General features: G+C 27.2%; 5 protein-coding genes and 1 non-coding gene across 7 annotated transcripts in view; 3 read left to right on the forward strand and 3 right to left on the reverse strand.

Moving 5' to 3' along the window:
• Positions 1-1,169: 1,169 nt before the first annotated feature.
• On the forward strand, positions 1,170-10,702 carry LOC132925559 (F-actin-capping protein subunit alpha). Its single transcript, XM_060989949.1, has 7 exons — positions 1,170-1,982; positions 6,735-6,798; positions 6,884-6,935; positions 7,027-7,198; positions 7,553-7,731; positions 7,819-7,969; positions 8,037-10,702. Exons 1-7 carry the CDS (start codon positions 1,941-1,943, stop codon positions 8,238-8,240), a joined length of 864 nt encoding a protein of 287 aa, XP_060845932.1. The 5' UTR covers positions 1,170-1,940; the 3' UTR covers positions 8,241-10,702.
• A 540-nt stretch (positions 10,703-11,242) lies between these two features.
• LOC132925558 (glycine receptor subunit alpha-4) lies at positions 11,243-28,833 on the reverse strand. Of its 2 annotated transcripts, XM_060989946.1 has the most exons (10): positions 28,716-28,833; positions 27,139-27,217; positions 21,299-22,132; positions 16,782-16,968; positions 15,596-15,822; positions 15,163-15,245; positions 14,419-14,553; positions 13,771-13,947; positions 13,481-13,683; positions 11,243-13,042 (listed from the first exon to the last, which is right to left on the reverse strand). In XM_060989946.1, the coding sequence occupies exons 1-10, from the start codon at positions 28,717-28,719 to the stop codon at positions 12,863-12,865; spliced, it is 2,109 nt and encodes a 702-aa protein (XP_060845929.1). In that variant the 5' UTR covers positions 28,720-28,833; the 3' UTR covers positions 11,243-12,862. The 2 variants fall into 2 exon arrangements, with proteins under 2 accessions (XP_060845929.1, XP_060845931.1); XM_060989948.1 differs by lacking the exon at positions 21,299-22,132.
• Positions 28,834-35,485: 6,652 nt separating this feature from the next.
• Positions 35,486-42,845, forward strand: LOC132927039 (adenylate kinase isoenzyme 1). The gene is made up of 5 exons (XM_060991493.1): positions 35,486-35,649; positions 40,095-40,152; positions 40,221-40,384; positions 40,449-40,565; positions 42,029-42,845. The coding sequence occupies exons 2-5, from the start codon at positions 40,116-40,118 to the stop codon at positions 42,284-42,286; spliced, it is 576 nt and encodes a 191-aa protein (XP_060847476.1). The 5' UTR covers positions 35,486-35,649; positions 40,095-40,115; the 3' UTR covers positions 42,287-42,845.
• A 4,600-nt stretch (positions 42,846-47,445) lies between these two features.
• Positions 47,446-56,357, forward strand: LOC132926486 (kelch repeat and BTB domain-containing protein 3-like). Its single transcript, XM_060990854.1, has 7 exons — positions 47,446-48,029; positions 50,671-50,852; positions 52,825-53,560; positions 53,626-53,734; positions 53,797-53,921; positions 53,986-54,237; positions 54,310-56,357. The coding sequence occupies exons 2-7, from the start codon at positions 50,679-50,681 to the stop codon at positions 54,573-54,575; spliced, it is 1,662 nt and encodes a 553-aa protein (XP_060846837.1). The 5' UTR covers positions 47,446-48,029; positions 50,671-50,678; the 3' UTR covers positions 54,576-56,357.
• Positions 56,358-57,959: 1,602 nt separating this feature from the next.
• Trnan-guu (transfer RNA asparagine (anticodon GUU)) lies at positions 57,960-58,032 on the reverse strand. Its single transcript has one exon. It is a non-coding gene; the product is annotated as a tRNA-Asn (tRNA).
• Positions 58,033-70,518: 12,486 nt separating this feature from the next.
• The window catches only part of LOC132924964 (uncharacterized), a 6,692-nt gene continuing 5,121 nt past the window's right edge, over positions 70,519-72,089 (reverse strand). The window contains exon 4 of the mRNA XM_060989399.1: positions 70,519-70,808. Coding sequence (XP_060845382.1) covers positions 70,519-70,808 — 290 coding nt within the window. The remainder of the gene's footprint in view (positions 70,809-72,089) is intronic.

Here is a 72,089-nt window from a genome sequence, read left to right on the forward strand (position 1 = left end):
CACTTCTTATCATTATGCCGATAACTTACTTAGAACTTTGAAATTACCACGGACTAAGATTATAGTACCTATACGATTTTATTTCACCGATTACAGTCGTCGTTGTCGTGTTGTAGTGAATATTACTATACCTAAGTTTTATTATTTTTTTGTAATATTTTCGAAATGCCGAAAATTGTTTTATTTAATTTTTAAGGACATTTTTTTGTCATTGTTATGTCATATTTGCATTTTATTAGGTCATTTTTTAATGTTTTTAAGGTCATCAACTTTTCCGAGCCCTAGACTAATGTGTAATGATAATCAATGTCTAATGGCAATAATAATTAACAACGCAATATAACATCTGAAAATTCGGTAGTTACCTATAAAGGTATTTACTTACACGGTGATCGGTAAACAATGCTTTTTCTTAGATTTAGATGCATTGGCACGAATGGCACGATAGGTACCTATGTAACATTGTAATAATGAATAACTTTTAAATTAGGTGTGTGCCGTGTGGGCATGTCTCGCGAGTTCATACTAATCGAATGAACTAATCATTCGTTGACCCACAATAATTAAATATACGTCTGCAAAGTATGTGTAATGACTCACCGCGATGAGCTACAACACAAGTTAGTGACACGCAGCCATCTCACAATATTATTATTACAGGATGTGAAAAAAATCGTCTTTTCCCCGACAAACCTGTTTGAAATTTAATATAATAAAACAATAGTTGACTAGTGTAACAACAACAATAGTAATAATAATAATACGACGAACAACGGTCGGAGTAGTCAGACGCTCAGACAGTGTCAGTGGCGCATTCGCTCAATCGTCTGACTCAGTGCTCCGGCGGTTCGGTATAGTTGTTTTTTCGCGCCGTCTGCTTTTCCGACCGGCGGCGTGAGACGACACAACCGCTAACGGCCACTACTGCCACCCGCGCGGATATCGCTGCAGGTAACAGCTATATAATATTGCAGGCTGCCTATTCGAGGCTGTTACAACTTTACCATTATTACGGTCGACGTGCAACGACGACGATGACGACGGCGATGACGTAACGACCTGATAACAGAACAGCAATGCGGTGTCGTGCGCGTGCGCGTGTACTCCTTTCGTTGGCACCGCACAACGATATTTTATATTTCGGTCGTCCGTCGCCGGGGCGGGGTGGTGGGAGGCAAAAAACCTGCCGACGAGATCGTTTGCTACCGTCCACGAGAGACGTATCGCGTTCCGCAAAGCATTTACAACGATCGTCCCGCGTTATCGGTTCGCGTCGGCCACCGTGGTATAATAATAATAATAATCCGTATAATATTCGTCGTAGGATCCATTTCATCCTTTCCCCCCGTCCCGCCACTCCGTCGGGTCTAGAGCCGCCGACGCCGGGTGATTAATCGCTGCTATTCGCTATCGTCCGGACCGACCGACGACGTCCGCAGCTCTCGCTATCAGTTGCGCGAGTGATAGAGGACGGTTTTTTTATTTTTTTTTTTACATGTAACATTACGCACCACTCTACCGAGTGCTACGTTAATTTTATAATTGTTACAGTACATATTATTATTATTATTATTATTATTATTATTATTATTATTAATATCACGCACACGTTTATCGCGGTTGTACGTGTACCGTCGTCGCATTATCATCTATAACATTATTATTATTATTATTATTATTATTATTATAACATTTTATCCGTGCCCGCGTCGATCGTTTCCGCCGGAGAGGTGATAACCGATAATTGATCAACAAACTCCGGACGGTAGCGTAGTAACCGTGTGAAATTAGGTTATTTCGCGTAGTTGTTTTGCGTCCGCCTCTGTAACTCGTACGACAACGCTCGCGGTTCCAGTCACCGTTGTTTTATCATCGGCAGGTGTCCTGCGTTAATTTTAACTACCGTATCCACACTTTGCTCCATTCGAACCGCGATCGTCATGGCCATGGAAGGAGAGGAACTCATCTCGGATCAAGAAAAGGTAACATTTTGCTAGCCTCTACACTTGGGCACTGCGAATTGTGACGTACAGGGCGTGCGATCGTCTCGCATTCGGGGCTCCGCCGATGTCGACGAGACCGTACAATTAATTGTAAATTCTTTCTCAGCGGCACGGTATGGCGTGGTGTAATAACTACTGCCGAGCAGCTCAAGTGTTGTTGTGACTCACTTAATCGTGATTCAACATGCCCATAGGTAGTACCTGTTGTCTGTGGACGACAAAATGAAACCGATTGTGTGTATAGGTACTTGATCGATTTACGGTTGTTGTTATTGCTTGCATTGTGCCACCTGTGTGAACGGCTCACTCGATCCATTAGATTATATGACTGGGTATAGGTAGGTATAATAAGTATGTAGCATTGTAGCTGTCGAAAATTTCTATACTTTATTATTGGATTGAGAACTAGGAATAAAATGCAAACATATAAATTGAAGCCAGTTCGCCATGTTTTGAATTGGGCAATTTTCCATGTATGTATTTCTTTGTAAACTATTTAAGTAACATCAAATTACTAATGATATTATATATAATATTATTCAACACATCTGTGTCAACTTGCCAACCAAGAAAATGGTGAACCAAGATTCATTTGATGACATGAGTTCCTTATCTAATATAGCATAGACATTTATGGTACATGTATGTTTATATTATATACAAATTTACTAATTATCAGGAAATAAATTAAATGTACCTACTTAACATAGTAGAAGTAATGCATACGAAAACTCTCATACTGGTGTTGTTCATAAATGTTTGACATAATTTCACATTTTTCTGAGACATAAAAAACGTGTACAAAAGTTACTTACATTAAATACCAGGTTATAGCAATTATCAGGCAATAATTATTTGTATATTTTGATTATTTAATTTTTTTAATAAAAAGTTATAGCTATGTTTTTAATTGTTGTAATAGCTATATTGTTTACTCATTAATTAAAAATAATAATTAGCTGAAGATAAATATTTACTTTTTTTTAAATTTATTCAACATTTTTTTTTCACTATTTTTTTATTGCTTTATACTAAAAAAATCGAAAAAAATAGATGTTCAACTAAAATACAAAATAAAATTTAATTTTAATATAGTATAAAACAGATTTTTTTAAAATTTAAATTTAACAACATGTTAATATGTTTTATGCTGATAAAATAAAAATAATAGTTAATGATATTATATAGGTACATATTTGAACTATTAATGAGTTAGGTTTATGGTTTTTAAATATGTTTTAAGTTACAATAAGAATAAAAACATTATTTTAAGACTTGTTCTATACACTAGAACTGAGAAATTAGGTACCTATAGATTTTTTTCCCCCAATTAACTAATAAGTATTACCTGCTGGCTACTATAATCATGCACTGGTCATAATATAATTGAGGGAGGCATATAAGAGCTTAGAAGGATTTGTCTCTTTTAATATTCCAAAACACTTAACATTCAATATTAATATTGCAAAGTCAAAAAATTTGATCAAAATTATATAACTACAAATTACTATAGGTATAATTCCTTAAAACATACTATTATATACTTGAACAAATACTTTCAAATATAATATTAATTATAATTTAATATTTTTTTCATCCATTTGTTTTTAAGAACCCCGTTAGCATGTGTTGTCTCTGTAATACTAACGTACATCATAGAAAGTTGGTAGAACACATTTTGTGTTATTAACTTTAATATTACAGTAAATTTACTTATCATCAAATTTAAAGGTAAGAATAAGTCTAGGAAATGTCATATGTTTTTATTGGTATTATCATTTTAAAACAAGTTATAGCTATGTAAAATATTACAACTTTAAAATGTTCATAACTCACTTTAAAATGATAATATCAATAAAAGTATAATATGTAATTTTCTAGATAATTTTCTTACCTTTAAATTTTATAATAAGTACATTTACTCTAATATTAAATCTAACATCATAAAATTAATTCTGCCGAACGAAAATTCTCGATATTGTGTATATTTAAGATAGAGATAACACATGTGGGTATAACGTCCTCTTATTATATACTCATTACAAATATTTGTTAAATAAACAACCACCTAAATAGTAAATAGTATAAAAATAAGGTTATTCTGGTCAGTTGTACTCGTAGTAATTACAAGTAGTCAAAATGACGACTTGGGTTGTGTAGAAACAAAAAAATATATACAAACTGATTACAATGTCAATGGTATTTTGATGTAATGTAAACTATACAACATTTTTGACGGATACACAAATAGTATAAGGAGGTACTATAATGATTCTAAAAATTGTTGCTTAAACATTAACATTGATGAATTGTTAGTACTTTAAAGTTAATATATTAAAGAAAATATTATTGAATTATATATAAATTTTAACTAATTAATTGACAACTTTACAAATTTGCATTCAGCTGTTCAAATTATATGTTGTTAGCTTACACTTTTAGGCACATTACCTGTGTTTTTTTTTTATAGTTTTTTACAATATTTTAATTTTTAAGCGAATTGAAGGTATATAAAATATTAATAATTGAAAATGTTTATAACTCATTCAAAAATTTAAATATTTTAAAATATTGTAATAAACTAATAATAAAACACAGTTAATATGCTTACCTTAAAGTATGATAATCTATCAAGGACTACCTAGGTCAATTTACTGTAAATGTAATTTAACAATACACAATTGGAATGGTTGAACATAATTTCGGAAACAACACTTAATCATCCTTTTAATACTATTAAAATATAATAAAGTATAGATTGTTTATCAAAAGCTGAAGAAAACTCAAAAGCAGTCATAATTTAAAACAATTATTGTATTTAATATAAAAAATTAAATACAGTAAAAATATGGGATTGCAGCAAATCTTAACTGTCTTCTTTGTGTGCAAGCCTATACTATCTATTCATTAAGATTTTCAGCTAGAAAATAAATGATATTGATATTATGTGATATACTTTTGTTTACAAACATAATAAAAGCATCATTATTCCTTATGTTGTTCAGTAAATAAGACAGATCATCTAGTTTTCTATACAATGAAGCATCAGATATTAATTATTAAAGAACACTGCTTTTATTAAGAGGACATAACACCCGTATGTGTTGTCTTCGTCTCACTAATGCGTAACATAACAAATTTACGCTTAACAAATCACGTTTAGCTCCTTTAGTTTAAAAATTAGAGTGAATCAGCCTATCATGAAACTTGATGGTAAGAACATTATCTTTGTTTGTGTGTTGGTTTTTTATGATAGTTCGATTTTTTAACAAGTTATGTGTATGTAAATTAAAAATGCTCATAACTCACTTAAAAGCTGAATAATTATAAAAATTCAACATCAAAACATAAGACAATGGTCTTACCATCAAGTTTTGTAATAGGTCAATTCACTCTAATCTTCAAACTTAAGAAGCTAAATATGATTTTCTGAGCTTAAATTTGATTATGTTATGCACTTGTAAGACGGAGACAACACATGCGGATGTTGTGCCCTCTTTAACAAAATATCATGGATTATTTTATCATCCGCTATTATGTATATTTTGCAATAACATGATATAGTTTAAATATTTTATTACCTATATATTACATATTACATACCTTTATATTGTTAAATATTAATAGGACGCCATACCCGCATGTGTTGTCTCTGTCTTACTAACGTACATCATAACAAATTTTCGTTCAGCAGAATACATTTTGTGACATAAGCTTTAATATTAGAGTAAATTTACCTATTATCAAATTTAAAGGTAAGAATATTATCTAGAAAATGACATTTGATTTTAATGATATTATTTTAAAGTGAGTTACAGCTATCTAAAATATAACAACTTTAAAATGTTCATATCAATAAAATCATAATAATATGTCATTGTCTAGATAATATTCTTACCTTTAAATTTGATAATAGGTAAATTTACTTTAATATTAAAGCTAACGTCACAAAATGTATTCTTCTGAATGAAAATTTGTTATGATGTACGTTAATAAGATAGAGACAACACATGCGGGTATGGTGTCCTCTTAAGATGGATATTTTATATAATATAATGTAGGTAGTAAACTAATGAGTAATGACTAATGGTATAAATTACAGCCCAAAAACACAAAAAAATAATTGCCATGTCACAAAGAATAAAAGATGTATATGCAATTTATTTTTAAAATATGATGATGAAACCGTAAAATTGAGAATTGATTATTGATAGTAAACTTTATCAATGTCAACACGTTGTAAATTATTCTAGATTATTAGTTTCCTATCAGGCACATCAAGGAAAAATCTTATTTTTTAAATTGTTTGAAGGGTTAGATTTCTAATCTAATTGACCATAATATTTAAATTTTTATTTATTTAATATAAATATGTGTCCATATGTTAGTAGAATATGAATTATGAATTATTTGTTTAATATTATTATTGTAGGTATCATTATACTTAACATAATAATTATGTTAATTTTTGCTTGAGATAGTTAATTATTGTCTCAGTATTTTGTATTTTCAATAAATATTGTTTGGTATTGCTATATTGTTTTAAATACAATATACTTTGAAAAATACTAATTATCCATATGTTATTAATGCTTTATGTGTTAATATCAAAACAATTTAGTTAGCCATTATCGCATAATATAAATATGGATAAATACAACTAAAATAGTTTTAACAACCTTTTAAAAAAAACCTGTTCAAATTAAGTAACTAAAATATTATTATTTGTAGGTCAGAATTGTTTCCGATTTCATTCTACATTCACCTCCAGGCGAATTTAATGAAGTATTCAATGGTAAAATATTAATACTTAATATTGAAATTAACATTATCTTCTTATAATTTACTAATTTTTTGTTTGCATATTTTTTTAATTTAAGATGTTCGAGGCTTAGTTAACAACGATGCTCTTCTTAAAGAAGGAACGTGTTGGTAAGTATTGATTTTTTTTCAAAATTGTAATAAAACGATGATTCAACGATCTTATGAATTGTACTATATCAATTATATATTTTGATTTCAGGGCATTTGCTTTGTACAATAAAGAACAAACATTACCTGTTAAGATAGAAAACAGTGAATATCCGGTGCTTATTACTCAATTTAACGATCTAGGATCTAGTAGATTTTATGACCCTAGATCTAAACAATCATTTAAGTTTGATCATTTAAGAAAAGAACCATCAAACTTTGAGGTAAGTGTGTTGAACTGTATTTTTTATACTCACTACTTGTACTTACTACCTATTCAAATTAAGTAAAAAAGTGTCAAATTGTTATTTTACAAAATGTACTATAATTCAATTTGTTTGTTATTCTTCTCTATAGAAATAAGTAATTATTATTTACTTATTAAATAAATTATTTTTATAAATGAACTGTAATTTAAAACTTTTATTTAACTTTTATTTAAAACTGTAAATTAGTGCTTTGGTATTGCTATAAAAAATAAAATATAATTTAACTTTCATTTTCCTAATCAATGTTGATATTTAATAAAGTTTTAGACAATTTTTTAAGAAAATATATTTAAAACAATTAAATTACAGAATTGGGAGCCAGATTCAGAGACAGAAACTTGGCGTTCAGTATTTGAAACAGAATTTACTGCTTATACATCATTACATTATAAACATGGTACATGTAGTGTATTTGCTAAACAAGAAGGTTCGTCTACTGTTATAACAGCTTGCATTGAGGATCATGAATTCCAAGCAAAAAATTTTTGGTTTGTAAATTTAATTTGAGTTATTATCAATTAATGAAATAATATTAAATAATATTTATTTCTAATTTTTTTTTTTTTGTTTAAAAGGAATGGTCGTTGGCGGTCTCAGTGGACTCTTACTATTGGACCAACAAATATAGATATTTTTGGATTCCTACGAATTCATGTTCATTATTATGAAAATGGTAATGTTCAACTGGTAGCATCTAAAGAAATTAAGGAATCAATTCCGTTAACAGTAAGATTTAATTATTTACACTCATTATATTAAATATATGATTTTAATATTATATTGTATAATTAAGACTGAAGAGTTAGCTGTAAAAGAAGTTTTGAAAATAGCAGAAGATGCCGAGAATGAGTATCAGATAGCAATAACAGAAAATTATCAAACTATGTCAGAAACAACATTTAAGGCACTCCGTCGTCAGTTGCCAGTCACCAGAACTAAAATTGATTGGAATAAAATTGTTTCTTACAGTATTGCTAAAGAGTTTAAAACTCAATGACCAATCAAACAATTAATAGTCATTGTTTTATTTTCATGATGCAAAAGACTTAATTGGTAAGTCCGTACGCTTGCTGAAATATTTAAATATTATGAGAAAAGAAATCATAATTTGTTTTATTAATTATATCTTTCCACCAATGAGTTAGAAAAAAATTGAATCTTTTAACCGCGGTGTTAGGACAAAATTGTACAAAACAAAATGTGAAATTGCTCGCTTAGCATTCAATATAGTTTTCCTTTTATTTGTAAATTTATTGAGGTTCAATTTTTATTTTTTTATTTTTAATTGTATTTATTAATTTTGTTGAAAGTAAACAAAACTTTATTATGAAATTAAGGTTTAGGTTGAAAAGTAAACAAATATGTTCATTTTTAGATTAATACATTTTATGTTAAAGTTAAAAGTTCCAAGTGTATTTTATTACTTTTTTGGATTTTGGAATATAAAATAAAGTATATACCTTCAGTTTTTTAAATTTAAATAATAAAAATCCATGTTTTATAACATTTCAAATGTCTAAAGAATATAAAATTAGGTCAATTTCATTAAATTTATGTTTTATAACTGTGTTATGTAATTTAATTTATCAATTTTAATCAAAATGTATTTTTATTTTTTTTTATTTACAATTTATATTTTATTCAGTAAGAAATAATAACCGAGAAAACCAATAATGTATTTAATATGTTTGAAGCACAAATTAGAGTGTAAAAACTTAGACTATAGAATATAGTCAATAGTTTTTTTGAGTTATGAAAATTTTAATTGAGATCTGTATTTTTTCTTGATACCTATACACATATTTTGAGTTAAATATTTTAAGTATTGATTCTAAAACTAACCTTTTAAATACTTAAAATTATTTTAGTATAAGTTTAAAATGTAATTACATACATTTAAAAATTTTTTTCAAAAGTTATATACCTATTCAAATCCTTAAAGTTCTTATTCCTGAATCATCTTTAATTACTGTTCTGCTTATAAAGAAATATATATAAATATATATTGCTGCATTTGTTAATGTTACCTTATAAGTATTAAAAGTTTCTTTCATACATTTAGCATGTTATTAACTATTATTTTTTGAAAAAAACCAAAATTAAATTTGTTAACATTATTATGATATTGTAAATTTATTATCAACAATTTATGTTTTTACATAAATTTCAAATGTTGTTGACTGTTTTCTAGTAAAACAATATTGATGTTATGGATATTAATGAGATAAAAACTAGATAATTCTTACCACTATTTTACTTTTTTTGTATGTACAGATATGTATTTGTATAGTCAAATATTTTAAGTACACAAAAGCAATTTTTGTTAACTAATTACATAATACTATATATATTAACATATTTAGATATATGCGTTTAATATGCTTATCTAAACATAAATAAAACTGTATAATACTGCTGTATTAATTAGGAAAAACAATTTTGGTGAAGGTTATGTGATTTAAATGTTGTATAATTGTAATGAATGCCGTTAACAAAACTTTGTTTTTGATTCATGGTAGATTTTTTTCTAATAAATTTGTTTTTGTAATTAAAAAAAAATGCATTAAAACGTGCAATATTTAGCTAAAAATATTTAATAATATTATGTACATTATGTATTTCATAAAAAAAATTATCTTATCGCGGTTTGTATTGAAATTTAGTGAATTATCATAGGTTATTATAAATTGTATACCAATATATTTACATTTATTTTGGTTTTATATATTTCATGCTCACAAAAACAAATTTTTCGTCATTATCCGTTATGTCAATTATTAATTATTATTAAATGATTATATTATTATTACTTTTATCATTAATATTTTATTATTTATTATATTATTATTATTTTTATTATTATTATTTTAATTTAATTTAATTACTAAACAGGATGTTCTTATAAAATGACTTTCTTGTTTAATTTTTAAAATAATGTTATTTAAAGAGGAAAATTATATATTATATTCAAAGCTACAACAATTTATGTTTTGCTAAATTTTTCTTTCCTGATGTTCGATGCTTCAGCTTTTAGCTTCTAGTGTTTAAAAATTGTATAAACCACTTGGAATTTATAATTGGTTAAATACTTAAATTCAATATTTTATTATATTGAATAATATTTTTTACAATTTATTACTCCATTGTATTTATTTTGGCTTATCAGTTATTAAAAATATGGGTGATTTGGAGGTGGTTTATTATAATACAATGGTCTTAAAAACTAAGACGTATCATAATTACAAATTAATTTGAGCCCACAAACCTATATAATTATATAAAAAAATGTCTTTAATAAAATTATTTATTGATAAGCAATTTTTCGAACAAATATAATTGATTATTGCTGTATAAACTGAATACCAAAATTGATCATCTTCTATTATATTTTATTACATAACTATTATAATTCTGACTATTATTGATAATTATAAAATAAATAGTAACATGGCTCATTAATTGAATATTATGAAGTTATTTTTTCCTTTATAAACACACCAATTATTAAAATACCTATTGTAAATAATATTTATAATAAACCTATAAATATTTTGCATATTATGCAAAATAATATTATGTATTCATTGAAAAATCTGGACAAGTGACCAAGTATCACTTTACTCACCATACCTTGGGATATCTCAGCAGCAGGGTATAGAAGTATGACGTATTGTTATAAATAATACTATGTAACAATAACTCATTGATTTTAATAAACCATTTTGAACCGAGTTTATATTGTATAATAAGTAGTAAAAAAATTATAGGAAGGACAAAAATAAGGTGCACATTTTAAGTTTTGTCCAGCTACCTGCTCCATACATACATCAATGCTTGAGCTGGGCCTGCTAATATCAATTTATCTGTATATCATTGTATATTATAAATTATAATTATATTATGTTAACATAGGCACCTACTATTTTATAATATAATATTAAATTTATATTTTACATTATAGTATTCACATACTGTTTAAATTATTACACTTACACAGAGTTTAATGTTAAAAATTGGATTTATTGCTTAATTAAGTATGAAATTTATTATCATTAAATAATTGTTTCATTTGTGTGTACACAATTTAATCAATAAGTATTACAATATACTTTCACTACATTATTTATCCATACGTTTTTCATTAAATTAGTAGGTAGTTTCTTAATAAGAACAATGTATATATAATTATTAATTATTATATATTATTCTAGTTATATTACTTTAGTATGATATAAGAGTAAAGATGAGTTAGAAACAATAATTTTATTAACCATAGTGTTTTGTGAGTACACATTAACCATAGATACATATTACATATTTTAAAGTACAAAAAAAAAAAAATTTAAAAAAAAACCGTTTATTACGACACTGAGGTTAGCACGACAAAAATATATGGTTAGCAGAAATCCATTTTTAAATTTATTTATTAATAATAAAAATAGGTTTAATCTATATGATTAGTATTTAAGGTGTAAGAATTCCATATTTTTTTAAATACTCTCAATCTATAACGGACAAAGTTAAAAATCCATTCAATCTAATGACAAGTTTAAAAACGAAAATTTTAAATGCATATTTTGTCAGTTTTAGATAAACAGTGCATATTTTTTAGTTTTTATATTTTCAAAAAAAAAATACGTTTTTCTTTTACTACTTATGTGCCTATTTCCTACCCAATTATTTCAAGGTTTGTGTAAAATAACAATAATATTTTTTTTCCCTTAAACCAAAACTTTTTGATAATACCTTGTTTTATTATTATGACCTGACAATGTATTATTATTATCTTTATCTAAATAGTTTTTCACCACATTTCTTTCATATAATATAAGTAATAGTAGTTTTTTTTATAAAAATAATAATAATGTAGATACCAACTAATAATTAATATGTTTTAATTTTAATTTGCATATCCAAGATATTCGTTATCATAATATGTTGATTCTACCTTATATGACTTCCAAACTCGGCCTATTATTAGTTATTTATAATACGGACATACGGTTGTTAGTAAAATTAGATAAAATATAATTTTTTTGTCAGGATTTTTAATGTCGTTATAAACGGTCATAATAACAGTTGTTAATGTATACATAGGTAGGTATATAGTACCTACTGCATATCGATTTGTACATCAATATCAATGCAAAATAATATAAAGTATTTAACTTAAAAACACACGCTTAGGTACCTATACGGCTACAACTATACCTAAAAATCAATCACACACATACATAATTCATTAAACAAACGCATATAGATTGGTAAATGATAATTAATATTAATCAATTACACAAAATATTATTACAGCGACTTAATATAATATGATATGTTTTACTAAAATAAAATAAAAATTCATTATTATAGTAGAGCATAGTAGGTAGATAGGTAAAAGGTACATCATTGGGTACATCTATATGGTTACCTAGGAAATTCGTACGAGAAGTAACAATAATAGCAAAATTTACATATTTTGCATCGTCGTAGCGTATGTGACGGCGACAATGAAGTTATATGCAGACGTATAGTGCGAATGTACGTCGTGTGTTATACATATAAGACATGCAAGGCCAAAAGCCGTTAGTCTTGCCATTTATGTAAACTTAGGTGTATAGTCGCTTACAAAAATGATGTCCAATAGGCGACGTTGAGGATGAAAAACGAAAACGGGAAAAAGAACCGTGAGAACTTGTCGATGTACAGTGCGATTGCGCGGCCGTTACAGAAAGTCGGGTACTGCGGTGCCGCGGCTACGGTGGCTACACTTCTAATCGGACTTCGGCTTTTCGGGTCCAGTTCCTAAGATCAAAATCGAAATATTATTATTATTGTACGCAGTGGCGTAATTGTGGGGGGGAGGAAAGGGAGTACTTTCCCCCTGACAATTTTTTGAGGGGTAAAGGTATATATTTTAACCAAGGGGAAGAGGTGTCCGGGTTTTGATAATAATAAATATATTATATTGCCCTCCTAAATTTTTTCCCAATTACGTCACTGATTATGCGTTAGGTAATAGAGCCGTGGGTTCACAACCTCTATTGATCGATAAAATTCACAATTTTATTTAATTTTTTTTAGATAAAATAACAAAATATTATTTTGTTTTTAAATTATGAATAAAATAAAATATAAAATTTTTAAATAAAAATAAGTCAAAAATATAATTTTTAATGTATTCACTCGTTAGTGGTTTAAGACTTAAATATCTTTTATAACTTTAATCTGTATACAGTATACCTTAAAGTCGTCACCTCCTCGGATATCTTCTTCTGAGTATCCTTTCATCACTTTGGTCGCCACCGGCCCCATGTAGTTATTGACGACGGCGAACTCCATTAAAGACAGAAAAACGAAAATCGAACACGAAGACATCCATATGTCGATGGCTTTTACGTAGGATACAGGTGGAAGGGACTGTTGTGATTGAGTGTTTTGTGTGGCTGCATGAAAATAATTGTTTTTAATATGATTAATGATTATGTTTATTATGATATTATTGATTTATTCAATCGGTTTATATGTGTTACCGAGTGTCAATAGCGAAGTTACGCCCAAAGTTACTCTAGCTGGTATAGCCTCGGGTTTTATCCAAAATGAAATCCACGACATAACAACGATGAGTGCTGATGGGATGTATGTGTGGAATAAATGGTAACCTAAGCGTCTTCGTAGATTGAACATCACGGCCAAACATGTGAAATTCCCTATAAATTAAACTCTATATAGGAAATCGATTCAATACAAGTTATTTTTCATATTAATATGTAATTTTAATAGGTTGATAGTAGTCTCTCATCTATACCGGAATTGACGAAAAAAAAAGACTTCATGTAATCCGATATTATATTATTTTTATTGTATTCATTTTTAACAGAAAATCCTATATTTCGTATTTTATGGTTTATTTTGAGGGTATTTACTTATGTAGTTCATATAAAGAGTATAATAATTTTTACAATAAATAGGTAATAATATTATATTATATTACTTATTAGTAATTGTATTAGTTATTGTTGTATATACATAAGTATTATAATTTAGAGCGACTATAGAGATTTTTTTGGGAGTTCTTCGGTTTATTGGGGCTTTGTAGTCTTTATAACATACCTATTACCTACACGTGTGTTTAACGTTTATTATTCAAATATTAATTAATAGTAATATATTATTCACACCTGTTGAGTATTCTATTGTGCAATCAGTAGTTATGTTGTTTGATATATCAAGTTGAGGTAATTCGATATCTGGGTTTACCACTAATGGATCCGTCATATTCCATATAAAAACCAAATCGTGAGTTGTGTGAGACACTGAAAAGTTAAATAATAACGCATTATAATAATAATATTTACCTTTATTTTAATAAATAGTTGGTAAATACTAAAGATAATCATATTGATTAAATAAGTATAGTATAATATATTGTTTTAATACCTATACTGGCTATTAAAATAACATAAGAATATTGGGCTTTAGGAACAACATATTTTCTTAAAATTGTAGGCTACAATTTGTAGCTATAAGTTAATCGATGTTATAATAGTTAATCATATTTTATTAAAATGTTTATCAATAAATTCTTTATAGACTCAAAGGGTTATACCTATATAGGTGGTAGCTTGATTTGTTATGGAGTAATTCATGCATGAATTTAGTTTTAGTTCATGAAAATTGAATATTTTTTGTTTTTTTAAATGGTTACCATTAGTTACAGATTATATATTTCTAAAATAATAATAGGTAACTATATATATAATATTTTTTACAAATTATCAAAAATTGTGTAATTGATAACTCAAGCAAAATGGAAAAATATCTAGTATCGCTATCAATTAATAAATATCCTGACGGTGCTTATATATCTATATATTATATTCGTATATATATTTTTATTTATAAACATATTTTGTTACACTCACGGCTTTCTATCATCATTGAACATATTTGTGTGTCATGCGGATACGATTCAAATTTCATTGCACACGATAATACCAGCGTCAATCTAGTGGAGAAAAAATTTGCGTTTAGATTATATAGTATAGTAACATACGTGTAAATCTACATGGGTCACAGACAAATGTGTAAGCGTTTGACGAAGTTAGAGCAATCGTGTCGATTATCGACTAAAATTATTGTTAAATTAACAACTGAGTGTATAGCACAATGCGTTTTAGGTATTTTAGTAAGTAAAGTGCAAGAAAAAAACAAAGCAATATGTATATGTACATAATTATATATTACGTATAGTTTATGTTGGTACGTAATATATAATGAAAAATATTTCGAGGAGTAACGTTACGCGTTTTACTCTTCATTCATCCGCGTTTGTCTCAATTTCACGATTCATCGTACTTTGACATATACAGCAGCGTCTTGTCGTGGTACAGCCACAAATAATGGTTGGGTATGCTCATCTCGTGAAACGTGACTTTTTTCGCGTTTTTGAAGAAACAATCGGGTCGCCATATATCGTGCAACCATTCGACGTCCAGTATACGGTAGTCTTCGCTCATGTTTTCTGGAAGCCGAAGTCTTTGGTCCCGCCAGCTTTGCGCCAAAAATATGTCCGCAACGTACGTCTGGAACCAAGAAACGTGTTACCACCCTGTAGTTGTATCCGTCTGTTATAGGTAAAATAATCGTGATAAATTGATCCCTTCACATCTATTTACAGTCGTGGAAATAGACGTATTTAGGCCTACCAAGCACCCCTTTCCCATCTCTATTTTTGTCAATGCTAATAATAGTAAAAAATTGTGATAACGTTTTTATATAATGATTATTAGAAATGATACTCAATGAAATAACTAATTGGTCAGTTGGATTTACATTTCGATCAGGATGGCTTGTTATCCACTGGCGTAATTGCAGGGTGCTAATTGAGTATCAATCATACAGTCATACAGGGGTCTAACGCCTATACAGGGTATATTATATTATTATACTATTTAAGGGCCCTAGTTGGTTTAAAATTGTACATAGGTTTTGGTATTTAATTGTCTTATATTTATTAGGTAAGTCTTTAATACGTCACTTGGATAATCTTTAAAGAAATTAAGATTAATTAAAATTATTAATGACAGCTTTTTTAAGGAACATTTTAAATCCTCCCGGTATTCTAAATTATAAATTAGCCTGCAAGACGTATTATTTGTGTGAAATGGATATTACCGATAGTAATGTTTATCACGCATAATAATGCATTATAACAAAACTTTATGTATTATTTTAATTTTGGCAAGTGTACCTACTGACGAAGTGAGTAGAAAAAAACTAATTTTACGATTACCATACGATTTTAATACCTACTGCATTTATATTATTATTATTATAATACATTTTATATATATAATAATACAATTATTATAAATTTATGTTAAAAGGACCGTTATTGCTAGTTGATTGTCTGCAATTGTTATTTTGATGTGACTATATAGTCCTAGGCTGAGGATAGTGGAGCGTCGTACGTATATAATGGTATAAATAAACGATATGATATATAATTCACATTAAATGTAACGTTGATTTGTAGGTTTACCATGGATTCTTCGTTGATGGAATCCAAAGACAGCACGGTGACGTGAAAGTAAACAATAGTCGGTTGCCCTTGTACTTTTGGCGCGCGGTTTTTGTCGTAGTTCTTTGGATTGATCGGTAGTATATCGGTGAGTGACAAGCTGGTTTCGAAGACGACATTGTCGCTCTCAGCGATGTCGCTCTGATCACTGAAACATTGTAATTGTACACGGTGGCTATAGGAAAACGGCAATAAAATTGGAAGGGGATTTGGAAGGGTAATACAATTTTTTTTTTGATTTTTCAAAATTATACAAAAAACTACAAAATACATAGTACCATTATGGTCTAGTTTTGATACAAAATGTCCTTAGTGTGGGTGCTATAGGGTGATAATTTACTTTAAAGAAATTTGTAAGTTCAACCAGAAACTAAAATTAAAATTAGGTGAGGCATCTAATAAATGTACAGCTTCGCCACTTTGCGCCATTACTTTTTTGGCAGATTTCATGGATGTATAAATATGTGTATGTAGTATGTGTAGATGTATAGAAAGACGAGTTTATTATAGATACTATTACGATCTGACTCTGGCCTACCTTTATAAATATTGTATATAGACGCGACTAGATCAAGATATCGGTGCCCATAAGAATGCTAACATTTAAGATAGCTTACAAATATAATAAAAATTCATATTTTAAATATAAACTCAACACACAAAAACACACACATCAAAAATTCACAATAATTTTAGAATTGGCTAATATTTTAAATTATTTTATTGTGCATCAAAGATGCTGTCAGTACAAAAATTAATTTCCCCTCAGCATCTTGCTATTTCCGCTAGACTTATATGTGATTTATTTTATTATTTTTAAACATATACATTGACTAAGACATAGTACCATAGGCGCAACTAGGAGGGTTGCTGATATCAATTTAGCCTACCCAGAAATAGAGCTCTAGTTGCGCCTATGCATAGTACAATAAACTATAATATATAATACTATAAATTATATTGTTATATTATAAGTATATGATGCGTGAATATGCGTTAATATTTATATTGTAAGTATAAGAATTTGTGATTTATTATACGTATTAAGTATAATAATATTTTTTAAGTATTAAAAATAAAAATAAACAAAAGGTATATTTTAACTTTTAAAATTATATTTGATAATGATATTAAAAATTAAAAAAAAAAAAAATTAATTATTGTAAAGTTTATATTCAAAAATAATAATAGTAAATTTAAAATGATTAAATTGTTGAATCTATTAAGTTACATTTAAATAACAAAAATTCAATAAAATATATTATTAAGTACACATAAATAGGTATATCAGGTAATTAAATCCATACTACTCGTAGAATATGAAATTTAATTAGGCATGTCACTGTTGTCAGTAGTCCATGTAAATGTGCATATTCGTATGCATTTCGAGCTTCCTGAAGATACCAGAATAGTAATAAATATCAATGTAACTGAAATAACGTGACTGATTGCAGAATAATATTTAAATTCCAATATATTTAAAAAATCGAAAACTTTATTTAAGATTGGAAGTCACTAAAGTCATGTTAGCACTCTATTGTCTATGTATTTAACAATAATTAAGCCTCTATAGTATTTTATGTTTTTCCTCAGTAAGTCTTAACTCGTAAGTACCAGTAATACTGGTTCAGTACGTTCAATTAGTTCCTTCATAATGTTGTTTGTTATTACAATATCGATAGATATAAATCCCGATTTCCCATGGCTGTATACCTCTATAGTCTATACATTAAGACTTTTAATTGGACCGACGATTGTTCTACGTATAGATTAAAAGTGAATGGACGTAAAGGTACGTCATTTTTGAAGACGTCTCATTATATCACCAGTATCTATCTATTTATACGAAAATAGTATAGGTACACTGTTTAGCAAAATGCAACAGTTCGCGACGATCGAATTTTTGGTCATCTATTTACTTTAATATTAAAACGAACAATGCAAAATTGGTTCTGCTGAACGGTAATTTGTCATGTTGTGTATGGTCCAGAGAGTGAAAACAAGTGCGCTGATATAATCTTAATAATTCTTATAAGTTAATAAATAGTTAATAGATAGTAACCAGTTATGGTTGCAGTTGATTAGGTTTTTTCGAAATAGAAAAAAAACCTAATTAAAAATACATATTATAAATTTATTGCGCATTAAATGTTATATAAATCTTGGGAGGGCAATTCAATTTCCCCTAGCTTTACCCTCTCCAAATTCGCGCTCGTGATAGGCATCGTACACTGATACCTACAATATATCATATTATAAGTACTTATGTTATGTACAGTTATAATGCCTATAGTATAATATAGTCTAGGCTATTATATTACTATAGAGACATTATATCATAACATAATTCACGGTATAATAGCTGGTATAAATATATTATATCTAGTATTTACTGTTTATTATTACGAAATATTAATATAATATGATACACAGTTGGCTAGTGGTTTCTTTAAACTGTACTTATACTTTACAACAATACATTATTATTATTATTTTTGTGTACCAAATACCAATTGTACCATAGAATGATCAGTTTATTAAATTCGCGTAACTATAGTATTTTAAGTAATGGAAGGGGGCTGCTGGAGTCCTGATATTTATACTAAACATAATAGGTATTTTATAAATTATGTAGCAAAAATAAACTTGACAATATTTTACATATAATCGAACAATTTTAAATTTAACAAAATATTTATGTAGTAAAACAATTGAACGAAATTCGATGTATGTTTCAATTATATTTTTATTGGTTTAAGTTACATCATCTTGGGTTATTAGCCTATAATGGATTATTTATACTGTTCAATCTTTATAGTAATATCTTATAGGTATGAAGCATTCTAAAAACGTACAATAGACATTATATCATTTGCATAAGTAGTACGTTGATTTTATTACATAATACATTTTAATTACAAAATTTTAATAATTTCGTATACTGGATTAATGGTTTTTTCATTTTTAAATGTGGATTTTTTTAGAAATTGTATGAACTATGAATACAAATATAACGAGAATTATATATAATATATTATAGTACCTACCCTGTGTTTTGAAGTATCATGAAAAGTTGACGACCCGTTGTAATCAGGTCTATGTGTTCACTTAAACGTTGTTATAGAATTAAAATGTTCAAAAAGTTTCGTTTAATTCTTTTAAGGGCGGTGGTTAGTTTAATAACTACAAATTTTATGACACTTAAGGGGTGATGGTTACTGGTTGTCTGGTTAGTAAAAGAATAATTTATGTTATATTTATTATTTATATATAATATTATATATTGTGCCCGCGGGTATATATTAATTATTTTGTGTCAACTCCTGATTTTAAATTTGGGAGCCTGTACTATAGTAAAAAGGGAGGACTATTTTTTTACGGGCTCAGTGACAATCAACTATCAAGGTCTTTGGGTCGACTGTTAGTCATACATGGTTAAGTCAAGTCTCCGCGTTAGTCCAAAGTTGCACCAACGATGTGTGTGTGTGTGTGTGTGTATCAGTGTATCAGTGGCGTAGCGTGGGTTTCAAGAAAATATAAGCAGAAAAACAGGTTTTTATTTACATTTCGTTACAAAATCTGAAAGTTTTAGAGTAGATCCGCCTTTACTAAAAATATTTTTGTTTTTCAGCTAAAGTTTTCAATTTCAACCTAACTCGAAAGAATTGACTATATGACATAATATAATGATATTCAATAATACGAGTATTTAAAATAATTAGGTATGAATATAAATAATATATTATAATAATACCATCACAAGAACTTGATGTCAGATCCATCGGGAAATTAATAAAATAAACTAATACAATAATATTATTATAAACCATAGTAAAATAAGTAATAACTCGTAATAGAATCCAAACATTTTTTTCAAAAACACAATTTGTAGTAATCGAAAATAAAGGAAAACAAATTAAAAAACATATAAAATAGCCGTGTGGTGTACAATGTAACTTTATGTCTTTAATTAGGTATAATACCAAAACCGCTTACAAACAGTGTACTCTGTATTATAATGAGCTCAGCTACGACTTTGAACGTTGAACCTATATACATATCGCAGTCATGATGGTCTGGCGTAAGCAGTTTCGTAACATATAATGTGTTACACGTAATGTATAAAATATTATTATATTATAATACAATGAAAATGATTAAATGAATCGTTCCTCCCCCCTCCTCAGTTCGAATGTAGGACGGTGACTTCGACTGTTGAATTGATCAATAGTTCATTTCAAATACTATTATCAAAACAGTAAATACCTATAAACTTCTTGTGTTTCGCTTTTTTTAAATGTAAGCAGTCGACTGCGGTGCTTATATTACATGCACGCTACGTCCCCGGTGTGTGTGTATGTGTGTGTGTGTGTGTGTGTGTGTGTGTGTGTGTATGTGTGTGTGTGTGTGTGTGTGGGTGGACGGACAAGCGGGTTTTGGGTTGCGGGTGGCGGTTGTGGCCGAAGCGGCGCGTATACCTCAAGGGGGACCGCAGTGAGTCCTGGTCGAGTTTGTAGTAGAAATTTTGACGCCTGTCTCGGACGCACAGCCGCCACGTCAGGTATTCGATTTGCTTCTCGGTGTCGCCGGTGAAGTTGCGGGGCAGGGGCGGTACGGCGGGCACCGGAATCCAGTCCGGATCGTACATGGCGACACCGCCGCCGTCGCCGAATTCCTGTGGCCGTTCCAGCTGCTCGATAACGGGCACCAGGTTGGTGAGCAGCGTGCACCGGTCGCCGATGTTCCGGCAGTGTTTGGTCATCGTTTTGCTGTAATACTTCTTGTCCGCGTACACGGACACGTTGCCCAGCCTGTCGACCAGCACGTCCAGCAGCCGGACGTTGAGCCTCCAGCCCGTGCCCACCTGGACCAGCACGAAGTCGCCCGGGACGGGTTCACGCCGGAGCATCGAGCCGAGTTCGTGCAGGTCGCGCGCTTGTTCCGTGACCGAACACTCGCCAATGAACTCGTGGTACACCTGTCCGGTGACCAGTAACAGGTGTTTGTGCAGCCTGCCGCGGCCCGGCGTCCAGCCGTCGGTGATGGACGACGGTGGTGGTGATGACGGTGGTGGTGACGATTGCGGCGGCGGCGGCGGTGATGGTGACTGAGTCGTCGGTGGCGACGGTGCGGGTAACCGCCACCGCACCGGTGGCTGTTCGGTCGACGGCCGTTGCGTTTCTTCGCAGCCGTCGTCGTTGGATGCGGCCACGGTGGACGACGGCGACGCGCACGCCGACACGTGCGGCCGGTACCTGAACGTCGGGCTGGCGGATCGTTTGTGATGCCGCGCGTAACAGTGCCGACATTTCCTGTAAACGCGCAAACCTGCAGTAGGCAAATACGATATATATAAGCGGCAGTAAACGCGGGCTGGATAAATCGAAATCAGTCGCGAGTGTTGCGAGTACGCGGGGATGAAGTGAAACTTCTTTCTCTCCGCGAGGTCAGACCTAAACGCCGAGGGCGTCGGTCATCCAGTCACTACGCGATGAGCGAGTGCGCAAAGAATGTGAGGGCGTGGGTCAAGACTTAAGTGTCGTAACTCCCAATCAATGACGTGTGACGATAATCCATTTCTTTTAGTCGTCTCCGTTAAGAAGTTTCACTTCAGAAATGTGTGACGGCTTATTATTGGCGGGGGGGGGGGGGGATAATCATTACTAAGATACCATAAGCAGTTTCTTTATTTTATATTGGTGTTCTTTTTAGAAGGATTAATTCTCCGTGTCTATTATTATAGTTAATAATTATTCGTTACCTATTTAAAAAGTATACTAAAGTTTTCGAAATAACTATAGTCATTTAAATATAAATTCAAATATTAAAATCATAATGTAGTCTTGTACTTATTAATTTTATAAATACTGAAATTAGTTATTTTATTTATATTATATGTGTATCTGTGTCGTTTTGACATAAATTATTTGATTTGTATTAGTTTATGTACTATATGTATTACTCTTAATATATTAATAAGATGAATATTAAAAATATTTAAACAGTGCTAATTGTTGATTATTTAAGTAGTTTCGTATTCATACATCCAGCCAATTCAAAGTTGCATAATATGATTATATGTACTTTCACATAGCTACCAGTACACATTATGGCAGTCGCTGTTTTTGTGCGGGCACCGGGTATAGCGGTTTTGGGGCCACTAATACGACTGTGTACGAGTTTCGCGATGCTCAGAGATTAAGAATGTGTATTGGACACTTAAAATTTTCTGGAAATCGTAAACTGGCGGCGTTTATGCGTGAAGTGCCTGCGATCCAAAATAAAGTACTAAGTTTTCATCAGGCGATTTTTGACCGGCCATAAATATTTTATCGCTGTCCGGGATGGTTCGTTACATAATTTAATTGTTATGTCGATTAGTATACCGTATACATTTATTATTTATTTATTTTTGTGTATATACTATATGTCTATATAATATAGTGTTATATACAATTGGATTTCATATTGGTCTATTATTTTTGATATTCTAATCGGAAAAAGAGCCGATTACCTGGTACTTAAACACAGACGTATAAGAACATTATTTATTTATTTTTTTAAATAGAAATAGAGTGATATATTTTATCGAATTAGACTCGCTTTAGTTAATTGTAGAGGGACTTTAGAACTTAAATTCTTTTATGAATTGTTATGTAGTAAAACTTCTTACTTTTCATCATTAATACATTTTTAAGTTATAGCAAGACACACCAGATCCCACACACCATTCTTTACTCTAATTTGCACCAGCAAATATATATCAAATGAACCACTCAGGCGTCTTATGTTTAATGCCAATGTGAATCCCCCATTTTTTATTTTCATTAAGTATTGTAGTAGTATTAGAGTATTTTATTGTCTGTATTATTTTATGTTGAAAATGTATAGTATCATAAATGTAAAAATGATTAATACATATGATACATTGATAAATATAAATACCATAATATATGAAGTACATTGTTATTATTTATAAGTAACTTGTTTGTGTATATCTACGTAAAATTGATCTTGTCGAAGCAAATTATGTGTTCCAATGAGTTCTAGTTTTATTTATTATTTTTTTAAATATTTATGAGTAAGTTAGACGATTAGACAAGGATATTGGTTGATTATATAATCATAAAGTCATAACATTTGTAAGTAATTATAATTCTGTACGTGAGTTTGATACCATTACATCACGTGAATTTCCATTTATGATTTTTCTCAGGACGTGACTTATGAGCGAGTATTGAATTATATTTATGTAAGTAAACTGTTTTAAGTACCTATATTTTATGACAATACTAGAACCGGCGTTCCACAATTTGCTTGTACATTTTTTTTTCATAGCTAGAACTACATGGCTGGGTCAGTGGAGTTGGATGTGCAGGCATTTATAGTGGTCGGTCTAAAAACACTCCACGGGCAATTAATAGACAGCGAGATGAGTTTGCCTACAAATAATAATAAGAATAATAATGCGGTGTAAGAGTGGTGGTTGCGGGAGTGCCAAATGAAGTGCGGCCAAATGAGGTTTGTAGTTAGTATAGGAGCTTTTACAAACGGGAGTTGGTGATTAAATTCAGTATTCTATACGTTTCCATAAAACTATCTTATAAAATCAAATCATTTATACTCATATATTTTTAGTTAAATAAATTACAATTTCGTTTGGAAAGTATATTATACACAATTGGTTATTGCTTCGTTATCAATTATCTTCAATTGCATTCTGTTGTTTTTATTACATATTATTATATACTATACATATAGTTGTAACTTGATTTAATAAATAATAGGTATTTTTTTTTTCGTTTGAAACCGGCGTAGAGAACAGCTTTCGCATTATTCCGCGTTAAATAATATGTACTTATAAAATGTTGGGAATACCTATTCGCGATAATGTTGTAGATATCTGAAATACCTATCCATAAAACCGTCTGATCATAAATTCAGAGTTCGGGGCTTATAGCACTAAAATAACACTATATTATGCGCTTATATATGATCCAATAAACTTAAAAAAAAAAGATTTATTTGATATGGAAAACATTTTGTTATTGAATATTTTAATATTACTATTATAAATCAAATTTCTTAAAAAATGGTTTTTGAATGTTTAAAAAAAAATGTGTATATAATAATATAGGTTAATATTAACTAAAAATTCGTTGTTGTTAATAATACCTTTGTGACCTCATTGAACTATTAGATGTTTTCGAACGTTTTCAAACAGGAAAGCTCTCCTATTAGGATTATCCAACTCGGATAACTACATTGTTTTTAATCGTTTCAAATTGCTTTTGTTGAGTATTTATCGATCATGTTAATGTGCAATATTTTTGTGATAAATATCTACACAAATAGTATTTTTAACTATATTTTATATCATATTAGTTATTTATAATGTTAATATTATTAGTATTTTAGTAGTTAATAATAAGAAATTATGAGGTTAACCTAACATAATATGTATAATAATACCATTATTTTTTATTCTAAATAATAATAAAAACAAACAAATTTTTGCAATTAATCGTTCAACATTTTAATTAATACAATTTGAAAAATTATATTATCTATACATTTTTAAAAATCGTTGAAATACATCAATATAGCAAGAAAATTAGAAACATGCAAAAATAAAATTTTATATTTGAATTACCGTAAAACGTATTTGTATTCACTGCTATATTGTATTAGGTACATCTATGATGGCTATGCTAATGCTATAAGTCCCAAATGATTTATAATTTATTTCGTTACTAAAATTTTCTAAAAAATAAAAAATGGTATTATCGTGTCTTTATTATCTAATAAAATATGTAATATCAACCCAGTAGAGAGGACTGAGGAGTGAGAAGGTTACAAACGTCGGAATGAAAAATGACAAAAGCCGCGTAATCGTAATATATACATTTAATGCTATGAATTCAGAATAACGAAAAGTAATTTGTTTTTATTCCATTGTCACATCAAGTGGTAAGTATATTATTTAGTTATGGCTATACATTTATAATATTTTTAGCTATAAGTTATAATTTGTGTTTAATATCTATAATACCAGGTTTAACGAATTTTATATTATGCGAACGTTATTTAAATATTTGTAGCTAGTTTAAATTATAATTATCAAATACCAAAATATTCAAATATTACGACTGATATATTACAATATAACAGTTCTGCATAAGTGATGAGTTGGTTATTATTGAATCAAAATTAACATAAATGAATAACTGTCTCTGATTAAAGATCATCATTGAAGTTTTATAGTTTAGTTTTTTCTTGAAATTTTCTAAATATATTTGAAATTTTGTAAAACTTTAATATGGATGGCATAATATCAGTGGTATATATTTTAAGAGTTCTACGCTTCTACAATAGTATATAATCATATCAAGTGTTTCTTGTATTTTTAAATTTCCATAAAATGTTAAAAGTTAAAAATAATATTTTTATAAAACAAACTTTTGTACATAAAAAATATGTGACTACAAAAAGTATGTTTATTCTGAGAACGAAAAGTTATCAACATTTCACTCCTAAAATAAAATTGTATTTCATATTTAGCTAGTATATTTACTATATTTAGCATATATATTTAGATGTATTTGTAAAAACTAATATTAGAACATTGTCCAATCAAAATTTCTTTATTCATTCATTACATGAAGAGAAGTGAGAACCAATAATAAACGACCAACTAATAAATTTTTAAACATAAATTTATTACTTTTAGATAATATTCCATATTTTTATATTTCAAGCAATTTTGTAGTAATTTAATTCGTTGAAATTTTGTACCTATAACTACAAATATCAATATCGAACTACCGTTGCCATAAACACTTATCAGGGAAAAATATTACCTATATCTATATGTTTTACTTTTATGTAACTTGTTTAACTTATTAGGTTTCCATTTCTATTTTTATTCGAGAACATATTTAAAATGTTAATTGCCGTGTATATAAGTACAAGAACGTTTTCATAATTATGTTTATTTTATGATGATTTAAAAATTAGTGTCATAACATACAGTAAGATGGTACTTAAATTGTAATAAGATCGACTTGGTATTATTAGTTAAACGACGTTTACAGACTATATACGACTATGTGTCCCGAGTAGTAGAACATCATATAATTGTCATTAAGTACATGTATGGTTTTTTAAATAGTTATAGACGAACAAATAATTAGCCACACCAACTCAATATTAGTATATTATAGTTCAACGCGTATTAGATTATGGAGTTGGGAATTTGGGATACGGTTGTCCACTTGTCCGAGAGAAACGTGTGTAGTTAAATAGGTTATTTACTTACTGTGAACTCAGTGCGGTCTGGCCGATAATAAGAAGAACATAAATCCCGTACAGAAAAAACAAATTTGTCATTAGACTCGCTGCAAAAAAAAAGTTAAATTCTAGTTAATATTTATTATTTGTGTAATATTCAAGATATTCGTATAATATTATAAAACCATATCATGCACATCGAACGTTCCTAAACACACTATCAGGTAAGTATGTTAGATTAAATTTACATTTTGTACAACGAGAACTTGCAGTATATCATGTGTAATATATAGAATACCTGTCCAACGCCATGGTAACAAGTACAATATTATTCAAAAACTAATTAATTAATTGTTTTTCGTTGTAAATGAGTATAGTTGGAATACACGCACGGATCGTATATTTTAATAGTAAGTTATATAATATTATCGCTATATCATTGTTAATGGTCTTTATTTAGAAAAAAAAGATAAAGGGACGTGGTTACATACATATTCTTAAAAAAAATTTAGTTATAAGGGAGAAATTAAGTAATTTATTTATCAGAGTTCTAAAATTTAGTCTCATTTAGTCTGTAATTTTATAAAATATTATGGACTATGGCTCTATTTACAATTAAAAATAGTGCCTGGTTGTCCTGACACAAGACGCATTTATCACGCTTTGTAGGCTGCAGATACTGTATTGAGTAAAAAGTAATTACACGGATCACCACCCAAAGTTATATTAGTTCGTTTAACTTTAAATTGCTTTTACTCGTATAGTCTGCAGTATTCACATTCTGATAATGTAATAGAATCAATAGAATCATGCTGTATGATCAAGGAACGTTATATTTTAAAAAATAACCCAATGTTTTAAAAATTGACATTTAAACCTATACGACTGTACAGTCACGGGTTTAAGTAGAATAATTAAAAATCGTTACGACGACTGCTGATATAGAATATTATGTATAGCCATGTATAGGTAATAATAAAGTACTTACCTACGTGTATACAGAGGTGGTTAGTTGTTATAATAAAATTATCAATAACATAAAATGATGTAAAATAGAGAAAGAACTTATTGATATTATAGATAAGACGAAAGCTTTATTTTAAAATTGTATAGAAAACTAAATTATATACCAGACAATTATGTCGATATTGAGTGATAAGTACTTACGCGAAAGAGCGATAATTTTTTTGCTTTTAAATGTATAGGTAATTTGAATGTTCCTCGTGTCGCTTCTCAGTAATTATTATTACCAGTTCTTATGTATAATTTTATTATATTGTTATTTCGCGTATTCTAAATGGGGTTGTTTAGAATGTTTAGATCCAACGAATTATAGCTACTGACTTTAAAATGTCGAGATATATGCATGTACCAGATAATATAGCCTATATTGTATAGCAACAATGTATACATAATATTATACACACATATTATAATATATACGCGTAAAAATTAAAAGTATATTAAACGGTAGTACTACTCTTAATATTATTATTTTCAATAATAAAAATCAAACAAAGTGCATAATTATTCTGTGGGCATGTCACGGGTGTTTTTTAATACATGATAAGTGCGTTTTTGATTAAAAAAATCTGTTCTACTCACCCATATCATTTTGAATGGCGGAATATGTTTTGACTCGTTCGACACCAAACAACAATCATAACACACACATATATATATAGCTTACATTGAGTTACATAACATACAGCAGACACTGAGGGTTAAAGTATACTGTTCTTTTTTCACTATTATTTACACGGCGCTGACCCTTTGCAGGTGTAATAGAATAACACCCAAGCGTTGGTTATAATAGGATTCACTAAGCTGATACCATTGCGTACGCTCTAGTAAACCTAAATATACAATTTAGATTACTGATTACAATATAATGTTGACTTTTGTTTTTTTTTTTTTTTGCTTTGTCTATACCTGCGCGTTTAGACAAACAATCCTTTACGAACGAATCTCCGTCGACAAACGTGCGTTGGTCGATTGATAGAATTTAATAATACACGTAATATTAATTATATGTTATGGTACAACTAAAACTTCCAAGTCTACATATCAATTTGTTTAAAATAATGCAATTAATACACGTCGTTTTCGATGTACCTAACCTATTTGTTTCTATCCTAGGGCAATTCATAAAAAAAAAATCAATACGCCGTTTAATCAATCTCAGCGTATAACGTTACCTATATTTTAATTTGTTGTTAATAATACACCATCGGGTCGCAGAATAATAATATTTAAAACGTCAACTGAATAAATACTGATAATATAATATCGTAAATTAGTGCTGTGTATATTATTCATATACAGCTACACGTCTTTTTTCTGTTCTTAGCTGATTGATATAAATTCGTATATAAAAAAAAAATATGAAAAATAAAAAGTCGAATGCAATTAGTAGGTAATTTTAGCAACATTTACACGCCTTTTAAACGTATTATTTGGAGTAAGATATTATACATAAATTATATTATGATATTATATGTTAGAATTTTAGGTATTTGTGGTAAAACTAATTTAAAAAAAAATTATCAAGTATTAACTAATTTTTCTTTTATTATAATGATCATAAAGTGTACTATAAATGTTTCGGTATAATTATGAAGAAAAAATTAGATTTCTGTATAAATTGGACTCGTGCCTTACATTTGTATAATAGGTATGCAGGCTTTTTGTACAAATGTTATAACCAGGCGCTTCGTATAGGCTATTTCAGTATTTTATGCGAAAACGTAAATAACAAATTACTAAAAAGTAAAAATAGATAATAGCTGGTTTTAATTTACTTAATTACAAAACATGTAATATGAAGGTAATTTATATTGTACTAATAATTTAATTTAAAAGTTAAAACCAAACGAAATAATATTTGATTATTATATTAATAATACATAAATACATATAAATTCCTACAAAATGTATTTAATATCCAAATGTTAAAACATTTTTTTTTCACACAATAAATTGATGACAAAAAATAGTAACATATCATTAAATATTTAGCTATTTTAGGTAAATATTTTGTTTTAGATACATGAGCTGATTAGGATAGAATACCTACCCTATTCTACCATTTCCACCCCGTTCGTGGTTGTTTTCAAATTTAAATAAACAACGAATTTTTGATAAATAATTTATCAATTTAACCAATAATAAGTACAGTTAAGTTTAAACAAAAGTGGTAAGTTATTTCTTGATAATTTATTACCATGGTTTATTTTTATTTGTTTTAAAAACTAATAGTAAATTAAAATAATGTACGTTTTTGATTTTATCTGAATTAATTTTTATTTTAGATAAGTTTTACAAGAAATATTTTAATTTTATACATTACTTTGGGATAACACTTTGGTGTTTACAAAAATAAAGTGCATATACGTTGTTAATTCCATTAAAGTAATGGAAAGTCAGAATTATTCCTTGCATTATTTAAAAATACAAATCAATTCTGACATTAATAATTTTGTAAATAAATTAAATCTAACAAATATTAATTAAATTATTATTATTATTATTATTGTAACTATATATTATATTTTATGCAGATTGTATACAAATTACAAACTATTAATAAACGAGCACGTTGACGTATATTTAATTGTTATATCTTATACGTCAATTGTGAGATATTTAAAATGCCATTATGTCATTTCACATATTTATCACTTCGGTATAAACTCTATATTAATAATAGCAAATAGGTAGGTACCAAACTAGTAATTAAAATTAGTGATGTTATAATATTAAATGACAAGATGAATATATTTAATGATATTTACTCGTATATGTTTAGGTTCGACAATTTAGAAATCCTAAAATCTAAATGGATACATTATTTCTTTTATATGAAATCTAAAAATCTATACAATATTAATGCTTTTAAATTTTTGAGTAAAGATTTGAAATATATGTTTGCTAGTAAATAATAATCGGTCTTTGGATGCTCAATATCGTAGAATCTCAATTGTTCAAATTTACAAAGCTTCTTTGAAATGAAAAATAATAAGAACATTGAATAATTATATTTTTATATAGAAAACCAATAAATATATATTTTGTTAACTAACTACCTATATCACAAAATTAAAGTAAAATATTTCATTCAATATTCATAGCTTCAACCAGAATCTAAAAAATAACAACAATTAATAAATATCAATAAAGTCATAGCAAATTACGGGTTATGATATAACTTTTATATTATATACCTAGTTTGTTCATTGGAATATTTAACATGTTATGTGTGTTGAATTACTCATGGTATATAGGTATTATAGCATAATATATTATATTATAATACATACAGACATAATATTATATAGGTAGTTTATATTTTATATTATATGGTTTATATGTTTTTACTATATTAGATTCTGAGCCGGAGCGCCTTTTTTGATGAATGTATTGATTTTACATTGAAATGTATTTTTTTACGCCATATTTATAGAAGCAATAAAAACTGCAATATTCAATATTGAGGGGGTTTCTGTAACAAAATTCAGATAATCAGTGAATTAAATCATAAGAAAATATAATATAAGATTTCACATATTATATTGTCCTTAATGGAATTTAAAAAAAAAAAGTTTAACGTATAGCAGTATTGTAATTTTTCTTATGATTTTTTCAAGTTCAAATTTTAACGAAATTGGTTATGAACAAATTTTTTATTTTTTGTAATCAAAAATATATTAACCGAAAACATTTAAAACATTTCGAATTATTTTAATTTTATTTCTATAAATGTTGACACTTATTTTCTTAATTAAAATAGGTTTGAAAAGGTAAAAGTTATGTGGTTCTTTATAATCTATTATTATAAAAATAAGATATATCGAAAATATATATGAATTCTTTTTTTTATAAACAATAGACTCAAATTTTTATAACATTTCGTTAAAATCATAAAAATTCGCAAATTATTTTGTAGGTACACTATCATTTAAGTTAAAAGTTGTAACTATAATTAAAATTCATAATATTAAAATTTTTTTTTTTACAGGGCTTCGAAATTTAATACAAGGTTCCTCATATGTTATTCTTGTAGACATTCAAAAATATCGATACCTTATACATAATCACAATGATTTTTTATAGATTTTTGATGTTCTTAATTTGCCTTTAACGGTCTATACGAAACTATATTATATATTTTATATATTATCATTCCCGCTATTCTACATTATTTCGATATCTGAGTTATAATAGTTAATATTAAATATTAATAATATATTCTGATGTATATATATATAATATAATAATAATTATAATATGTAATATATTATAAGAATTAGTTCTACATGAACTTATCTGCGTGTTACTTAGCACTTAGTAATATAAATAGGTACCTATATTTAATAAAATATCCTTAGAAATAGAGGCTAACACCTGACGCCGCTCAGAATCGTTTTTTATACCTATATATTATATATACCTATAGGTTTATTGATTTTTCATTGAGCTTAAATTTTAGATTATATTATTTACTGATTTATTCGATTGAGAGTTAAATTTAAAACCTACTATTTTATACTGTAAAATAATTTTTTCAGATTTTTAATTTAAATTTTTCACATCGATAATTTGTTCTTTTAGCATTTGCCATTTGGGTTAGTGGTTACTCAATAGATTATGTCATATATTAATAACATCTTAAATAATAAATTTATTATGTTATACTATTATAATATGAAGCATTCTAGTAAACCAGTGTATTGTTTATCAGATTGTAAAAATGTAGGTAATTAAAATTATTAAAAATTATTAATATAGACTATAGGCACTGTTGTTAGAATTACAAATAATTTAAAAGTATTAAAGGACAATCATTGCTTATTCGTTTTAGTTGTTTATAGAAGCAAATTAATTTGGGATCATATAAAATGTAACACGAGTTTATAATACTACAAATATTACATGTTCTAAGCTCAAAATTTAATATTATATTATATTTTTAATTTAAAGTTGTATCACTATTGTATATTTGTATCTATTATTATTTAATGGTAAATTTGATTTATTTTATTATTATTTAACTGTATATATGACTGTGTAAATATAAAAATATGATAATTAATAATAGTTATAGCAGTTTCGCACTGATTTTTGATAAATAAAAAATTGAATTGAATTTTTTTTTATTTCATTCATAAATAACTTGTGTTTATATAATCACTGTGTAGGGGAAAACTACCAAAGGAAATAAATATAATTTTAAAATCTGTTTTATTCAAGATTTAAATGGTTATATATATACAGCGAAAACTCTCTATAACGAATTTGAAGGGACCAAGAGATTTCATTCGTTATAGAGTGATTTCGTAAGAGAGAGGGTATAAGAATTATATAATATGTTATATTAATCAAACCAACCATTATAATGTAATATTTACGTTGTATAGAGTTTTTCGTTGTAACGAGTTTCGTTATAAAGTGTTTTTACTGTATATATATATATATATTATAAATAGGCATTGTTTAATTTACTAAAAATAAACACTGAGCAATCTATAGAAAACCTATCAAGGAATTTTATTGTTTAATAAAAATTAAAAAGTAAACATTTTTATCGTAATTGCACTACATAATTAGTCATACCTAAGTATAATCACTTCAATAATATATTATAAATTATAATGATTAAAAACAATAATTGTGGAGCTGCTATAATATGAGGTGCATGAAATAGTCTTACTCCATATATTCCCAGTAACGGCAGTAACGGCGATAGATTTAATTTTCAAATCTATGGGTAGTACCTACCGTAATTATTATCATATAGAAGATATCTACGTCGTAAGTTAATAGTTAATAGTATAGATACCTAATTTATTTATTTATTTATTTTATAATATAGGTAGGTAATATGTTTTTATTACAATTATATTTACAATTACAACATTATAATAGTCGTAAACATCCCGTCGATGAGCCCAACCTCTTCCGCGATCGAATCGTTTTGATTTGACATTTTACCCGCTGGACAATTTACTATTATTCCGACTTACGAGCTTATTGTAGTGTAGAAGTTCACACAGCGCTGGCTGGCTGTGTGTGTATAGACGCGCGCGCCATACTACCTTGGACCGATCAATACCATTTCGTAAATAATACTATAGATAATATATAAGTATATATGATTATACGCATATACAATGTATGCGTTTTATACTGGGTGACATTTTTTTTAGCTACTTTGTCCATCAAATAAGAATATTTTATTTTAAAGAGCACATTATTCTATTTTATTATTATTAAGATTTTACCAAAACAAAACAAAAATGTTTATATCTATATATTATTTTAATATTTTACCATACTGAATTAATAAGCATTTTTTAATTAAACATTTTTAATTTCATACTCAAAAGCAAAAAAGTTTTCTGAAAATACATAAGTACCTTTATATATTGTTAATCTCGAATATATTTAACAAATATAGTAAACCTACTACTTTACACAGTGGCACAACTAGAACATTTTTTGGGGGGAGTACATATAGGTTATTATACCAGACATCGGAGAAATTTTGGGAGGGGTTACAACCCCTTAACCCTCCCTGGTCACACCATTGACTTTATATACAGTTTATTTGTTAGCATTATTATTGATAAATATATATCAATATATTGTAAATACGTATCTAAAATTTTAAATCCTAAAATCGCACAATTTAGCGTGATATACCTACTCTGAGCAGCCACCGTTATTTTTGAATAGTAACTTAAAATATTAAGTTTAAATAATTCGATGACATTTAAAAGTATACACATACGTGCATTTCAGAATATTTCGTAAATGAAACCAAACAGGAATGAATATATTAAAGGCCCCGAGGGGAAAATCAAACTGTTTACAAATACATAATAATTATGTATATGAATATATAAAATAAAAAATATTTATACGTTTTTTGGGGCAAAAAATAAATAAATATGTTTTTCAAAGATACGGTGAATTTAAGATAATATGTAGGGGACTGGATCCGTTGGCGACAATGCAAGCAAAAATGATACGTATAGAATGTATAGTAGGTGTGTGTATATTATTATTATTATTTTTTTTTGTAAAAATCCACGCTAGACGATTTTCACAATAATAAAAAATATTATATATAGGTAGTGTAATAATATAGTCACAGCCGTCGGTGACCGCGTAAAAATAGAGATGACCTTAATTTCCGACCTGCGATACGAGTATAATCGTGGCGACGACTACATGTAACCGTGAAAATATTTTTTCGTAGCACCCATTGCCAAAAAAAAAAAGTTTTCCTTTCCTCGTTCCTCCTCCCCTCCTCTTACTCACCGCTACGGTATTATTATTATCACTGCAGCCGCCGCGCCGCCTAAGCTAATGCTGCCGCTGCCGTCGCCGCCACCGCCCAACGAAATAATAGCCGAAAACCCTCTCCCACGGGCCGCACTTTCGTAGTCGTGTCGACGTTTTACGGTCCTCCTCTACAGCAGCAGCAGCATAGGTCTCTCATTCGTTTAATATCCATCCAGTCGTGTCCACAAACACTGTGAGTATAAAAATAATAGCATAATAATGTAGAATACTATTATAATATTTATTATAATAATATTATTAGACAATAAATAATAATATATCGAATATGCACAGTCAATGCGCGTGTAGCTTATATAGTACTGATGAGTTTTCGATATATTATATTTCGACACTCTTATAAGTATATATACTTACGTGCGTTATTTTGTAAATTTTTATCGGTATTTTATTTTAATATGATAAATATACACCAAATACGCATGACGCATATGTTCATACTGTCCATAGCGTAATATGTAATCACGTCATAAACGGCTCGTTTTAATTTTAAAACTATAACAATAAATAATAATGGTAATTCTTCAAATACAGTAGAGTCTGACTATGTAATAAAAGATAATGTTTGTGTGTGTGTATGTATGCGATCCACAAATAAGTTTATCACATTCATGGTTCTGACATTTGGTACATGGCTAATTCTATACCCGAAAATGTGCACCTTGAAACAAAATTTTTTATTTTTACATTTAAAAGAGAGGATCAAACATTTATTGTTGGCTTGCGAAAAACTAATATATATATTTTTTTATTATTATTATTTTTATTTGACGGAACTTAAGACAGGTTAAATCTGTTGTCATTTTTAATTTATCACGGGACATGCAATATCAGCAATAATTATTAAACTATTATGTTTATAATAACGGGTATTATATAAAATCAAAGGCCTAATATGGATAATTTATGCAAATCCATTGTTTTCAACCGATTTCCATAACATGTTCGTCAATACTTTGATTCAGCAAGATCCGTATAGTGTCCTTCTGTCAGCTACTTTTTAGTTTTCAACACATAAATGTTGAATTTATAAGTTGACCTGTGAAAAACTATCATATATTTTTAATTATATATTGAAGTGATTGGCTACAGAAAATAAAATAGTTATTATTATTGGATATAATTTTAAACTTGTATATCTTATATTTGATTAAAACAATTCAAATAAAACATTTTGTGTTGAAAATGTGTGTAGAGAAGGTTTAACGAGCATTTAATTTGTCACGGGCAACGTCGTGCATAATCAGCTAGTGTAATATATATAATACAGTCGAGTCACGATAACTCGAACCTCGATAAATCGAAAAACTTGATAACTCGAATTTTTTTTTATTCCCCTAGAAATATAAATCAATAAAAATTCGAGTTAGATATCTAGAATAATACCTACATATTAAATCGAAACGAATTTTTATCTCCCTTCAATTTCAAGTTATCGCGACTCGACTGTATATACATATAATGTATTACTAGGCTAATAATACTAGCTATCGTCGTGTACTTCGTTATCCATTAAAATTACTCCTCTAATGTAATTCTTCAAACTTTGTTCAAATCGTTATTTAATACTCGTCGTCAATGAAACATTTTTCAAATTCGACTGGTAGTTCCAGAGATTAGCGAGTCCAAACAAAAAAATTAATTGTTCAGCTGTATTAAATTATATACATAATATATAATATAGATATATACTCCTACACATAATGATATATCGATATTTACAATACTTTATTGCTGTCTGTGTCTGCAGTCTATTGATTATGCGAAATCTATATGCATCCCATATCGTCATACGCCTGCTATTACTATTGTATTTGGTCTGCAAATTGCAAAATAATTTACTCTAAGCGTATTATATAAGGATTGGATTGATTATTATTGAGTCTTGCAATACGTACACAGGTACTAGCTTCTTATAAGCATATACTCGTATAGTTGTATGATTCGTATGTACTATGTATATAAATAGGCATTTTAGAAATGTTCTCTACAGTCACTTTTTTGTACGTGATATATTTATAATCCTTAAATAATAGCAAGACATAATACGTTTGTAGATGTATTCAAAACCGATTGTTGTCGCTTTTTTTCTATCTTCATTCTTGCATGAAAAATGTGAATATAATATTATTTGGATATTTATTTTCGACCACGTTAAAACCACAGTAGAAACCAGATGATGTTGATGTGCATCATACAAATATACTTATAATAAGTAATACTTAATCAATGAAGCATACACGTGATTAATATATTATTCAATAAATAACTAAGAAAAAAAGATATTTACAAATACATTAAATATCATACCTATAACTATAAGGCTATAATAAGTAATAAACCGTACGTGAAGACATTAAAAAAAAATGTAATTTATTTGTACATCAATATATAATATAACTTTAATACTAATGTACTATTACCAATTATGCTTAACAATGGTCTACAAGAACGAAATTAAAATTTGATTTTAAATCGGCTCGTATTTTTTTCTCATTTATTCTCAATGAAAAATATTAACTTAAAAATCGATTATATAAATATATTAACGTGCGGAATAGCTGTAACGTTCATGTTTTATAGTAATAAAACAGTATCTAAGTATTAGGTACAGTATATTATAGTCTGTATTCTGTAGGTTAGGTATACCGCTATTATATATTTATATAATCGTATGAATACATATTATTATTAATTGTAGCTTAAGCTTCAATGTTACTAGTCTTGGTCCTCGAAGTATAGATTCATTTGTTAAAAGGTGAATATAGTTATTTATTGTTGATTAATTTTTTTACTTATCTCATTTTCATCAAAATTACCTTTTTATTCACTTTTTCCAAAAATATGTGTCGAATATACATTTTGAAATATAATAAATTATTTAATAAACAGCAGAGTATACGAGATTTAATTTTTACCATTCTAGCTACATGATAAATTTGATATTTTTTTTAGAATTTGTTAGTTAATATCAGAAAAAAACTCTCAAACTGCTTAGTATATTTATACATACATTTTAAGATACTTTATAGATCGATTTTCAATTTTTGTTTTGTTGAACTTTTTTGTCATAAAAGCAAGTAAAACTTTGGTATACTAATTACTAGTCCACGTCTCCACGGTATTATATAATAATAATATGTTCTAAATACTACGAGTACATTAAAGTGTTCTTTTAAAACTGATTAATTTCAATTCATTTACTGTGTATGCCTACATCTTTACACAATAAATAATTAATTATTTTAATGAATTTAATTTTTGCGTTTATTTTGTTGTAATTCTCATTCATAAAACTACGAAGTTAGCCATCAGCCTAACTTGTTCATATTTATCATCTTTATTTATGTTTGGCCTAACGTTACTGGCACAACATCAATTATTATATGAGCTCTGTTTATGTTTATTGATTTAATTCACATTTGTCCTTGACGTTTTAAAACATTTGACGACGGATGCTTGCTATGTGTTATATGTACTAACAACTGTAAATCGCAATCTGAATTATAATTTTACAAGGTTATTAATATTTTTTCGGTGAATACATAAACAATTCAAGATAAAACAGTTTATTTGTCATGATGAAGTCGTATTAGCATGTAAAACAATAATTTAAATTAATTATGTCTAATAGTTAGAAAGAAGACATAAAATTAAACATAATAATATATACTCGTAGTTTCGCTTCTGCATAATATTGTTTTAATTTTTTATTTCAAAAATACTTTAAAAGTTTTATAAACGTTTAGGTAAATAATATTATTCACAGAACTATGCGGCTATTATTATTCATATTTTAGAATTGTCAAATTTTTTTGTTAAATTTTCATGTATATTTAAACGTCTTTAATGTAGGTCGTAGGTGCATGTAAGTATTTATTTATCAATTATATTATTTTACATGTGAAAAAACAGTTATAGATACATAAAGTGGAAGTGTTACTGAAAATATTTAGAAAAAAAAGTGCCTACCTATATTATATAAATTATTTTAGGATTTGAATTTGTTTCATTATACATATTTTATTAGTTTTTCAAATATAATTATCGTGTTTTTATTAAGTAACCTCTTTTGGAACCTTGACAAACTTTAATTATTATGACCTTTTATTTTTAGATATACAAATTATGTTGAAAATACTATAACGCTATATGCTATAATATTTTTCTAAAAATCAATATAAAATATGTTTATTAACAATTTAATAAATACATTTTTATCAAACAATTTGAATAATATTATTAATTTGTAAAAATAACATTTATTATTCATGTAATTTTGTTTATAGAAGTAATAATTAGTGTATTTTCCTATGAAAATATATTTAAATAAATCATATTTTGTTTGTAAACGTGGGTGTAGTATAATAATATGACCTCTTGTACTTGTATTATCCACCCGTTTTAAGCTAATGACCTTTATGGGCAATGGGCCTTATCAGATAGCGTATAGTTTATAATGTTTATATATAATTTATTTTAATGTACCTATAATAATAATTATATTATAATTCATTAAGTTAATGTTATGTACTTGAGTGTACTGGTTGTACATAACCTATAATGGCTATAATTGTTTCTAAGTTTTAAATATATTTTTAACTTTATTTTTTTCAACAGTTGTAAACAATATACACCAGCATGTCTGAAATCACACTCCCAACCGTTTGGATACTTGGTAAGACAAAAGAATTAAATAGTTGAATTATTATATCATTGTCCATTTATCGGCATTAAATAAAATAGGTGGACCTGGTAGTGGCAAGGGTACCCTTTGCGACAAGATCGTTGCAAAATACGGGTTTACTCACATTTCGACTGGTGATTTGCTAAGGGATGAAGTGAACACAGGATCAGAACGTGGTCAAGAACTGGTGAAAATTATGAAAGAAGGAGCCTTAGTTCCGACGGTAAGCTATCTAAACATATCATGTTTATTCAGAAATTGAACGGATTTACGGGTGTGTGTTTCAGTCTGTTGTGATGGAGCTACTCAACGAGAAGATCAAAAGCAAAGTAGCAACATCTAAAGGTTTTCTAATTGATGGTTATCCACGTGAGAAGAAACAAGGAGAGGAATTCGAAACTGCGGTAAATTTAATGATTTCATTTATAAATTATTTTTAAAGTAAAAAGGTGCTAATTTGTTTTTTTAACTGCAGTTTAAAGTGTTAAACAAAAAAACTGGACGAAAGTTTTGGGAGAATAAAAATGGTTTTTACAAGTAAACATTTAATTTCCAAAATCTTGTATTTACACCATAAAAATACATTTTATATGATTACCCATACCAGTGGCGCCAAACTAGGAATTTTTTTATGAAGCGAAATCTAAAAGTTTTGTCTATTTGACTTCTAATTTCTATGTTTCACGATATCAGGCATCAATTATAATGTATATAACACCTTATTTAACTTTATTAACTCAACTATACCCACCCGCCCATTTAAGAAGAGAAGCGATCGTTTCACATGAGACATGAGTTCGGCGCTACTGACCCATACATAACATAGGTTATAGGTAGGTTTATTGTTTATTGTTAATTTGATATATTCATCGTTTATAAATTCAAAATTAGTTTTATAGAATATAACTAATATTTATAAAAAAAATTATACCTAAGTATATATTTTTAATAGGACGATGTAAATATTATTCGTATGTTTTTGTTTGTTTAGATTTGTGGTCGTTTGAATTGCATTTCAAATTTTAAAAATATAATCTATAATAATAAATATATTTTTCGAATTTTTCACAATATTTTATAATAATACCTATAAGGCTATAACATTATATTAAACACCATACCACAATAGTATATAAAAGCAAAATTTAATATAAATATAATAGCTATATTATTATGAATTATAGACATTCAAATATCTTAAAAAATTATAATAATAATAACTAAAAGTGAAAAACGTTAGTAATATTAATAAACGCTTGTACCTACTCGAATGACAACTGACTATACTATATATTATTGATTAAATAATAATGATATAATTATATTATAGTATCGATATAGTACTAATGTACTATTCTACTATTACTATTATATAATATATAAATATGACTTCAACGAGTATTTATTTTTTATTACACAATAGTAATAGGTAGTTATTTAAAAAGAATGGTACAGTAAAGATGTCTATTTTTATCAAACACGCAAGGCTAGGGAATACAAACTGCATTTAGAATTTTAAATTATCTTAGGTAGTCGTTTCATTTTAAATAAAGAAAAATTACAAATAATTATAATTTTAAATAAAAACTATAATGGGATTTATGATAGCAAACAATGTACAACACATACCTAGTAACAAAAATTATTAACTATCATTTTATGATTGAAAATTGGAAGTTTAATATGTACCTACGTTATATTTTGAAATGTAGAATATCATATATTTTTTAGTTATTTTAAATGCTTATGAATTTAATAATATTTCACTTAAACATTTAAAAAAAATTATTTTAAAACTTTTACATTTAGGTTTTGGTGTGATTAATAACAAAAAAAAATACAATTTTATATATTTTATTTCTAATAGATAAAACCTGTAGACATGGTATTGTACTTGGAATCCAAAGACGAGACAATGGTGCAGAGATTGCTTAAACGGGCTGAGACCAGTGGTCGGTCAGACGACAATTTGGAAACAATTCAAAAGCGATTGCAAACGTTCCACGATAATAACGATCCGATTATAGAAGCGTACAAGTCTAAGGTAGTTATCATATCAGCTGAACAAAGTGCTGAGGAAGTTTTTGCCGAAGCAGAGAAAAAACTTGATACATTGGTTGCATAATCTTAAGAATGAAAGCCTTCATCAGTCTTGATGATAATAAAAATTGACAAAGTGTTACGATACAAGCTCAAAGTTCCAATTGAAAAAATATGAAGTTAAGTTTTTCACTTATGTGTATTTATTTTCACAAGCTATAAATATAGATTTAGGTTCGGATTAATAATAAAACAAGATAAAATGTCAGCTGTAACTTGGTTATTTATATAATTATTATATTAATTGTTTTGTTGCAAATTATAATATTTAGAGTAATATAAAAAGTAGGAGATATAATGTTTAGGTGATTTTGGTTTCATTGCTATATATACAAAGAATTTTTTTTTTACGACACTTCGATTATTTATTGTTTTGTGTTACTATGTTTATTAAAGAACAAATTCGAACCGTCTATTTACTTTTATTTATTAAGAAGGTAATATCTATAATAAAGATGATTATGTTGATAATATAATTTCAAATTCAAACATAATTATTGTTGTTAATTATAATAAAGTTGTTATTGCAGTATTAAAAATGTTATTTGCTTTTTAAGTAAAAAAATTAAATGTTTATGTTTCAATACAGTGTGTTTTTTGTACTATTTTTTGGAAGTTACCCAGTTTTGTAAAAGATACTTTTAAAATTGTATTTAAATACAGATACAACTACATCCATTCAGAAAGTATTTAAAATACATTTCAAATAATTTTAAGAAAAAGTATTTAAGAACAAATACAAATACTTGCCATGTATTTAAATACTTTTCAAATACTTTTTTATTTTACTTTTGTAGGATGGCTTAGGTGGGGTTGTAACTAATAACAATAATATTGATAGTTATATTCTAACATATATTTAATAACTTATAATGAAATCACAATTAACAAAAACAATAGGTGGTTAATAAAACTGTCATAGTACATGGTGCACACTATTGCTCACATGTACTACGAACAGTGGTTTACTGAAGACTGACTATATAAAATAATAAATATGAGGGAAATCCTAGTGATATCGATAGTCGTCTACATCTTATCTTATCTATATAATATTTACTACACTTTTCTACTAGTTAGCTTTCCAAATTAATGTTGTAATAACTAATTTAAAATTGTCATGTTACATTCAACTAGGTATTATTAGAACTTAAAAAAGAAAAAAAAATTTATGTGACAACTGACGAATAATTCGTTTATCAAAAGTATTTGATTTTCAAATACAAATACATCCTAGACAGTATTTAAAATACTATTTACAAATATTTATATTAAAAAGTATTCTAAATACTATAAAAGTATTTAAATTTTAAATACATGTATTCAAATACTTTACAACTTCACCTAGCTATAGTAATTTATTCATTCATTTGAATCAACAGTGTAGGTACCTATTTAGATGAACATATAATAATTGTTTTGATAAAATATTTAAGAAAAAAAAATTATTTCATTAGAAATTTAGAACTAGATAATTGAATAATTTTTTATTATTACATATATTTTAGAAATCCTATACCAATAGTATTTGGGTGTGTAAGTACAATGTACACAGTAATGTGCAGAGGCGGCTTGGATATAATTCCAAGAGGTGTACTGCACTCCCAAAAATATATGGTGGGTGTATTTTTGTATTTTTTTGGAAAACTGTTATCATTAATACTACTACTACCTATGGACTATGCCACTATGGTGATCTTAATATTATATTATATTATGCTGATAAAATGTTATAGTCTATTGTTATAGTACACAGAGCCTAAGAATTTTCTATGGGGAAGTTCCAGTTCCATAGATAGGAATTTTATAACTTACTAGGTGCTTTTACTCATCAGTCAAATTACTATTAGCATTAATAAACAAACCTCATTATTTCGAGGATCAATAACATTTTTAAAAAAAGCTTAGATATTAGGCAACATGCATTGACAAGCTAAGAAAGAACTAATAACTTATTAGCTATTATTTAAAAAAAATAGAAATGCAATAAAAATTTTGTTTTGGGTTTTAATAGATAGTAAGCCGAATAGTCACTAGGGTAAATGGAAAAATCTCCAGTTGCCGCATAAATAAAATAAAACAAAGACAAATCTGCAGATATTCCTAATTTTTTTAAATAAATAGATTAAAATATAAAAAATTAGAGATCTTTCATAACTGAATAAATACATTCTTATATTTTTAAATAATATTAATATTATACAAGAAAGATATTTTTTTAATTTTTAATATATTTATAATGAAGTTCGATTAAACATTTTATGTTAATGTTTTGATGAAGATAAATATGCGGATATTCCTAATTTTTTTAAAACAAATAGGTCAAAATATAATAATGAGATTTTTTATAACTTAATAAATACATTTTTATATTTTTATTATATATGCAATGGGAGACTTATTTTCCGTGTGACTTTTTTTCCTAATAAATTTTATATTAAGTATTTATTCAGTTAAAAAAAAATGGTTTGAAAAATTTTAAATTTTAGAATATACAAGAAATGTTTACATTTTCTACTTTATTAAAGGGAGGGGGGTGAACCACCTAAATCTTTCTCGTAGCTACGGCTCTGATTGTACCTACATATTTCAAAGAGGATATTACCTACTATATTAGTATAGGAATAGTTATATAAACGGTTTTATTTGAAAAATAATATAGTATAGATTTTTTGCCTTAATACAATGTTATTTTGTTTTATTTTCAATTGCCCCATACAAAGAAAAAGCAAACACACTTAATAACCTTTTAAAATACAATTAATATCTACTGTCAACTACTGATTAATTGTTTACTTTCCTCCCAGAATTTTGTACCATAGTGAATTAAACCAGAGATATCCTTTTCAGGATGTACCCCAACATTATTAAATTTATAAATTATTATGGGGCAAATGCAAATTTAAAATTGTGAACTGTGTTTAAATTAAATATGACCTAAAAACATGGTTTTTTGGTTACTTTTACACATAATTAAATTGCAATATTTATGTTAGAAAAAAAATTATTTAACTTTCTAACAATCTAACTAAACCTAACTAGGTATTTAATATTCATAGTAAGGTAAACTTTGTCAAATCCATTTACATTTGTCATTTACCCTATTACCCATTTACCCTTTATATGATATGTATATATATATATTTAATATATTGTTTGTCATAATTATTTTGTATTTTTTCTAATAGTGGCGGAAGGTGGTAGTGTTTAAAATTTGGGTTCTGAATTAATATGTGCACTCCTAATATGTCTCGATCTGTCAATGGTAATGTGTAAAATTTGTGTTAGTGTTTTGTATAACTGTTTGGTGCATTTATTTAAAACGTAGACATTGAACATTATAGTAAATAGAACTATGTTTATTGAATATATTGAATTAAGATATAATTATTTTAATGAGTAAACAGTAAAAATTGTCTTAGTGCATTGCAGATTCAAGGAAATCTTTATAAAAGACTGGAAATCTTGTCTGGAGATTTCCAGTTGATATATATTTATATCCATCTCATTTTTATTGTATTATTTTCAACTAATTAACATTTAAATAATTAAAATAATACTAATAAATTACTTTAATATCCAGAACAAAGTGAAAAAGTGAAGAATACCAGTGGCGTAGCGTGGGTTTCAGCTTAGTGTATGCATTGAAATAGTAAGTTAATAAAATTGTGGGGGGGCTATGCCCCCCACACCCCTCTATACTCTTCTTAAAATTTAACTTGAAACATGCAATGACACAATGTTTAACGTGTTTGTTAATATATATTATGTAAGTACATAACACAATATTATATTTAATAAACAAATAAGAATAATTTGATAGAGGACGGCTGACGATAAAACTGATCTTGCATACACGAATGACAAAAACATGACCGCGAGCATTCTATGTTTTGTTATTAAAATTATCGATAAGAAATATAAATAGCTGTCGCTGAATATCTGTACCCGTATGCAATCGCCAACGTGCATACTGCGTACATAATGAACATGATAGGTACTAGCCATTAGATATAGCGGACTATAGCGAGGTACGGCCGTAGTATTGCGGATTAATCAATCCTAATGAACTTAGAAGAAAATTCACAAAGTATTATATTATGAAATACTAAATTAATACAATCAACAATTTTTTTATAAAAATATTACATTATTTAGTACAAAAAAAATTATTTTTTCAATTTGTGAAGTGTATGCTGTGCCTAATACCCATCTAGTCTAACTGGTACTTTTAAGAGGAAACTACACTTGTATGTATTGTTTTTGTTTGTGTAGAAAAATGAACAATTTAAATTCACAATAGTCCATTTTACATTGTGAATAATTGTACAATTATAAATTGTAAAGTAAAGATTATTATCCAAACCATTTCAGAAAATATAATTGATAATTGATATTTTTACTGTAAATTTTTAAATAAACTACTTTAAAATTAAAATGTATATGAGATGTCTAGATTAATATAATCCTACTTTTAATTTTTATAATATGTCAATTCACTCATGTTTAAAATAATAATAAAAATTTGAAATAGATTATTGTGAACATACACTTTTCTATGTTGTACCTTTGTAAGACGGGACAGAACATACGAGTGTAGCATCCTCTTAAAGAGACTTACTTATTTGAAGACTTCCAAGAAAATGTATTTAAATGTATTTTTTTAGAATTATTCATAAGCGCATGAACAATATCGTAGAGAAGACATCAGAGAAATTAAATTATTTCAGCGACTGTGGTTTACTTCAAAGTAGCTTTAAGTGTTCAGCTTATACACACATTGATAACAGACCAAATTCATTATTTTAATTCAAAATCAAAATCATTAAAGGTTACTACACAATATTGAAACTGCTCGACACAAATTTTAAATTACGTCAAACGTTTATGGAGACAAGACGTGGACAACAGTACAACAAGCTTCTCGTGTATGACGTTCTCTTGCATTTTTCCACTCAATTCCTCCATAATATTTAAAATATTACATATATATAGGGACTAGGGAGACGCCATAGACGGTCAACACGTCTTATCACAACATCGCTGTTATCGTTATCGATATATTATCAAGGTTCGGCCGGTTAACCATCACGGTTTAAGATATTTCTCTTAAACCGTGTTAACCGTAATATTAACAACGATACCAGCGGATGGAGGCAACGCTAACACGCGCGAACGCCAATCACACTGGCTTGTTGTAGTGGTTTCAGGTTTGAACACTGTGCAGAGTGCCGTCGAACGGTTTATGCGCATTTTGTCCTTTTGCCGCATGCGCACAGTTAAGATATCCATCTAAAACGTGCGTCTGTTGTAGTGTTTATACTGTTTATAGCGTCCCGGCGTACTGTAGTGGTAGTGTCCATACCGCCGTTTTCCATGTAGCCTGCGTTTAGCCGCCATTTAGGCTTTGTGTCTCTGGTGCAACGGTCAAGCGTCTGTGCGTCTGTAAGTGAGCTGCTTCATTGTTGTTCGTGCGGCCCGTCAGTTGTCGTAGCGGGTAAAGGCCATCATTTCGGTACGTCCATTGACGTTTTGTTCAGCCGTTCACCGGTCCTAGTCGATCGAAGTCAACGGAGTGCGGGAAAGATCCCGGTTAGGTACTTATATAACCTTTGCGCCGACGGTGAATACGACACGATTGCTGCTGTTCCGACGGCATACTGAAGAAGGTCCGACAACGTAGTGTTTCAGACCGATTGTTTATTATCGTTTGATTTTCCATTGTCTGTTGTGTGTGGACGGTACTGATTTGTTTGAGCAACGAACGTGTAAGTATACACTACACAGGTACACCGAAACGTGCTTTTTTTTGAGGGGGCGGTGGCTGAGTGACAATTTAATTTAATTGATTTACACGTGTTATTTAAAAGTAATGAAATATAATTTTGCTATTTAAAATCAAATTTTTTTAAAACTAATAATAGTTATTAGGATGTCAGCATGTCGCATAGAATCGTAAGGACCCGCATATTATGTTGTCACCGTCTAAATAATGCATAGCATACCAATATTTAAGTTTAGAAATTCCAATTTGGTGTTATTGGCTTCCAAATATGACTGAATAAGTCATGAATGCATATGTAAAATACTAATATTAATCATAAATTGTTTAAATATTATAAAAATTGTAAAGAACCATCAAGAAAATATTTAAATATTTAAAGAGTTAATATTCTAACTTAATTTTTGATTTTAATAGATGATTGGTCATTTCCCTTAAAAGGACATCATACCCATGGATAATAAATATATTTATCTATTATCCGTGCACCATACCCGTACATATGTTGTTTTTGTCCTACTGTGCATCATAGCGAATTTGCGTTCAACAGAATACATTTTGTGATGATGTACGTTAGTAAGACAGAGAATACATGTGGGTATGGTGTCCCTTAAATATTATAGATAACAATATAAAGTTGAACCTGTTGATCACAAAATTGTTTTGTTATCTGCTTTTAAAATGGAGACACACCCATGGGGTATGAATGGTATGATGTCCCCTTAATATAAGTTAAAATAAGTTATCAGTGTTCTAGAATCTAAATTATTCACCAACAGGTCTAGAAGTAAGAAATTTTATTCATTTTCAGCTACTTATACATCTAATGGTGCGGTACGGTAGTGAGACCGACTGTGGCGTGGCAACGCCCCACTTGTGACTCGTCGGCTCAATTCGCCGAAGCAAAAAATTAATAATAATAATTAAAAAAAAAAAAATAATAATAATTTTGAACATTATTACAAAAAGAAAATTATTGATGTTTCACATCTGCCAGGCGTCCCGCGACAGCTCAGTTTTAATTTTTTTTTATTATTATTAGGTATATGTATCATGAATGAGTGTTTTTAATTTTATAATAAGAAATAATAATTGTTCCCATAGACTTTTGTTCCATAATCTACTTGTGGAGAAATATTTTAACAAATGTTTTGTGGAATTAATAATAATTTTTACAAATATACTTAAATCAATTAAATTATATTTAGGGATTCAAAGAAAAATATTTAATAATAGTAAATTGTTAAAAAATATATAGGTTACTTTTTTGATTAAATTTAGTCACTTAGTCACTAATTTTAACACTTGTTGACTGCCACATGGCCGCCGGCGGTCATTCAATTGGTATTTGTTTTACGCCAAGAATATTTTTCAATGTATTCTAAATTTGTATATCCAAATATTTGAAAAAAACGGGGAAAAAACGTATTATATCAACAAAAAAATTGTAATAAATTTATAATAATTTTCCCGCTAGGCCATGGTCCTTATTTTAGTGCATTATTGTAGTGCCATAGAAAAGTTAATAATATAAAACCAAATGCATTTATGGTCGCCGGCGGTCATATGGCGTGGTAGTAATGATGAATTATGGGCGCCGGCGATCACAAATGCATAAAATTTGAGAATTACAGATGACTGCCGGCGGCCATGTGGCAGTCAACGTGTTAAATAGTTACTTCCAGCCTTGGGTCATCTGCGATCACCGTGCATAACTATAATAATATTTTATACAGTCAAAGATATTAGTATACTTTTTTATTCATTCATAATACGTTTTTAGTATACATTTTTGAGAACTAACAATAATTTGCTACAGATGAACAATTTGATACGCTATATAATTTATCTTTTGTATTAAAGTTGTTTAATATATTTTTTCCTAGTTTAGAATTGATCAATATTCAAATATAAGGAATTTTCTTGATACTAGGTAAATCAAATCATATCTAGGAATGAAAATTTCTTTCTGAAGTATTTGGAAAATTAGTAAAATATTACTAAATAGTTATTAACAACTATGTGTTATGGAAATAACATGAAATATATTTTTAAGGGAAATTGAAACAAATGATGCAAAATCAAACTGCACTAAAAAATCATTTAGTTACAAAGATGTGGGGTATCTTGAATTTACATTTTTTAATTGATGCCAATTAATATTTATAAACATTTATTCTATAGCACCAGAAATTTTAAAAAGTAAAGAAGATAAGTCTAAAAAGTTTATATAAATAAAACGATTGCTAATTATTTATTCATATCATAAGACTAGTTTGCTTATATAAAATTTGTTTGTTTAGGCACTTAATTTGATAAATTCTATGTATATAATATATTGGTAATATTAGTAATATTACCTATTATTTTCAACTGTTATAAATTAATAATATGAATATAATTTGATATATTAAATCATAATTTTAACTCTGTTTGTGGTGGACAAACTTGTTTAACTTTGATAGATATTATCATGAATGATTTGTTTATATAACTTAATAAATAAATTAAAAAGATATTTATATAATATCAATTATTTTAGAGTCTTGATAAATACATGACATAATAATTTAAAATAATAATATATATTATATATTGTTTTAGTTAAAATTATTGATTTGTTTTAGTTGTAATAATGAACAATATGGAAGAGATGAACACTGATGATCAGCTTGTAACAATTCATTTTGATAATGATGCAGATGTCGAAATGGAGAAATCATATTTAATTGAACATAGTGCATATTTTCAAGCTATGTTCAGTGGATATTTTGTAGAATCTCAAGCAGGACACAGAATACATATAAGGGTATATATAGATGTATTTATAATCAAAACTTCTTTTTTCTTGTTTACTTATTATTTAGTGCTTATGAACTGATGCTGATTGTTAGTATGCCTATTATTCTAAAACTATCAACAGATCAACCTTATTGTCTATTTTACACATTCCTTATCTATTGATTTTATAAAGATTGTTTCTCTGTGGATATATTCTTTTTGGGTAGTATATTATCCATTATATCTATTGCATTCATATAACAATCCTAAGCAAAAACTGGATTTGTTATCTATATTTTATATTTTATCATACATTTATTTTGCTATAATAATAATTTATTTTATTATTAGCAATATTGTGAATTATAAATATTTAAGTAATGTTAATTTTTTTATTTTTCTCAATTTATTAAAACTGAATAATCAATGCTGCTAATCCATTTAGTCTATTGTCTACTATTAAGTTTCTAAGATATGTTTTAATTCTTAAAAATTACTTCTCAGCTTTACAAGATGTCATGGTAACATTAAAAGAATAGGAATTAGTCCGTTTTTTTTTTATATTATCCTATTTTATATGAAAAAAAATCATTTGATAAGAAAGTTTATCATAACCCTTTAAAAATTTTTCATTAACATTATTCCTTACTAAATGCATTTGACGTATAACATTATCATCATCTTGAGAGCTTGAATGCCTTGGGTGTAATTTATATTAGGTTTTTGTAAATATATGCATAAAGAGACTGTGCATATAACATATGAGCTTTAGCTGATGTTTTGTTGTCTGTCCAACTGTTATTTTCACATGAATATGAATATTGAAAGAAGTTGGCCAAACACTCTTACAGTCGTCCTTTTCAACCTATCTTGTCAAATACAACGTTTTAGTTTTTCTTTATTAGTCAGTTTTTAATTGAGTTCCTTGACCTATTTTGAAAATTCTGCTTGTATTATAGAGTTTCAACTCTATTTGAATTTTAACGGCTTTATTTAATTGTAAAATGACAGAATTTTGTTTACAACTTTATAGCAACAATGTTTTAATATTGTTTAAATGATTGCAGTTGATAATTATATTTTTTGTGGATATTACATTTCTATCACATTTTAAAAGGTTTAAGATAAAAATTTCCCAAGGTCTGAGATCTGAAAAATATTAATTTTTTCTTTATTTGAAAACTTTTGACTGTGTCAATTTGTGCCGTGGTACTTTTGTGATTGAATGAAAATGCAGTTGTACTTTTATTAGCACGCTTACTTATTTTTTGATCAATGGCGACAGTAACCTTTGAATGACTGAGCTGATATAATAAAAACATGTAGATTTAAACATTCATACAAATATTGTAACAAATATTATGGTTGTATTATTACTTAAACTTTTGACAACAATAATTCGATAAGATTAGCAGTTAGATATTTGTTGTGGTTTTCTTTATCGCATTTTCCAGTTCCCGTTTTATTGCAATGTCTAATAAATAATAATAGAATATGGACGATTAGTGTGACGTCACGTACATTATTAATCCTTATCTAAATTTCATTTTGGAACCAAACAAAACAAAATACACATTTTTAATGTATATAAAATAAAATAAGTTCGTAAGTTATAGTATTTTAAAATAGCTAAATCTATTAGATCTATTCACAAAAGAAAAATGCAAAATAAAAAAAATACTCTAAACGGTTTTAAATTGTTTTAACAAACAAAATTAATTTAATAACTTATTTTTTATACATTTTAAATAAGCATCTTAATTTGTTTGGATCCAAAACGATCCAATTGATAAAATTTATAACATTTGATAACGCGTATTACGTAGTCTGTGGTAGGCACTAATCGAGCGTATAGTGTATATAGTAGTAACATAGATATGAGATTATCTTATTAAGATATCTTTATTATACTATATTGTTTTTGTTACATCTGTGGGTTGTGATAATATATTTATTTTAACCATAATAAATTTTTAAATTTGTCTATTTTACTGTTTCAGGATATAAGCTTTGATGGTTTTATGAAAGTCATTACTAGTTTGAAATCTAATAAAGTAGTTTTCAATGGCATAAAAGATTTACTCCTTATACTGGAAGTAGCACAACTCCTACAGTTTTCTTTCATAATTTTTGAGTCTATTAAAATTATTAAAGAAAAGTTTCTCTTTACAAATCATGCAATAGATATATTTCCAGAAGTTTCCAAGCTTGGATTGCAGAATTTATTAGATAAATCACGTGCTTATATTTTATATAACTTTACTACAATAATGGAAAAAAATAAATTGGGTTTCATGCAACTAAATGAAAGAGACTTACAATCATTGTTGAATAGCAATAGTTTAAATGTGCCCAACGAAAAAGATGTATATGATTTGATTATTGATTGGTGTGCTAGAAACAATAATTACAATTTTGAGTATGAATTGGCTGTTAGTTGTGTGCATTTTAATACCATGTCTAATGAGGAATTGGAATGTTGCATTTTAAAAACTAAAAATGTAATTTTACGAGACGTCATCAAGCCATACTTAGATATATCAAGAGAGAATCATGATACAGTATCTTTAATTCGACCGATTAGATGTATTCCTTATGTTTTGTGTGCTGTTAAAAATGAAGATGATGGCCATTCTTTTATCTACCGCTGGGATTGGAGCTGCATGCAGTTTACAAAGTTTCTAAGATTGGATCCATTGCCTCTTGATACTACTGGATATCACGTGTTTATTAAAGGTAACAAAAATAATTTATACTTATTGTATAGTGTATATGGTATTTATTTTATTTTATTTTTATAGATTTAGATGTTTATGTGTTGGCTGGAGAAATTGCATTTGGAAGAGGAATGTGGAACAAGGAAGGATGGAAGTATAATTTACTGACCGAAAATTGGAAGAGATTAAAAGAGTAGTTATAAGTTTTAAAAAATTCAATATTTGATATAAATAATATTTTATTAATTTTTTTAGTTTTCATCCATCCAGCAGACGCCATGGAGTTGGATATTTTTGTGGTGATAATTTGTATTTAATTGGAGGTCTTACAAAACATAGATTGCCAAATCAAGTTATCGAGCACTATGGCTATGATAGCGGTAAATTATAGTTAAATGTTGTAATAGACTGGTAAATTTAATTTGTATAATTTATTTGTTTTAGTGAACGATACACTAGTTCTAGTTAACAACACTGTATGCCCATATTTTCAACAAAGAGCAAATAGAGTATATTATACTAGTTTGGAGTACAAAGGTAACTTGGCATTGATAACTAAAGATAATGAACCAACATGGTATGACTTAACTATAAATCCATTTAACAAAGGATCTTATAAGTGGAGAAGACGCGTAATAGATATAGATGAAGTGGTGATTTGTGCAACCGCTATTGGTGATATTGTTTACATGCTTAGTAAGTTCTACATTCTCATAAAAAAGTAAAACACATTAATTACACTTTTTTTTTTTTATGGTATAATTACAGCTTATGACCAAAAGCGTGTTATTAGTTTACACAGTTTTTGTCCAATGTTTGAATGCTGCCAGAAGTTGAAATCTTTTACTATAAGATATGATGAATCTTCTACTATGTGTGCTTTTAATGTTGATAAAGCTATGGTGTTTAAAAACGATACTTTTGAATATTTTTCTGTTGATAATGACTACTTTATAGAATACAAAATTCAATTGAATTCCTTTCATTCTGACTATTTATTCAGTGTTCCTATTTATATAAACAAAACATATTAATTTAATTTTAGTTAAGTTTTATAATTTATATTATGTTCTTTAGTATATAATCTAAGTTTATGGAACTTAGTGATGTTGCAAACTACTAAGTTATAATTTATATGTTGAACATGATTTATTTTCTTTATTAATTATCGTACAAATTACATTTTAATTTTCATTAATTATATTTATATTCTTTTTAAACTTAACTTAAGTTATATTATTGTAACATTTAATTATTTATGTATATTTTATTTTTTGAGTTTCTTAATTTTTGTGTACGAACTATGAAGCTTTAGTTGTATTTAATATTTTTGTAATATTTGTTATACAATGTATCATGGTATGTTTTACCATTTGTCGTGTTAAATTTCTATGAACATTTTTAAAAATATTAAATTATTTACAAATCTATTAGCTTTCAAAGTAATGATAAAATATTTGTTTGATTAAAAGTAAAGTATGTATACTCGGCCATTCTATAATTTATTGATTTAAATAAGTGTATAATTTTAAATGAGTTGAACTCAATTGAATGACATGCTCAACCATAAGTATACTAGGTATGAGAAGTACTTATGATCTTACATTTTGTATCATTCCTAAAATATTTTTTTTCTAAAAACTAATTTTTTGTTCTATCACACAATTTTCTATGTAATTGTACTAAAATTAGTCAATAAATATTAGAAAGCCTGAGTAAAAATAATTAAAAATGTTAGTATAAAATGTAATATTAATAGTTGATGAATACATTTTGTTTTCCATTGCAAATAGTTAAATGTTTAATTGCAAAAAACTAAAAATTTATGTTATAATTTGGATTATGTTTAATGTTAATTCTTAAAGTCGAGATGCTATTAAAATGTGCTATGTTTACGTATGGTACGTGGTATGTTCTAGCTTAAATTCTTTAAGTTTGTATGTTGTTACCACATATCATAATATTTATGCAATGCAATGCAAAAAGTATATTGAATTAAGTGTGTTTTATTGACTTGACAACATAAGTGTTACTTGTTTTATCTACTCAATTGTAAAATAAGTTTCCTTCTCAATGTTATTAAAAATACTATTAGTTATATTAAAAAAAGAAAGGTTTTGTACTGTACAAATATTAACAATACATTTATCTTTTTAATTTACTATACAAGTTAAATGTAAAATCATTTTTTTAATTTTATTATACAGTTATTACATAGTTATATGTTAGAATATTATAATACATAATGCTTGACTGTCTTGATATTTTATGTTAACATGTATGTTTCATACAAATAAATTTATGTCAAGTAATTTTTAGTGTAACCGTTATTATGATGTTTAATAAATTAACTATACGGGTAACGGTAACCCAATATTTTTATTTTTAAGAAATCATTTTATTTGTAATTGTTTAGTTGTATTTATGACTCGATGTCATTGTGATACTTGTTTGTATCATAATTAACAAATCATGTTCTTTGTTTTTTAAATTATTTTAAAATATCTCATTATTAATAACTTAATTCATTTAAACTATAATATGTCCTATCATTTAGTTGCTAAAGATATTTGAAATAATTTAAAGTTATATAAAATAGTATAAGTTATAAGTATGAGTACATACCTCAAGTGGAACTTAATATTTTATTGGTAACTAATTATAACTTTTGTTGTTTGAATTACTGGAAATCTATGTTGGACATAAAAACTATGATAAGGTATTTTCTAACAGATGTTTAAAGTGAATAAATATTCCATTTATTGATTTATAATTGTTATATTATAAGTAATAAAAAAAAATTATACTTAAAGGAATTTAACTGTTTTTTCTATTAAAATATACCTAAATTATGAAGATTCTACTGACAATTGTAGTTACCAATTAAGACTTCTGGAACCATATTGCAATTTGTTATGATACTCATGATGTTTAATTGAAAATTGCTTTTCCAATCAAGATCCTGAGTGGAGGAGCAATGAATGCATTGGTTTTAAAATGTGTTGTTTTTATATCATTTATAATTTGGAGCATAAAATGCATCAATATTTTATTTTGAGTGTGGTTTCTGGTATAAAATTGGATCTAGTTGGTGGTTATAAGGGATATATAGGGCTGTGAATTTATAGAAAGTGCAATTTTTTTTTTTGGTGATTGTGAAACGTAGCTTTATAGCTAGTATATAATTTGAATTATGTAACAACAAATCCATTTATGATACTTTTATTTTACATTTTTCAATTAACTTTTTAGGTAATATTTCTTTTTTTAGTCCATTTTCCGGTATTTTTAATTAAATTCCGTCAATTAACATCTTTGAAAACCTTTTAAAAAATGTTTCAGGCAAATAGCATTATTTAAAGAATCAATTTATTTCAAAATTAAATTTAAATCAACTTTTTTAAGTATATAATATACTAATATCAATATAAATATAAAAGTTAAATTAAAAACCATTTAAGTGTATTTTATACTATAATTTTTGGCATTTTAAGTGCACATTTTATTGCATTTTTTAAGGTTTTTTAGTGCATTAAATTCACAGCCCTAGATATAAATTAAAAAAACAGGAATATTTACAAGGTATGAGTTGTCAATAAAATCCATTTTGTTACATTTGAAGGGTTACAGGGAAAAACGATAATAGTTAAAAGAAATTTTTTTTCCAATTAATTTAATATTTTTTTTATTCATTGTATCTAAAATTTTAAAATAAATTGTATAACTACAATACATTTTTTTAAAATTATTTCGTACTTGATCTCTTGGTTATTTTAAGTTCTGAAACTTTAAAATTGCAATGCTGAACATTTTAGGAATATTGACTATTATCGTTTTTCCCCGTAACCCTTCATTTGAAAAATGAATAACTATAATTATACTTTAAATATTCATAAAATAATGGTTAAATTAACAAAAAATTAATTCATGGATTTATTTAAATATCTATATTATATATATATTATAGCTTAAGACTAGAGTTGGAAATTATGTTTTTTTTTAAATAGCTAGGTCAATCACTCCAAAGGTTCTCAATTCTCTGGTTTGATTTATCGCCAAATTAATATAATAAAAAAGGTGAGCAAGTGGGTATCACTCTGCTGTATACTTTAACGGATGTGTTAAATTTGAATGCAATGACAGGTATACGAAAAACGATTCTGAACGGAGATGATTTATCAGTCAATGATTAGTGTGAATAATTAGTAGGATATATTAGGTATTATCTGTATGTAAATTGTAATATATCGTTATTTTATTTGATGACAGAAATAAAAAAAAAAACATACAATCACTCCGTTCAGAATCTAATAAATATAAATTTAGCCGCTTTCGAGCCTATGATTAGGTATGATAATTAAATATAAAATAATAAATACTAGCATTAAATTTTAATAAAAAAAATTGAAAAAATTTATCGCCCCCGGGTGGGCTCGAACCACCAACCTTTCGGTTAACAGCCGAACGCGCTAGCCATTGCGCCACGGAGGCTTGATGTGTAGCTTACGTAATATATTATATTTAAGTAAGTAGATATAACAAATATCGTAATGATATGGTTATTATATAATATAAATAATATAATGGATAATGATTTTTATATCAAATAAGTTTGGAATTTATTTCCTTAAAACAGTCAAAAAGTTGAAACATATCAAGTGAAAAAATACATGAATGAAAATTATAATATCGAACAATTTTATGTACTTACCTACTAATAATTATAGGTTTAATATGTGCAATAAATTGTGCACTCATTGTTCATACAGATAGGTCTTAATGTCCTACATACCCATATATTATTATATATTTATTTAAAACTGTTCTTATTTGTGTTTTACCTACTCTTGTATGACATAATATTATGACAATTACATGCTATATATTATAGTCATCTGATGTACTCTGTAGTTCGTACGACTGTGTTCATAGTGCTTTTATACATTGCAATCATTGCATATTTGCATGTTTTACGCCGCATTTAAATAGTAGATACCTACTATTACCTACTACTAAGTATTTCCAGGGCCTAAAATTAAGGTATTTTGCTACTGCACACCTAATTCCACATATCAAAATATTTTAAAATAATAAACATAGATCTAGTGCACAATGCACATACCACATAACTTCATCGTTGCATAATTATTTTTGATAATTATTAATAATTAGTTATAATAAATACAATCTAAGATAATTTTCTATAAAAGTTCTTGATACCTTATGACTAAAACCTATAAAGTTAAAAACAAAATAGCTTGAGTTGATATACTTATTATAATGTATACTAAAAGGTCACTTCCTAATGTTTAATGTTTATCAGTAGGGCTGTGAATTTAATGTACTAATAAACCTCAAAAATGCATTTAAAATGTGAACAATTATAGCACAAAATGCACTTAAAATGGTTTTTAATTTTTATATTTATAATGATATAAGTATATTATTATATACATAAACATGTATTTATTAAATAAAATTTGAATAATTTGAATTTTTAAATGTATTGATTCTTTAATAATGATGCTATTTGCCAGAAACATTATTTTAAATTTTTCAAAAGATTTTCAAAGATGTTAATTAATGGAACTTAATTAAAAATACCAAAAAATGAACTAAAAAAGGAAAATATGACCTAAAAAGGCAAAAACATTACTTACTAAACTATGTTTCACAATTACCAAAAAAAAAAAAATGCATTTTCCTACAAATTCACAACTCTATTTATCAGCTATCCGGTATTGACAGTTTGAATCATTTGTATATACCTATATCATGAACATTATTCTCTAATGTTCATGACCTATATAGCTATATCTATATCATAGATTATATTCAATATTCATATGTCATATTATTTTTGATAATATAGTTAGCATTGTGACTGCGACAGTTATACAACAGTTCTGCTAACGTAGATCGGTACCACAACATCTCGCGTCATGAGGTAAAATGTCGTTATCGGCAGACGGTGTTAATGTAGAAGCCAAGTAGAATAAACAGCACTAACGCAGCACAATCGAATGAAAAAAAAAATTGAGAATTTCCATTGTGGTGGGGTTATGGAAATGGTCAAATTTTAAATGAATACAAGCTAATTAGAAATTTTCAATAATCAATATTAAATATTAATCAAATAAAAATTTATAAAAGCCAAAAAACTTACTGCACACTTTTAAATTTGCTACTGCACATTCAATATTAGCTACTGCACATATAGTGTGTGCTACTGCACACAATTTTAGGCCCTGCGTATTTCTTTTATCTTGTTGTATAAATGGTGCACGAGTAAAATTGAGTAAGTGATGAGGAGCGAACACATAAAAATTTTGCGGGAGGGGAGGGAGTAAAAATGTTTTTTTAATTAATTTATTAATAATACATCTGTAACAATGATTTTTTTTTTTAAAATTATAATTGAATAAGCAAATAAATAAATATTGCTGTAATTACTAATTAGTGTGACTTGTTTTATATTACCTAAATAATAAATAATAAAAATGTAAATTCACACTTGAAATATTGTTTATAGTACCTATATTGTTTTTTATCGTACATTTGGCCCATTTTTGGAACATGAATAATAGACACAGACAAACAGACACACACATATATATTTATCCGAGATCTATAGTTCTGGTCGTTTTTATTTTTTACCTAATATTAAACATAGCTATTTATTGTTATTGTCATATATGTATGCAGATTCCAAGTATATTCAGAATATGTATATATCGTCGATATCGACTCCGCTGTGACTATATATAATTATATTAAATTATTAATTCCGATATGCATATTAAATATTAAATAGGCAGGTACCTACGACTGAGATTTTGTTTCAAATATTTCACTGTACTATATTATACGAGGTTACTAAATCGATGTAGACGAGACACTCAGGTAGTGAGGACTCAGAGACGGTGTCCTATTAATATCATGTCAACCCATGTAATGTGAATGTATAACGTTTTCAAATTTACCGTCGTCAAAATGTACGTCTATATCATGATTATATGAATTGTGGAGTGCGGGAGTTAAAAATTCAGAAACTCAGAAATAGATGTGGTCAATATTTGCACGTCGGACGCGTCACATCGTTTGAATAATGTACGATTCATGTTATAGAATATTTAAGGATATTCTGTCGACGTAGTTTTTAAACGACAATATTACACTAAATACTTGGAAAACCATTAATTTATGCTGTATATATTATTAAAATTTGTGTGTATCTGTTAAAGTGTTAACACTATTAAATTAACTATGAAAACGAAAACGACCATATATTATTATGACATTTAAGTAATAAAATATGTTTTTTTGCGTTTAATTTCGAACTGTATTGAGTTAGAATTTGGGCATTCGGCGTTCCGTGTTTAAATATGTATATATATATTTGTAGTACCTATTAACATCATTGATTATAAGTATTTAAAGTATTTATAATCAATGGTATTATTTACAAAGACGTTTATTTTAACTGATATTTTCATTTTTTATATTGATATTGATACCTATAATTTAACCCATAGTAAGTACAAGACAAATTTACAATCTAAATCAAATATAACTGAATAACGAGCTGAAATGTATTCAAGAGTCGAGATATAGTTCAAAATATATTACTAAATACTAAGTATCTTTATACAATCATAGTAAATAGTTTATTTAAGTGCCCATCATCCGTACCTATTATGGTATTATATTTTAACAAGTATACTTAAATATTTTTTATTGAAATATGAGAATATTAATCAACAGTAATACACGCATGAACTTTGGTCCCATTGAGTAATTTGTATTTATAAATCGTTTCGTTATTCAACGAATCGCATGGATTTATATTTTATATACCTACCTAATTGAATTCATAACATTTCTTACGTTATTTTTATTTTTTGTATGTTTTATAATTTACATTCATTTATTGAAAATGATAAATACCTAAGTAATTTTATATTTTATCATAGATACCTTCATATCATTAACTTACTATCAGATAATATTCATGATATAATCAATGCTATATAACGTACAATCTCATCAATTAAGACTAACATTTATTTTATTTAGATAAAATAGGTATACATATTATATAGATAATAGGTATAACAGTAAGTATTACGCTTATATATTATAGTAGTGTTAGTTTGAAAAAACTCAAAATTATATTGTATTATTTTAGTCATAAGTGTATACCTAATTACAAGACGAAGAAATTAAATCTTGGTACTTGAAAATGATTTTTTGAGTAGCTAAATAAACAATAATGTTGTATTATTACCTACATATAGGCAGTATTTGTTAATACATTTTTTTCTATGCTTTAAAAAAAAAATAATACGGATTAAAATATTTCTAAAATATTAAAATGTTTTAAGTTAGCTTTTGTAAGTAGGTAAATTGCGTCCGTCTGCAAAAAAAGTCAGTCGTATACTACGTGAATTATTGCGGCCCGGGTATTTTTTAAATGCTCATAAGCTGTGTCCCGGGATATAATAAAAAGTAAAAACATACAAAATGTTACATAAATTAGTTTGAGCAGTCAGAGAAGAAGGAAATTAATGGAAAATCAGAAAAATAAGATAAATAAGAAATTAAAGAATTGCAAAATAAAATTACTCGTTTAGATATTATACAAATTTATATTTAATACATTTTTGAATCATGTATAACATAAACAGTGAAACCAATATTAATACAATTATATTATTGCCAGTCCTAAGTCTGAAAAATAGAAAAATAAGTATTGATTTTGCAAATATATTCCAAGAATTAATTTTATATAAATAACGAATATTATTGTTTTTTTTAAGCCGCAATTTAAACATGACGTATTATACAATATATAATATATATAATATAATAATATATATAGGTGACGCAAATAATAGCAATCTCTTTGAATATGATATGTAATAGTAGGTACTTAAAATTTATTGATCTTATTTTAAAATCTCAAGTTATTATATTACTTGAAATTATAAATAGGCAGTTGGAGCAAAAATTGATTAAAACCAAAAATTGAAGTTTTTAATTTTTTAATAAAACAGTCAAAGAATGGAAATAATGAAAAATATAATAAGAGTAAAATACTTGTAACTTAATTTGTAGTTGAAAGTTGTCAAATGTTTCCGATATAGTAAAATAATAATTGGTCTACATTCTGCAAATTCGCATTAAAATAAATTATTTAATCAAAAATATCAATTAAAATTTAAACTTATCTATTTATATAATTACGTTATAATATGTATTTAACTAAATAATTCTAAGTCTGTTGGGCCATCCTTTATAAGGTATTATTATAGGTACTCACGTCCCACAATATAGATTTAATTTGACCTTTCTGTATTCTATCATAATTTAAAGTGTTAATTGCGCAAGGATATTATAATTTATAATATTATTACTTTGTCGCATCCACTTTCACGGTATTCAATATTAAAATTTAATAATTTGGTTATTCACTAATCCCAGTAATCCCTTCTACAAACAAAATTCAACCCAAATTTAATGGATTTTAATAGTTTTTTTTTGCAAAATTATTAATACAATACTAATATATTAACAATATTGTTTTCGTATGTTATACACAAAGTAATATATTATTACATTTTTAAAATTGCGTCTTACTTTAGCAGAAAATAAAAAACTGAATGAGAATAGTTGAATATGAAATATTACATATTCCGGTTTTCACTCTTGAGTGACATTTGATTACCTAATTTCTGCATTTACAGGACGTAGTGACGGACGGCGGTCACTAACTGGTCACTCACTAAAACGTATTAACCAATAATCTACTATTTAGAATATTATTCTTGGAACTATTTATTTGCTGCTAGCTGGTCTTAACTTCACTGTCTAAGTTTGCATGTGTCGATTATTTACGTTTCGTTCTTTAATTGCTCATCTCTGCAATTCTCCTCTCTTCGATGACATAGCTAAGATTTAGCCGTTAAAAAATAAATAAATTATAAATTTCCGTAAAATCAAAGTAATAAAATATAAGTCCATATACCTTTTTTTCATAATAGTTTTTACACAGAACGTTAACAATAATTTACTATACTACAACACTAGACTATAATGAACACAAATATAATTATAATACATTTTTACGTAAAACTGATTATATTATTATATTTTATATATTATATAGTTATTTAAAATTTTCAATTCCTTTTTTTTGATTATATGTATAGGTAATTAATTTTGTTTTGGGAGGTAATTAAAAATTTTTTCAATATTTATAACAAGATTTAATATTATTGGCTCTGAAAAAAATGAAAAATATCTAAATAACCTATATGCACACTTTTTATAAGTTGAAATGCTCACATAATAATATTCGTTAAAATAAAGAAAATTTTAAAAATCGGTACTTATGAAAGCTTTTTTTTTGTAGGCATTTTAAGTTCAAATGGCGATGACAAATGACTCGATACATCGAAAAATAACGATTTTAGTTATTTTGTTGTAATCGTAATCCAAAAAATATGATTAGGACCTGAAACTTACTGTACCTATACAATTTTATTTTCTAATGTTTAAGTTCAGTACTTTTACAGGTTTATACATGATGCTGTTCGACCATTTCCCAATTCACGACGTGTGATTCCTCGCTTTATTATTATTTAGTATTTTTAGGCTTAACGAGATTCCGACTCAGCAGTGGCACAACAAGGTTTTGTTGGGCCCTGGTGCAAAAAATGTTATGGGGGCTCCTGTACCTGTATAACATATTCATAGATAAAAGTTTTGTTTACACTATTGTAAATTGTTTCTAGGTACTACAACGCTCCTAGAAATCAGCTTTTATATAACTGAACTTGTTTTTGTTACGTTGTGATTTAAATATTATAAATATTTACATTATTCAAATGGTCCTCATTTATTAGGTAGGTACACTATTACACTTAGTAAAATAATTAAAAAATTAATTCAAACATTATGTAGTTAATAAGGAACTTATTATTCCTGATTGTACATTATGCCTTAATATGCCTTTGAAATATGATGGGACTTGTTTTATTCTCATTGTCACGCGTTTAAAATGTTAATGTTCTCGACCGGTCGAAAATGCTGTTAATTCGCGAGACGTTTTTGCGTAGGTACCTTTTTGGGTATTTTAAACCCAAAATAGTACAAAGTTGGCAATGTTTTAGCTGATCTAATATTTTCGTAATATTTGGTAGCGGGTGGAATTCATTTAATGTTACTTGGTTGAGCGCTCCAAAATCAATTACTATTCGAAATTTATCTTTACTGAATGAATCCGTTTTTTCTTTAATAGTAATGGTGCATTAAAATGAGACGCTGATCATTCGATTATATCGTTTTGCTCCATTTTAACTAATCTATACGGGTTTTTCTATAAATCGGTGTTTGATTAGCAGTTACCCTTATTATGTGTTTTGTTGTATTAGTAAATGTTAAATAATCATTTTCTAAATAAAAAATATAAAAAAAATGTTCGCATATATTTAATATTGTATTTCATTATCATTCATCTTCATTTTTAAATGGTCACTCCATGTTAAATTTTTTATTTTATTTATAGTCATCATTTATTATTTTTATTTCGTGTAATTTATATTCTACATTACTATCGTACATAATATTTCATTCAATTAATATTCATAAGTGTTTTGTGGTAATTCTGAGATAATTATTATACTTATCATCGTATTTCCATTTTTAACTGTATTTATTATATTCATAGGCGTGCGCAGACCTGAATTTCGGGGGTGCCTACAATTTTTTCGGGCCCTTTTCTTAATTTGGCGCCCCTCTTAACAAGACATGTACATATTTTAGTAAATTATAATGCACGAATAAATATTACTTACATTATATTACATATTAATCAGTGGTATTACTAGTACCAAGTAATATAGTATTTCATTAGATAGTAGGAACTAAAATCAATTTTCAAGATAATATTGCAATATTTATTTATTATTTTTACTTTTGTAGTCAATAATATCTAGCTGTTATAATCATAATAAGTTTTATCACGAAAATTTAAAATATTTTACGTTGTATTATTTTTTTTATCGTGATACATAATTTTTTTTACGACATATTTTAGAAAAAATACCATTTTTATTTTAGTGACATTAGTTAAAATACGGACCCATATATTATATGCTATAAGACTTAAATTTTAGGGCCTCAATTACATGTCGGGGGTGCCCAGGCACACCCGGAAACCCCCGTGCGCACGCCTATGATTATATTAGTGCAATATACATATTGTATTGACTCTTGTTTAAATGTATTAAAATATTTTTAGTTTCCACACTTGGGTTGGCCATCGACAAAGATAGACTTATGTTGCCGTTCGCGGTTTTAATGTAAAATATATTTGATTTTCGCTCACTATCTTTTTTTTTTTTTTATCTTTAGCGTATTATTCACCGCGATATATTCTATTATTGCGTTATTTTGCGACTTATTAGAATACCGTCTTTTGGTTTTGGTAATTCTTTATTTACTAAATGAAAATTGGTTTTTAATTAATTTTTATTTAAAATTGATATAATTGTCATTTTGCCCATGGTATACATACTATTTTGTCATTTCAGCCTTTTAAATACATTTTTTGTTTTCTGTTAATTAAAGTTTAGTCTGCTAATTAATTAATTTTTATTAAATTGATATTATTACCAGTGTCTAAAAGAAGATTTATGTTTTGTGTATTAAAACTAGGTGATTGAAATGAAACATGGTTTTGATAAATTATTGATATGATGGTGAAACATCACCTCTGTTATAGCTGCTATTTGGTTGTTCGAACGGATGCCGTTTCCGTTCGACATTTGCCAGTTTCCCGTAAAATTCACCACTATATTTGGTCATATCCCTTTTGTTAAAGAAATGTGCACCGTCGTTCATGCGTACGTGCGATGTCCTATCAGATGGTCTTATGGGGTTCGAATGACGTTTCTTATATACCTAAATCCTTAGATCAGTATAACGTGCATTTGCGTTGATCCAAGTAAAAACTACTGCAGTTTCTTGTACTTAAGCGTATGCGTGGAATATGTTTTATAATACAGGGAGCATATTGAGTATAATTCCCGTGTATTTGACTGGTATATTTCGATAAGTATACCAGGACGTATCAAGCCTACTCACAGTTACATATAATATTGTTGAACTCTATATTATACTCTCCCTCGTTATATTATTAAATATGTGCGTTGTTTAAGTTTTGGTGTATTATTATTAATATTATAATAGATATCAGAGCACGTAGGAATATTATTTAGAAGTAAAAAATTAGAACGATTTTCGAATATGATAATTGTTCTGGCAAGGGTGATTCACCAACAGACACTAATAAGTAACAGTCGTGTTTCACACAATTATACAAAACTTTAACAGTTATTATTGCACGTAAAATATACTTTTTTGATTGTGATTAAGGTTTTTCGCGTTAATTATGATTTTTAATTTGTAATTGAACAAATAAAAAAATTTTTTGGGAGGTAGGTAGTTATTAGAAATACTTCACCATATAATTCAAAGGCGATAACAAGATTTTGAGTAACTGCGTGACAAAAATTATTGTTTACTACGTGTTTAGCGCCAAAATTTGAAATTAAGGTAAACTAATAATTTACCGCACATCGATATGCACAAGCATAAATTAAGCATGAGGCATGAGTTTGTTATTATATCATTTTCTTGTCGTTTTATTAATGTTGTATACAATATGTATATAATTGATGAATATTATGCATAATAAGACTATAAGGTATTATTACAAATTTTCCAATGAAAAAAATATAATCAACCTATTTTAATTACATAGTTTTTAATAAATTATTTGTTGAGTTTTAAGAAAGGTATACTAACTGTTGAAGTGTTACATTGGGAATAATATATTGATCTATTCAGATGTTTGTCTATATTAATCGATGTGTTAAGAGTGTGATGGATCTAAGTAAATTGGGTCTTGGATATTTTGCGTACATTTTTAAAAGTTTCCAATTGAGTTTCGGGAGAAAATAAGATAGTAAGTAAATGGCTTTTGGCTACGTACTCACTTTCAATCAATAGAGATCTAATAAAGATATTTAAATATATGTACCTACGTTTATTTGAACATACTGTAAATAGTGCGCAATATTAACTAAAATTTTCCTCTGATGTAGTGTTTATAGATTTTGAGATTGCTATATATATACGGGTCCAAAGTTTGTTTGGCTTAAAACTAAAATAAAAGGATACCGTTTCCTTTAAGCTAAAATCGGTAGAAAAAGATTCAAGCTCTTGGCTTAGTCAACTCAAACAAAAGTTTAAGCTCAGAAAAGAGCAATTTTTTAGTTTGCCATTTCTAAGACCTGAAGAAGTTTACAAATGTTTTGTAGAAGATTTAATGACTATACAACCAAATGAAAAGTTAAGAGGACGTTATACTCGCATGTGTTGTCTCTGTCTTACTAACGGATTTTGTGATTTTAGCTTTAAATAGCTTTATTAATATTAGAGTAAATTTACCTATTATAAAATTTAAAGGTGGAAATATTATCTAGAAAATGTCATATGCTTATTGGTATTATCATTTTAAAGTGAGTTATGAACATTTTAAAGTTGTAGTATTTTACATAGCTAGAACACACTTTAAAATAATAATATCAATAAAAGAATGAAATTTTATAAATAATATTCTTATCTTTAAGTATGATAATAGGTAAATTTATTCTAATATTGAAGCTAACATCACAAAATGTATTCTGCTGAACGCAAATTCGTTATGATGTATGTTAGTGAGACAGAGACAACACATGCGGGCATGGCGTCCTCTTAACATAGTTATTTTCCGATTTTATACAAAACATTTATATCTCGCCTAATTTAATTGTAATATAATAATTGATTTTTAATTTTAATTTTGCTGGCATTCGTTTTACGTACACCCTTTTATCCAGGATTCGACTTCTCTACCACTATTTTTTCGGGAGACTCAATTAATGGAAAAAAGGTCATTTAGTACCCAAATTATCAATTCTGTGTATTGTGTCAGATGAGGATGATTAATAATTATGTAAATTAATTATATTGGATGTAGGAAACAACGTGTTATCCATTCGACCATTTGACTAAATATATTCGGCCATATTTTTTTGTTATTATTCATTTATTGCCCTAGAATAAAATTACCTCATAATTATTTTTACAAATATTTTCTATTAAATTTCTTTTTGGCTATTGTGTTTTGACGATTCTTCAACCTTTCTCTCTTTTAGGTTATATTTGTTTTCTCATTTTTAATTTGGGTAATTTTATTATTAATTACTATTTACTACTCAATTTGTACTTGGAATCAATAAATCAAAAATCGTGCGTGTAAACTGTCAATTAACAAATATACGTGTAAAAACATGTAAATTTTGCTGACATTTTGTCAGTATATAATTTAATGTGCCATGTTTCTGTTTACCAGAAAAAATGTATTTAAGAGGTTTAACGATGTCAAAAATTGATTGAAAAATTATATGAATATTTTAACACTCAATTTAGTAAATACGTTTCATTCTGGATGGAATGGTGCACTTATATAAGTGCTTAATTTTTAAGTTGATAAAATTTCTTAATAAAATATGTCATTGGCCTTTTGCGAGTTTCTATAGAGTTTTTTTATAATATAATATAGACTATAGGGTATAGGTATTGTAATATGAGATACAATTTAATTTTTTTATTTTGTACTTCCATTCTATCCTACCAAATTACTTCAATTGTTATTAGATAAATTTAGCAATATATTGCCAATTATCAAATGAAATATTCAATTTTTTCTAACTGATATTACAATAATAATTATTATATGTGAAAATGCAATTGACAATTTTTTATATCATGATATGTGTAGTGTCTTTATCGTTTTGTCTTTGTGTCTCAAATGAATTACCAAAAAATTGTGCACAAGTTTATTGTTGATTATCAATGTCCATTGTTAGAGTTGTTAAGCATACTATATCTGAAATAACAGAAAAAACACGACTTGATATTTAATAATTCATAGTTAGGCTATGTGTTGAGGTCTTTCAAAATTAATATCATTTACACTCGACATACTCCCACGTAAAACTATTATTATTATAATATTATATTCGCATTGACCTATACATTTATTTCTATCCTGGTTAATGCGCCTTCTTTTCTTATTATAAAAGCGAACACGTAAGAAATTTGCAGTGACGAAAAAAACTGTCTACCTTCAAAATGTTTGTAAGAGTACACACAGCTCAGTGCACCGCGTTGACGCTTCAATGGATCGGTTTTGGCCTGTTTTATTATTATTATTTTTTAGATTCGATTCCGAGTGAATCGACGAGGAATGTGTTGGTTTTTCAGTGATGTTTTATCTTTTTTTTCTTATTATGTAGGTATTTTTATTTTGTGGACACTTTTTCCGTGTAGCACAAAAGCTCTAAAACTTTATATAGAACGAAAGTCTTATATTTCGACGGTACTTTGAAACTTCGAAAGTAGTGTTTTACGATTTATTCAGTGGTCTCGAGAAAAACCTATAGAACCGTGAAAAATACGTAAGCAACTACGATTAGTTAAGTATTGTTAGCTGCGTTCATAATCATTTTTCAAATAAAATGATTTATCATTGCTATCAAATGTTTATATATGTTTAATAATAAAATGTGTAAAAATGAGCGATGTCAGACGATTCACCGACCAACGCCCGATTCCTGTATTATAGCCGTATAGTACGTTTATTTTTTTTCTCTAACACGTTATTCAGACGAATTAAAAATAAAAACTGCGAACACTTATACATTTTATATAATATGTATACCGTAATACATACGCGCAAATCACACCTTATGAGATAGTAATTAATTAAAAATAATATATACATAATATGCGAATTATGTGTTTCAAATAAAATATTTAATCGGCGCGCGAAAATGTTTACAATATTAATGTTCGGTGATCGCGTTAGGCGTAGCTGTGATTCGACGGCGACGTGCTGACTTTCATAGACATCACCTTGGCCGAGTAATTATCCCGCACGATTTGTTTGAAGAACTCATCTTGTTCACCAGTTGTGTTGTTGGCGACGGTCCATGCCGAGTATATGAAATCGTATAATGTCTCCATCCCCAACGACGCGGCAATGTTTTGGCTCACCTTGTCGGTGAACACGCCGGCGATCACGTCGATGTCGAACCATCTGTACTCGGGAAGTTGTCTCATCACGACGTTTGTCAGCAACTCTGTGCCAATTCCTATCGGTAAAATGGCAGATTAGGTGGGTTTAATTTTCCTAAACGTTTGAAAATTTCAAATATATTAAATATAAATATAAAAATAAAAATATATTTATATATTTTTATATTCACTAGGTAATAAGTACTCAAATACGTATTTTAAATACTTTTGAAATTTTAAAATAGGCACTAGGACCGAATTCTAAAAATACTTTTTCTAAGTGTTTGTATTAAAATTAAACATTAGTTTACAAATAGTTTTTCTTTTTAATTCAATATATTTTCAATCACGTAAAAAAAAAAAAATAACTGAAAATAAACAATAGTCGTAGGTAATAATACAATATAATATTTTTTTATATAAATTATATCCACCGAAAATTCAAATATATAAGTAATTTATAATTAAACCAAATTTATTATACGTTGTAAAATACACTATACAAATTATAATTAAATATGGAAATGCTAAAGAAATTTGGGTTATTTTTTTTAATTATTATATGTATATCAGGTGATTTTTTTATAATGCATTACTCATTATTTCAAAAAACAATTAAAACTTTTGAAAATATTTCTCTTAAATAATGATTAAATAAAAAAATTATATTTCTTACTAATTTTTATTGTTTTATTTTTACTTTTACTTTTTTATACGATAACATGTATTTTTAATAATTTCATATTCTGAAGTAGAAAATTATTCATAGTCTTTTGATATGTACATTGTACCTATAAATTAAATTATGGACAAGATAATTTATGAATAATTCATAAACTATAATTATTATAGCCGTTACAGGCAGTAAAGTTATAGGCATTAAAGTTTTGACGAACAGAGTGGAGTTGCATAGAGGTTCCCCGCCAAATATTGCTTCAATACTCCGCTCATCTATGTATTAGATAATTGTTATGTTATTTATAATTTCTTGTATTGAGTTTTCGGTTGCCTATTTGTTTTTATCTTCCCTATAATATTCTTACTCTGTTTGGTAGGTATCCATTGGATGACTTTTAATTTTATTTTTATAATATTCATTTCTACAAAATGTATTCTAATATTTCTTATAATATATATATACAATGTATACATATAGGTACTAGCTAGTTAACCGGCTTCCTAAAGTTCTTTTTTTGATATTTTATGAAAATAAAATTTTATAATTTAAATATGATATAATATAATAATATATATAATTTGGTCTTTTAAGTGGAATTCTATCTATCTAATCTCTTGTTTTAAGGTTTTAACATATTATAAATCAATAAACTACGATCGTTATCTAAGGTTTTCATTTT

The sequence above is a fragment of the Rhopalosiphum padi genome, chromosome 3 (assembly GCF_020882245.1).
Source record: "Rhopalosiphum padi isolate XX-2018 chromosome 3, ASM2088224v1, whole genome shotgun sequence".
Lineage (NCBI taxonomy): Eukaryota > Metazoa > Arthropoda > Insecta > Hemiptera > Aphididae > Rhopalosiphum > Rhopalosiphum padi.

Excerpts from the sequence above, each read along its gene's own strand:
- LOC132925558 (XM_060989946.1), bottom strand. Across the intron at positions 15,246-15,595 it reads ACGCTGCTGTATATGTCAAA|ATTGACGCTGGTATTATCGT; the intron begins GTACGATGAATC and ends TTTCTCCACTAG. Across the intron at positions 13,684-13,770 it reads AACTTCGCTATTGACACTCG|CCACACAAAACACTCAATCA; the intron begins GTAACACATATA and ends ATTTTCATGCAG.
- LOC132925559 (XM_060989949.1), top strand. The coding sequence starts at position 1,941 with ATGGCCATGGAAGGAGAGGAACTCATCTCGGATCAAGAAAAG. Across the intron at positions 7,199-7,552 it reads AAGAACCATCAAACTTTGAG|AATTGGGAGCCAGATTCAGA; the intron begins GTAAGTGTGTTG and ends ATTAAATTACAG. Across the intron at positions 7,732-7,818 it reads TTCCAAGCAAAAAATTTTTG|GAATGGTCGTTGGCGGTCTC; the intron begins GTTTGTAAATTT and ends TTTGTTTAAAAG.
- LOC132926486 (XM_060990854.1), top strand. The coding sequence starts at position 50,679 with ATGAACAATATGGAAGAGATGAACACTGATGATCAGCTTGTAACAATT. Across the intron at positions 53,922-53,985 it reads GCACTATGGCTATGATAGCG|TGAACGATACACTAGTTCTA; the intron begins GTAAATTATAGT and ends TATTTGTTTTAG. Across the intron at positions 54,238-54,309 it reads TGATATTGTTTACATGCTTA|CTTATGACCAAAAGCGTGTT; the intron begins GTAAGTTCTACA and ends GTATAATTACAG.
- LOC132927039 (XM_060991493.1), top strand. The coding sequence starts at position 40,116 with ATGTCTGAAATCACACTCCCAACCGTTTGGATACTTG. Across the intron at positions 40,153-40,220 it reads CCCAACCGTTTGGATACTTG|GTGGACCTGGTAGTGGCAAG; the intron begins GTAAGACAAAAG and ends TAAATAAAATAG. Across the intron at positions 40,385-40,448 it reads AAGGAGCCTTAGTTCCGACG|TCTGTTGTGATGGAGCTACT; the intron begins GTAAGCTATCTA and ends TGTGTGTTTCAG.